Source organism: Eulemur rufifrons, chromosome 8, assembly GCF_041146395.1.
Source record: "Eulemur rufifrons isolate Redbay chromosome 8, OSU_ERuf_1, whole genome shotgun sequence".
Taxonomy (NCBI): domain Eukaryota; kingdom Metazoa; phylum Chordata; class Mammalia; order Primates; family Lemuridae; genus Eulemur; species Eulemur rufifrons.
The window spans coordinates 70,483,088-70,555,176 of NC_090990.1; the positions used below are offsets into that span (position 1 = coordinate 70,483,088).

Genomic DNA, 72,089 nt, shown 5'->3' on the forward strand with positions numbered 1-72,089 from the left:
CGGCTAATTTTTTCCTATGTATATTTTTAGCTGTCCAGATCATTTCTTTCTATTTTTAGTAGAGACGGGGTCTTGCTCTTGTTCAGGCTGGTCTCAAACTCCTGACCTCGAGTGATCCTCCCGCCGTGGCCTCCCAGAGTGCTAGGACTACAGGCGTGAGCCACCGCGCCTGGCCTATCTATGCTCTTAAGGTCATTTATGTCTAATGTCTAATGTATCTGCAGAGTGGAAATACTGTATAGTGGTTTGCTACACATCTCTTCTCAACTTTATTCAGTGACATCATGCTGGTAGTTTGAAATTAGCCATGGTGGGAATATTTATACCATGGAAAATGGCAAAGAATACAAATCAGGGCCCTTTTTTATTTTCCACAGAGAACTAGTTGTTAAATATCTAACAGCAAGCCACTGGGTATGATTATGATATTGTGTTTATATTTTTTAAAGACTTTCTGTTTTAGAGACTTATACTAAAATTAGGCAAAGTATGTTATCTAGAATTTGTTTCAAATAATCCAGTGAGGGTGGGTATCAGGATTGTTGTATCAGAGTGGTGGGAAAATGGGCTTCATTGTACCACTCTCTCAACTTTTGTGTGTTTGAAATTTTTCATAATAAAAAGTTGAAACAGTAATTAAGGACTGTTACAATGAAAATAATTAAGTTGCCTGTACCCAGTAGACATAGATAGAAATCGAGTCTGGTACCTGTCTGTTTTCAAACTTTGATGCCAGTGTTCCTTTGACAAAATCTTATTCTCAAATTTTAGAGCCCTTATTTTGTAAATGATTCACATCATTGAGTTTAAATATCTTTTTCTCATTAAATAAAATCAATACATCACTACATACAGTTTATTATACCCATCAAGGCAAAGGAATTGAATACCACCCTCTCCAGTACACTGAAATGCTTTCTCTTCACAGTAAATACATTTGTTGGATTGTTAATAAATACATTTGTTGGATTGCAATCCTGTTTGCAAAACCAGTAGAACAAATAGAGAAAAATGAATCAAGTTATCGCTCGGAAAGCTACTTGAGGCTACATGACAGCTGTGTACCCTTTAGATTTATTTTCAGTCTAGCTGATTTGAGTCATTGCCCAAAAAAAGGAGTGCTGTGAAGTGAATTGTCTTCTATGCAGATGACAAGAGCCTTTCTAAATATTGCCTTGCTGATACAATTGATGTGTTTGAAAGTATTGGCCTATGAATTAAATTAGTTCCAATACAAAGACTTAAAAAAAGTTATAGCCTAGCTTATATATTAACTACAGTTTACAAAGAGTACAAAAGCACAATACTTTTTTAACATGTATTTAGACATCAAATGGAAAAGTTGTAGCATAAATTACTTAGAATACTTCTTTTTTTTCAAAATTTGAAGTTTTAATTTCTGTCTCAGTATGAATTTGGAGTATTGTAATAGTTTCTCCTTGGATTTGATTATGCAATAATCCATGCAAACTACATCTAGTTGACCAGAAAAAAATTTATGTTGAGTAATGAATGCAAGTGGTTACTGTGATGATCCCATCAAACAGGATGGTAAGGAAATTATTAGGTTTTATAATGGGAACAGAGAAGGACAATAGGAACCTTGAGGGAAAAGTAGTCTATAATATCTGTTTTGTAATTTTAAATTATGCGAGTCTCTGGTCTGTGTAGAAATACAGGCTTAGACAATTCTCTAAATTTAGCTACATACAAAAAAAAAAATCAGTTTTAAGCTATGAAAACAACAGATGTCAAACTCAGGTAACCAGCATTCAAAATACCACAAGGAAGGCTGGGCTAAAACAGATGCTGCAAACAGGAATTGAGATCAGGGAAACCAGAAGTCAGAATAGTGTGGCTAGAAGAATCATCATAACTTCTCCTCCTAAGACAGAGGTGGACCCAGCAATCATCTAGACAACCTGGGAGCCTTGATTGACACTTGGCTGTGGTTTTTCTCATTTTAATTCTTTTGTAAAGTAACCCTCAATGTCCTGCTGGTACCACCACAATGTAGGTCCTGAAAGAGTTTCTTTGGGGTATATATGTATATTTAATAGAAGTCATAGTTCAAAACTAAGGTGGAGCATAGATATGATTGCCAAGGAAGTAATCACAGGATTAAGATTATTCACTCAAATATTTACTGAGCCCCTACTCTCTGGGCTAGGTGGTGGGATGCCTCAATGAACCCTCTAGATAGAAACCTAGTGGGTGGAGACAGAAAATAGACAAAAGAAGTAAGTATATAGTACATTAAATGGAGATAAATTCTGTAGGGAAAAACAAAACTGGAATAATTCTTCAAAATTAAATTCCCCAAGTATACATTTTCCAATTCTCTCAAAGCCGGCAAAGAAAGGAGATTGTTAGTTATAAAAATGTAAAACATACACATCTGAAATTCCTTCATGTTTCTGTTAATGCTATTGATAGCTAAATATATTCACTGTTTCTAAAACCCAGTAGTTTAGAGTACAAATTAAAGTTGAAGTACCTTAGGAAAGGCAGGATCTTTTTTACACTAAAATAAAAAGAAAAAATATGCCCTTCTATGTTTTATTAAAAAGTTGATAGTTCATGGTCAGGAAGGCAGTGAGCATCTCCAATAGGGAGGCTGGAAGTTATTTAAAAATAAAACCTATTGCCTCCAATTCTGTTCACCTCCAACTGGGCACTCAAGTAGAAGTCATTTAAAGAGGTGTTTTGTGGTTGTGTACATGTGTGTGCATGTATACACATTTTTCTAACATGCAGACTTTATATCTTAGTGAACTCAGTTGTCTTGCTAAAAAATTAAATTGTTCCAACTTTAAATGCAGATATTCTGAAAGGAGCATATTAGATAGATTTCTTTATATGGGAGATGGACTGAGGCTATATCTAGTTCTTTATTTTAAATAACTTATTTTTTTCCAAATCACCAAGTACTGGTCTTTAAATCTAACAATGGCCAGAGTCTTCAGCAAAAGTGAACAACCTGACAAACTCATTCCTATTTTCTTCTCTCCCCAGGGCTCAAGTTTATCTTTCCAGCTGCACTAGACCTCATCACCTGGATGGCCCACAGGTACTGCAAACTCAGCATTTTAATAACTATACTCATTACCCTTCTCCACCACTGGGCTTGTGGCCAAAGCTGGGACAGTCATTTGTCCTTGAGTCCTGGCTCTCCTTGACCTCCAGTCTGCCACCAAGTCCTTCTGATGAGTTCCTAAGGCCCACTGGAATCCATGTCCATAGGCTATTGTGCAGAGCACCTGGTTGAAAGCGCTTAGAAGTGATAGTCGTGCGTTTGCTTTTATCCCCTCTTCTCTTCACACTCAGTCACATCTGAGCTCAAGCCTCCTTTCTTATTTATCCTCTGGACCATTGATCTTTCTGGTTTCTTCCCTGTGTACATTTCCCGTTTCTAATGAGTTCTCCATGCTGCTACCAAAGTGGCAAATTCTAAATTTCTGAATTTAAAATTTGACACTGGATCATGCCGCTCCGTTTCACAAATACTTTTGGTGATTCCTGAGCATGGTACCGTTGTTTCTCTATGATCTGGACCGAGTGGCCTTTTCCTCTCACCTTCAGCTTCAGGTTCACTCTTGAAACAGTGCTTAGTGAAACTTAGCTATGCCAAACCTTTGATAAAGGTATAATATCTAAATTATGTTAATAATTAGCCTTAATTTGAAATGAAAGAGCAAATTTCATCAGATTGCTCATTGATATTCCATTAAATACCAATTGGACTATTAACTAGCACTTTATAATGGAGCTTTTCAAGCCAACTTTACTCTCCTTTTCTTTCCCCATCTCTCCCACCTGCCAATATTTGTTGCCTTCATTCCTGGTCATTCTCACTGACGCTCCCCTGTTCTGGACCCTCACTACTTTATTACTGAACCACTGCGGTGGGATCCTACCTGGGTCCTTGCCTGGCCTTCATTCTCTCTTCACTCTGATCCTGGCCCCAGCTTATCTCCCATGCCTCACCATGTTAATTTTCCTGAAATATTTCTTGCATTCTATTATAGAATCTATAATGATTCTCTTTTGTGAATCAAGTCAAGCCATCCTCCTCATTGTGGAATTTTCAGCCCTCTGTGCCCTCACCTCATTTGCAAAGTTGTCTCCCTCTGGCCATGAAGATTCTCTCCTCAGTGGTACGTGCTGCCTCATTGCTCTCCCTCACCCAAGGCCTCTCTGCTCTTGCCCTTCCCCAGCTGGAAGTCTTTTCTTTGCTCTAGCTCCTACATACCCTAAAGGCTCAGAGGCACCTCATCTGTGCTATTTGCTCCATTCCCTGAACTATAATTGTTACCCTTATGAGAGGAAGCTTCGGGTGGGTGGGACAACATAGTGTTTGGTGTCAGTTATAGGATCAAGCCCTTGCTCACTAGCCATATGTCTTCGGCGGCTTATTTTTTTCTGAGTTGTCATCCTTATCTTAAAACCAAGTGTATGATTTAAATGACTATTTATGAAAAAAATACTCCATAAACTTTAGAGCATTATACACATGTTCAGAGTTGTTTATCTATTTTCCTGTTCCCTGTTCAATTTGTATATAACATTTCTCATCTTCTTTTATGAGTGTTTTAAGGGTAAATGTAAGACGAAATACACTTTTTTGTCCTATTCGGCCCATACCATAGCAAATGCTCTATAAATTCTCCCTGTCAAGAGAATCCAGTGAATACAACTGTAAAGCATCAGGCTCTTTAGTGAAACTATGGTATTTGATAAAGTGAGTGAGCAAGTAACAGGAAGGAAAAAGGCTGGCCAGAGAAAAGGGTACTGACTAGGGGACTGGCCGACTTCAGTACTGACTTTTTTATGAGTCCACAGACATGCTCGGGGTAAAACCCCCAGGCAGGCTCTTCAACCACTTAACACAATGGCAATAGAGCTGGTTCAGTTTCTTAGGAGTGACACTGTTTTTGGCACAGCGTAGGCTCTCAAGTGTTTATTGAATTCCCTAACCACATTATTTGCATATTTTTATACATGTGTTTATAGACATACATATACATGCCAGTGGATTTGTCTGTCACTGCTTATGCATAGTTTTTCCCCCTTTTAAGTTCCGTTCTTATACATAGCAGCGGTGTGTCTGCCGTGTCCGCAGATTAGCACATTCACATTTGCATTTTGTTTGTACAGTGTCTAATAGGAGCTACCTGATCACTTGCCAAAGTCATGGATAATTAGGAGCTACCTTCTTATTTATTTAGATTGCTAAGAAATATTCATAAAAATATTGCACTGTATGGAATATTAAACTTAAATCCTGCTTAAAATAAAAATAAGAATAAAGTATAATAACCAGTAAATGAAAATTCATTTTATTTTTGCATGAATGTCTCCTAGTCCCCTCTCCCATACCCAGCCTCCTAGAAATAAGCAAGACGGTAGTGAAGTCCAGGAATTGATGATTCTACTTAGTATCTATCTTGGAAGGAAAACATACACTATCCTTGGACAATAAGAACAATCGTTAGGTCCTTATTATAACTCTTACTATGCCTGGATCACCGAGTCTTAGTTAAAAAGCAAACTATTCAAACAATAAAATACAGTTTCTGTTTTTAGGGAGTTTATACTTTACAGAAGAATAAAGGGAATGACAGTAACCACAGCAAAACAATTAAGAGAAATGGGATTTGCTTGTTACCTGAGAAGCAAAAGATACATTTTCTGCAAAGCAAGTCATTAAAGGTTACACTAAGAGTAGATGTACTAGCAGGAAAATGATACCTTAACCCTGCTCTCTCCATCCCCCAGGCAGGTTGGGTGAATGCTCCCATTTCAGATAAGCCAGCCTGGCTACAGGAAGAGACATTTGCGTGGAAGAATAGGGAAATTGCCAGACAACAAAATGAAGACTTACGCTTTTCAAATTCCTCTTATTACTGCTTTAATTAAATTGATGTCTCCAAGGGAATGGATTTTTAAATGAAATTTTAATAGTGCTTCATCTAATTCCAAATGTATTCTTTCAACTTACTCGGCTTTCACAATATGATCATATTTGGTTTCACTTCCTGGTTGGTCTACATAAGCCTGTTGCTGGGAAATACTTAAATAAAGTGTTTATGAGAGAAGAATATTGTTTCATAATGCATGCAAGTATTTTGGTTTGGTTTAGAATTAGTTCATGTAGTAATTTTTATAGAAATAAAATTTCTGACACCTAAATTTATATATCAATTGCTTAAAAAAAACTTCTTTGGCACTAAAATTAATTAAGTTACCTTGTGGTGAAATCATCTCTTCTACAGAACTGTTTGATTAGGTACCAGTTGTGTAACAAATGAAATGTTGGTCCATAATTAGAGTAATTGTAATTTGATTTTAAATAGAGGTTAGATTACATGGTGAATGTCATAATGCCTAATGATCTTTCCAATGATTAAGGGACCAGTATATTCTTAAGTTGATGGTTTGCTTTATGGTGTGTTTAACATGGCCAGTAACACATCTGGCACCCTTTTGTGTGTATGTTTTAAATCAGTGGTCCCCAAACTTTTTGGAACCAGGGACCAGTTTCATGGAAGACAATTTCTCCGTGGACAGTCAGGGGTTGGGGGGACTGGGATGGGGGAGGCAGAGCTCAGATAGTGATGTGAGTGATGAGGAGCAGCTGTAAATACAGATGAAGCTTTGTTCACTAACCCACCATTCACCTCCTGCTGTACAGCCCCCTGATTCCTAAGTTTCATGTCATGGAAGACAATTTTTCCCCAGATAGGGAAAATGGGGAGAACAGGGTAGGGGAAAGCTTAGGTGGTGATGCCCAGTCTAGTTCCTAACAGGCCATGGACCAGTACTGGGCCATGGCACAGGAGTTGGGGACCACAGTTTTAAATGACTATTCTTATGTGTTACTGCATTACAAAAAAATATTGGCTATTAATTCTAAAAGTGGTGTTTTTACTGTAAAGCATTTAACTCTACCAAACTATTCAAGTAACTTCTAGTCAAAAAAAATCATTAATCAAATTTATTTCTCCTTTGCAAAAGTCAGTTAAGACATTCAGGAAAAGTCTGCTTCCTCAAAATCTAATTGCTTTGTCCAGTTGCGTCATTTGGCTAATCTGAAAGTTTAATTTTTTGAAACGTAACTATTTTTCTACTTGGAATTTTAATTTTGAAGTCTGTTTATGTTTTATTTCTCAAGGTACTCAGACATATACCCTAATATAAAATTGCTCTCAATCTCAAACTCTCTCCAGTGAATTCTTCCTGATGCTTTTAATTTTCATAATATATTGTATGTCCTTAAATGTATTTTTCCATTATTCCCCTGTTCAGATACCATCAGTGACTTTCTACCACAAGTCTAAATTCCTTTCTGCTCATAAAAATATTTTACTATTCTAAAAGTGATATTTTTTTACCTCTAAAGCAATAATTTCTTAGATACCTGTTATGTTCTGGGCCTGAATTATTTCTTGAAAAATACTTAGCATGATATTTGAAACTTAAACACTTAATTCTAATCTATTTTCCACCCTTATCTCCCATTCCCATCATTTTTGTCTCAAAAATTCCACTTCATCCATATGTCTCTTTACTAACTCCTTAAATTCACCGTGTTCACCATGGTTTTCTCCTACCTTCTTTATTTATTCCATCCCTCCACATAAAATATTATGTGCCCTGTTATTAACCTCTTCCCCTTATCCCTTCACCCACTCCTATCCAAATCCTGTGCATCTTTCTTGGTCTAACTCATAACTTCTGTGCAGTGACTATTGTTCCTTTAGCATATATTGCCTCAAGATGCAACTGTATAATCCATTTATTTGATCTTTCTTATATTTGTGCCTTCTTTCACCAAAGCATAAACACCTTTTGAGGTTCAGATCTCAACCTTTCCATTGCCTTCATCATCTGGAACAGTGCTTTGCACCCAGCCGTAGTCTAATCATGGTTGTTGAGTACACCTGGTGTCAGAGCGCATGCGAGATGTAGTCCTCGTGAGGCCTTCTTTTGGTGGCCCAAGACTGGCCATGATGCAAGTTGGTGATACACTGGGCCCTCTTCATTTCTACCTCTGTTCAGTGACTAAGTTGTTGTCTTCCTCGAATGGATAAGACTCTGCAATAAAAACAGATGGTGTTGTCAAATATAAACAGGATAATATTATTTCTTGTGTGTGAGTAAAAGGAAAAAAAGTAGAAGAAAACCCCACACCATTAGCTTTTTTGGTGCAATCTTTTTGCCTTTCAAATTTAGTTGCTAAGAAGTAGCCATAGCTTCTTCTGCTGTGTACAAAGGAGAAACTTAGGTCACTGGCTGGAGTCTGTGTGTGTCATGCAGCTGAATTTGTCACTGAGCTATGACAAAGCCCCACCTTAATTTAGAAGTCATGTGTTAAACTTCCAGATGGGGAATTTGTCTTCTATCTCTTGGAAAACCACTAAAACTCTAAAATTCCCAGAGAATACATGGTTTCTCCCCTCTGCTAACACCAAGTAAAGCTGCAGAATCCTGCTGAGTTCTGAAGCCAAAAGCCAACCTAATGTGCAAAAACTACCTGTTTCCTTCTGTGGAATGTGGGCATTTTACCTGATGCCTATTACTTATTTATGGGTTCTTTTAGAAACCTCGCCTTATTTTATTCTATCACTTCATTTCTCAGAGCTGCCGCAAATTATTCCTAATGCCGTGGCTGAGCTAAATCCCTCCTTGCTGATCAGGCTCAAATGGAGTCTTCAGTCTCTGCTAAAGAATTCAGGGACCTTTGCATGTCACATAGAATTTGGTAAATTGAAGGCAAGATGGTGTGAAAATTATAAGGTTTTCAGTTTTTGCTCCAAGCAAGGAGGTCTAATTTTAACTTTTTTTCAATTAACATTCAATAGTAGCTGCTGCATGCTAAGCCCTGGGATGTAATAATGAGTATAGTCCATGTAGATCAGACCTCAGAAAGCTTATAGTTTAGTGGGAGAGAAATGAACCTTTATCGAACAGTCATTTGTGGGTGTGTAGTAAATGTTATGAAAGAAAGGGATGGAGAACTACGGAAGTATGTTGTGAAGTGACCTGGTCAGGGTGTCAGGACGGCATCCCTTAGGAAGTGGCTTTTATAAGTCATTGACTCAGTGCATCCATGACTCAAATGACTGCCTTGTTTTGGCCTTGAAGGTGAGCTTGACCTTCCTTCTAAGTGAACTACTTGGCATTGCTTCAAATTGCAACCATTTGGAATAAGAATCAGCCCTCCTATGAGACTGTTCTTATGCAGCAACATGCTATGTGTGGTATAATTAGAAATATATATTTAGTCTTTGTCCCCAGTTGATGGCACAGAGCTCCTTAAACCCTTGGAATTTCATGATGGGAATGTGCTTTGTTATTTACAGTGAGCCCCTCCACCTTCCCAGAGTTTGTGCTAATGAGGTGAATTATTGTGGGCCCCAGAGATAGCTTCAGGATGAGGGCTGGTCACCAGAAAAATCAGCCTTGTGATTTGAGGGGTGGAACTTTCAGTCTCACCCCTAGGGAGGAGGGAAGAGCTAGAGATTTCCAATCACTAATGGCCAGAGATTTAATCAGTGATGCCTACATCATGAAACTTCCATAAAAAGCTCTAAACAGTAAGGTTCCAGTAGCTTCTAGGTTGGTGAATACATCAAAGTGCTGGGAGGGTCCTCCTCCCCACCCCTAAATACCTTGCCTCATGTATCTCTTCCATTTGGCTGTTCCTGAGTTATAACCTTTATAATAAACCAGTAACAGTAAGTAAAGTATTTTCCTGAGTTCTGTGAGTTACTCTGATGAATTATCACACTTGAGGAAGGGGTTGTGGGAACCTCCAAATTTTTAGTCCAGTCAGACAGAAGTGCAGGTAGCTTGGATACCCGGGACTTGCAACTGGACTCTGAAATGAGGGCAGTCTTGTGGAACCGAGCCCTTAAACCTGTGAGTTTGATGCTTACTGCAGGTGGTTAGCGTCAGAATAGGCTTTCATTGCAGGACAGTCAGTTCATGTTGGAGAAAGTGATATCAGAAAAAAAAACATCGGCCGGGCATGGTGGCTCATGCCTGTAATCCTAGCACTCTGGGAGGCCAAAGTGGAAGGATCACTCAAGGTCAGGAGTTCAATACCAGCCTGAGCAAGAGCGAGACCCCGTCTCTACTAAAAATAGAAAGAAATTAGCTGGACAACTGAAAATAATGTATAGAAAAAATTAGCTGGGCAAGGTGGCGCATGCCTGTAGTCGCAGCTACTCAGGAGGTTGAGAGAGAAGAATTGCTTGAGCCCAGGAGTTTGAGGTTGCTGTGAGCTAGGCTGACGCCACAGCACTCTAGCCTGGGCAACAGTGAGACTCTGTCTCAAAAAAAAAGAAAAAAAAAGAAGACATCTCACTATGTGTTTACCTGAATGTAAACCCAGACGTTTTTCTATTCCCCCTTAGGAGCAAATGGCCACCAGTGATTTTAACCATCAGTGGCCAGTAACCAAGTTGCAAATATGAAGCATTGACTAAACACCAAGGTAAAAATGGACATTTCCCGAGAAATGTAAGTGACATAGAGCTTGCTTTTTTAAAACTGACCTATTTCTCTCTTAATGCTCTTGCCCAGTGCTTCATTTCCCACACCTTCCAGAGGAAATAGGAGCTGGAATAGATAAGCAGTGTTGGCCAACTGGAATGTTCTGAAAGGCCTTCTCTGGGTTGGGCAGACAGGTGCAGCTGCACTTCATTGGCACTGTGAGCCACAGACTGTGGGTGTTGTTTTTTTCTTTTTCTTTTTCCAAATCCCCAATTGACAGACCTTTAATTGGTCCATTACCAATCCATTATTGTGAGGTAGATGTGGAGAACTTTCTACTCAGGTTGTTTTTTCACATGGAAGAGATTACTGACAGTCTGTGCATGGGCCACGTATTTACCTGGAACCATGGGCCTCTGAGCCTTTTTAAAAAGTTCCTTTTGTCTTTGTAGTAGGACCTAAATGTTATGGAAGGTCAGTGTCCTTGCAACACTTGCTGTTTTGTTGCCTTGGAACCACAGTGATATAAATAAAGCTCACTTCCTGGGTTGCTTTGTTTCAATTTAAGATAATGTCCCAAGGCCATACTCTTTCCAAATCACTTTACCAGCAGAAGAATTAGCTTTCTTTATAGGAGTTCCCCCTTGGCATTTATCTGCCATTTCAATGATTTCAAAGTGCTTCCATGATATTTCTTTTACCACAAATACCAACTCTTAGGCCAGTTCGATTGTGTGTGTTTTCAAGCTGAGGAGATGGAGGCCTGGACTGGGTGAGTGATTTAAGCCCAAGCCGTGGTGGGCACAGGCCAGTGTTCATTTTCCACATGCTACCGTGGAAGCCAGCCCCTACCTATCACTCCCGCCAGTGGGAAAAGTGGAGAAGCAAAGCAAGACTGTACCTGATCAGCAAGAAGGCTCTTAGGGCTTGTGGGAACAAATGATATAAAAATAAGTAAATAAAAGTTGGGCAGTTTGCACTTACCTACAGCAGCTCCAGAACGTTTACAGGGCAACAGATCAGCAAATGCAGCAATCTCTCTGTATGCCCAGGATTGGCCACCATAGCAATGACTGCTGCTGACCAGGAAGTAGAGATAACTTCTGTGAAAATGCCCAGTATCTGCAAGCATAGACGCCAGTGACATGTGTAGATAAAAACAGAGCTAGAGGCTTTAAAAATTCCTTGCCCTCGCAGAAGTGGTCCCAACTGTATCGGAACCCCTGAGGCAGGCAGCATGATGAAGTGAGAAGAGGCCATACCTAACCTGTGGGGCAGAGTGGGTGCCCACAGGGAGCCACATGATAAAGCATCCTGTCTTCCTCTTCTAGCTGTTCTCAAGTGATCAGTGATCACAGAATACGGAATCCAGTCTGCCCTGCCTTATGGGGGTCAAACCTTAGCATTCCTGGGAAGGAAATAGCAAGAGCCAATAAAGCAGAAATCCAGAGGGGCTGGAGAGCAGTCCTTGCCATCACTCTCCATTGCCAGGCCTCCCCCAGCCTTCCCTGAGACGTTGTTTTGTCTTTTCAGTAACAACATAATAGATCAGGAGGTGATATGTTTTAGAATGAGCTCTCTGGCAGCAGTATGGAAATGGACTAAGGAGGCTGAGAGAGGAGGCTATTTCAGTCCTCCTCGTCAAAGATGAGGCAGTTCCACCAGAGGCAATGGCAGCAGGATTGCAGAGGGGGCTGGTTTAAGAAGAGGAGCACTTGATTTGAAAGAGTAGAGGAAAAGAAAGTTTCTGGGTTAGGTGCCTGTCTTAGTCTGTTTGTGCTGCTGGATAATTATAAACAATATGAATGTATTTTTCACAGTTCTGGAGGCTGGAAAGTCCAAGATCAAGGCACTACGGGTTTGGTTTCTGGGCCTTGAACACTGTGTCCTCACCTCACAAGGTGACGGAGCGGAAGAGCATAAAGAGATGGAAGGGGAGACCCGCCCCCTCACGCCCTTTTATAAGGCACATAATCCCTTCTATGAGGGCAGGGCCCTCATGGCCCAATCGCCGCCTAAAGGGTCAGCCTTTTAATATTGTTACATTAGGGATTAACTTTCAACATGAATTTTGAAGGGGACACAGACATTCAAACCGTAGTAGTGCCTTAGCCCTTGGTGTTGCTATCAACCTGAGATTCCGGGACTCAGGAAGAGCAGGTTTGGTGTCTGGGTGTGGGAGGAAACGGTGGATGCAGTTTGGGACCTGCTGAATGATGTGCTTTCGCACACCTCAGCATGTAGCCAGGGAGATGTTTGGGGAGATGATTTTAATGCTTAGGGTTAGGGAGCTGGGCTCATTATATACACAGAGGTGACAGATGAAGGCTTAAGGGTAAAGGATGTCACCTGAGCAGATCATGTGCATGAGCAGAGAAGCTACAGGCCCAGGACCAAACCCCAATGCTAAAGGGGTGGGTTAGTATAGGACCCTGCCATCGTCCCAGCTTCCTTTCTACCTTCGTTTAAAATTCGTGCTTTCATTATATGCTTGACTTGATGACCTTCTTCTCTTATCATAACCAACTTTTACTTCCTTTCCAGTGAGACAGATTTATCAGTTGCAAATTGTAGACCAGTGCCCTCTTGCTCTAAGAAAATATACACCATTCTCCTTTGAGTTAATTCTTCTCTTGGTGCTGTCATTTCTTAAAGCTCTGCCCAATTCTCACCACTCCAGAGGAGTCTTTCAGACTCCACACCCCCCAGTGCAAGCTACCGTCAATCAACTCATAGGATAGTGGGAGGCTGTGGAAGTCGAGAGTCTATTGATCATTTGTTCTCTCTAACAGTACAAGTGAGGAAAATCAGGTTAAGTGAGGTGAGATGACTTGCCCAACATTATGCTGTCAGTTAGAAGTAAAGTAAGGAGCAGACCCTGGGTCTCCTGACACCTAGTTGAGATTCTTTCCGTTGGGTCACATGGCCTCATGGTCTCCATCCTTCCATATGTCTCAGTGACGGTTACTTTCCTTCATTTGAACATCTAAGCACATTACTACATTCCCTCCCTCTTCTAATGTAGCAGCTATTTCTCTATTATTAAATTAACTCTCATCTGATATGCCTTTTGATATGTCATTTGCTATACTTTTATCCACTCATGCTTTGGGTGGACATTTCCACCCCACATATCCAGAGACTAAGGAAGTAACAAGGAAATCCTACAAAAATCAGTTTGTTATTATGAAAGTCTCAGGGTGGATGGATGGAGGGATGGATAATCTGTTTATTTCATGTAAGCACCCAGTAAGTAGGTCTGCTATCACTAAAGCCAAGGATTATGATTGCTCTCTTGTAAACATTTCCCAACACACACACAATCTCTCTGGACTAACACTCACTCATCCTTCCCTCTTCCCATCCTCCTCCTCCTCCGCTCCTCCTCCCCTTCACCTACGCTATTGGCTGTCCTTGATTCCTTCTGGTGGATTGACCTCTTAATGAAAGAAGATTAACAAGAGGATCAAATACTTAGCACATTCATTAAATTATTAGTGAATTTTGTAAACATGTGGGTGCTTCAGTGGTTATTTTAGGGGGGAAAAAGATCTCACATGTGCACTAACTGCAGTAGTCACTAGAAGATTTTTAAATGTCCTACTTCAAATATTGCTATTTATCTATAAAGAAGACTTAAGCCTTTTCTGGAAAAATTTGGGAAATCATATCTCACCTACCCTTCATCTAATTTAAGATAAGAAACAAAATTGATTACTGAATATTTAATATAGTAACCTATGAATTATGAACAGAGTGAATTTGACATATTAAAATATTTTTTTGTGTTGGTATGTTTCTTAGTACATTAAAACTCACTGTGTATTTAATTTGTGTAACCCATTTATGTTCATTTTAAAGCTGTAATAATGGTTTTACTGGTTTACATGAGTATAGGTTTTTTGGTGGTAAAATATACATAACATAAAATTTACTATTTTAACTATTTTTTTTTTTTTTTTTTTGAGACAGAGTCTCACTCTGTTGCCCCGACTAGAGTGCTGTAACGTCAGCCTAGCTCACAGCAACCTCAAACTCCTGGACTCAAGCGATCCTCCTGCCTCAGCCTCCTGAGTAGCTGGGACTACAGGCATGTGGCACCATGCCCGGCTAATTTTTTCTATATATATTTTTAGCTGTCCATATAATTTCTTTCTATTTTTAGTAGAGACAGGGTCTCGCTCTTGCTCAGGCTGGTCTCAAACTCCTGACCTCGAGCGATCCTCCCACCTCAGCCTCCCAGAATGCTAGGATTGCAGGCGTGATATTTTAACTATTTTTAAGCATACAGTTCTGTGGCATTAAGCACATTCACATTGTAGTACATCCCTGATTATAGATTTTAAGACATGACCTTTTGCTTGGGTGACATTGGTCATATCTGACTTAGCAGTATGAATCTTGACTGAGATGATAGGTATTGCATCAAAAAGTGGAGATTACTATCACAGGTTAACTTTTTTAAAATGTTGCATCACAGTGTGCTGTATTGGCTTCACAACACTTTGTCTTCCTTGTGGGCCGTATAGTAAACGATTGAGGAAAGTTGCATTTATATTTCATAATGCTCCGTAGTAACTAGAGTCATGTGATATATTGCAACATTTGGCATGGAAATCACTAACTTTAGGAGATAACCAAACCCCCAATATCAAGTCTGGTTTCTGTTTATAGGATCATACCTTAAAGCCAACCTTTAAAGGATTAATTTTAAATAAAGCTACTACTGTGTTAATAAATTACCATTTTTGAATCCTTACTTTGTACCTGCTGCTGTACTAAGCATTTGATTTATAGTTACCTTATTCAATTCTTAAAACAACTCCATTAGATAGAAACCATTATCTCTATTTTACAGGTGAGAAGATTGATACTTATCTAAGATCAAGCAGCATATGTTAAATGACAAAGTCAGAACTAAATCTTAGCCATTCTGCTACCCTCCCTTCAAGTCTCTGAAATTTCCATTAGAGTTTTCGGACTAGGTCTAACAAAGTAACTAACACATCGAACACATACGATACTCTTTTGTTAAGTCGTTCAAAAAGAAAGTCGCATATATGTGATACAGTATTAATTTATTTTTAGCTATGTATGTCAGGAAGAAAAGCCATGTAAAACATTTTCATTTAAATACAGATGAAACCTGGGTTAGTCATCTTGTTATTCAGTTGGCTGGTTAATGTTTCCCTATAGGAGCTGACGCAAGCAGGATGCATCGTTGCTCTGCCTGTGTCATGCCGATCTTAATTATTTAATAAGCAGACAGGGTGGAGGAAACACTTGTTGATTCTGTTTCACTAGATAGAATACCGAATAATGAGGCAGCAAAACAATGCAGATCTCATTTTTAAATTGTCATCTTAGTTTTTCTAAAAGATAGATTGTAGCTTTGAAAAGAGATGTCACATTCTATATAAAACTCCTTTTTATATAGCTCTTTGGAGAGGCCGTGAGCATATGGCTCTTAGTCAGAGCTGGTAGGAGTGCTGGGTTTGCATGTGAGGTTCATTGACTTTCTTAGCTTCTCTGATCCTCAACTTTCTCACCTTTAGAGTGGAGATAATAATACCTACCTCACCAAGTACACAGGAAGTGTTAGCCTTTCCCTTTCTGTCTCCCACCACCCCCTTCCGTTGAGCAAGTAATTTCTGAGACTCTGTTGAGTGTCAGGTCCTTTCCTGCACACTCAGGTCTGCTAAGAGTTCAAAAGCTGAGACAGAAAGGCATCAAACCAGATATTGGTGAAGCAGTTTAATGGAAGCAGAATAGAACTATGAATATTCCCTGAATGCTAAAGAAGCATGAAGTAAAGAGCAACTACTTGTTTGGGGGCAAGTAGAGTAGTAGTGTTTATTTTAAACATCTTTTGTGTTTAATAGTCATTTAATACCGAACTTTAAACCTTTTTATTTTGTGGTCAGAAATTAGCTGGGGGTAGAAGCACTAGGCTGATTCACAATGCATGACAATTTGATTTTGTCATTGGGTTACGAATGTGTTATAGCAGATATAATATTCTTTACAGTCATCACTATCAGAAGTGAACTAGCTTTATGATACTGAAACTATCCAAGGACATGCAATACTGTCAGCTCGATCATAGCTCACAGAATTGTGGAATTAGAATATTTATAAAGTACCTAATATGTGACAGCCCCTCGGGGGAAAAGAAGGGTCTTTGCCCTCCAGAGTTCATGGTCTTGGGGAAAAGCAGACAAGGCAAGTGGACACAGAACAGCATGATGCACAACATCTCTTGGGTGATGACTTGGTGATTCCATTGGTCCCAGCATTATTCCTGTTGTATTATACTGAGGTTAACTTGGGCAAAAGAATAATTGTGAAATCATAATTCGATAAGCTATTAAGGTCATTTTAGAATGCTGTGGCATTTATCCAGTGGGCTATCACTGATTTAAAATGACTCACAGTCATTATGATGCAGCCAGTCATGCTGAATTTGACAGCAGTTTTCCATTCAGATTTGTGAGATGTCATGTTTGGTGGGTAAGTTGGCAAGTATAAATTTTTCTCCTTTCTTCCTGAGGGGGTGAAGGCTTAGCCTCTGCTTTGGAACCTCTGTGCCTGCCATGGGGTGGTGGGAATGCCTTAGGCTCTGTTCCCAGCATTTGCTTTGCCACTCTTCCAGACCCACTGAGTGTGTGCACCAGTTGTGCTTACAGATCCTTTCAAGATCTAGGCCTCCTCCTCTGTGCCCCTGGTTCCTACCCTTGTGGTGAAACCTGATCTGGTATCATTTCTTCACTCAACAATGATTTCCTAAATATTCATGGTGCTGACAGGCAACAATGAGAAATGGAGGCACCCTAGAGGGGCTCAGCATTTGTTACTCTGGGCTCTGAGCACACGGTGGATTTGGTGCCACTTCAGACTGTTAGTCTTTAAGTATTTGTTCACATTTTTTAAGAGGAGAAGCCAATGTATAGGAAAAAGATAGCAAAAGAGTCCCTTTATGTCCCCCTTTTGCCAGTTCCCAGAATCTCAATGGCCCAGGAAGAAATAGCAGTCAAAGTCCTGATCGTCCCTTCCAACCACTTTCAATACTCTCCCTGAGAAAAGCTCTGATAGGTACTATTTTTGTTTAATCTAGTTAAGTTTCCAGAGATTTTTTTAAACACTCTATTGATGAATCAGTATGTGACAGCTGCCATAATCTCCAGGACCTTAATCTAGTCGTGGACAGAGACACTGTGGTAGATCCCTGGGATACAGATAAATAAGATACTGCCCTGGCTATCAAAGAACTTGGGGCAATAGCTGAGCACATATAGAAAACAGTGTAAGAGAAATATGAGTAAGTATGTTCTAGGAACACAGACGAAGGAGCAGTGAATTCAGCCAGTGGCCATTCAGGCAGCTCATGGAGGTGATTCCACTTGATCCCAGAGTGGGACAAATGATGAAGTATAATGTCCCTCTTTTAAATCCATCTCTTATTCACAGTTTTGAACTTTTCAGATTGATGAAATGGGGGACTTTGATTTTATGTAACCTAAAGCCTTAAACTTTTACAACTGCCTAAGGCAGGGTGAATGAGTATGATATTGCAGGGATTCCTGCTCTAGCTGCAAAGTGATGTCCCGTGACTATGCCTTTAACCTAATACAGGTCCTTTGACCAGAGATTCTTCACTTCTTGCTATACCTTTCCTCTGAAGGTTTTATTTACCTATCACTAAATACAGCAGTCCCGAACCTTTTTTGGCACCAGGGACGGGTTTCATGGAAGACAATTTTTCCACAGACCGGGAAGGGGCGGATAGGGTGTCGTGGGGGTGGGTAGTGGGGGCAGAGCCCATTTCCTAACAGGCCACAGACCAGTAATGGGCTGAGGCCCAGTGATTGGGGACCGTAGCACTAAAAGACAAATGCACCCAAATGGAAAGCCATTATCAGACTCCAAAATTGTGTCGTAGTTCTTTGCTGTCCTACAAAGGAGTTTGTTTTGTCAAATGCACTATCTCTACTGACCAGAAGGAAATAAAAGCATCCAGATCTCTCCATTTTCAAAGCAAAAGCACTGGGGCCTTTTACTGTTCTATCAGAAAGCTGATTGTTGCCTTATTGTTCTCTAATCCTTAGTCACTTGGGAGTACTCCCTTCTATGTCCCTCATAGGGAACCTTCTGAAAGGAGCTCTTATTTGAGGAAGAAAGGGCTTCTACCTCCAAATCTTCCAGAATATCTTTTTTTAGGTTACCTTGGAATTGATTATGCAAGTTAAAATACACATGTCTGTGTCCTGCCGCTGGGAGGGAAAATGTTTTTGAGGGCGTAGACGTAGCCAGTTTGGTGATGCTCATTAGCATGGCAGGCTGGAGAACCACTGACGCAGCCTGTCTCGGCAGCTGGGGCTGTCAGAATTGCTGTGACAGTCTTTGTCCTCTTTTTTACTCTGCCTAATATGGACTCGTTATTCTATTCTAAGCAGCGTTGCCATTTAGTGTTTTCACATTTCATTCTTTCAACTTGGTGCTTCTGTGTTCTGCTGAGGTGGAGGAAAAGCGGTAACTTTCGCTACAGTTTCTAAAATTAGTTTGAATGATTTGGTTTTAGCCTGGGTAAAGAAACTCAGCTACATTTTGTTATTTCTTTTTACTTGACAGCAGTGGCTTCACCCTGAGATGACAAATTGTCATTGTGAGAGAGCTGTCATTAAGTTCTACATTTATATCTTCTCAGCAAAATATTCCTCTAGGTAAACGTTAAATAGAAAAGAAGAATGAAACTTGTTAATAAGCATGCTGAAATAAGTCAGCCCAACTCAAAGAAATGCAAAATAAAGCAACAAGATCATTTTTTCACGTATGGAATTAGCAAAGTTTTTTTTTTTTTTTTTTTAATGAAGACTCCTAAATCTGATGAGCTGCTACTTATGAATTATTTACAGAAAAGAAAATTAGTATAATCTTTTTGGGAAATAATTTGATACTATATATCAGAGGCCCTAAAATGTTCATGCTCTATGACCCAGTACTCTCATTTTTGAAGCGTATGTAAAAGATACCATAGGAACAGAATACAGGGATGTTTACATCATTATTAATGATAAAGGAAAACCTAAGATTCTGTAGGGAAATGATTTTATAACATAGAACATATCCACGTATGAATTCTTGTGCTTTCATCAAATATGATGTTTAAAGAGACTTCATAACAACATCAAGAAAGCCCACGAAAGAGGCAAAAGTGGGTATCACTATTGTGCCGTTGAATTTCACAGTGGCATAATTGTATAAAACTAGCAGATCAGCAAAAAGAACAAAAACTGGATGGAGAAAGCTATCCCAAATACTAAGTCTTTTTTCATGTTTCTGCTTTTTAATTTAAGAAGCATAGATATTTTCAATGTTTTTGCATCTTTTATTTATAAAATCCATGGTCCTCAGATATAATGCTTGTCTCATTCTCCATTAAAAGTTGAATGTTCCTATTTTGTGCCTTGTAGATTACCTTTGTGATGAGATTAAATTGATAATTTGTGACAGTGATTTTTATATCTCCCTGATTAATAGAAAACACCCTTTTCTGAGAAGTTGGAAGATGATCTCTTAATACTCATTTTTTTAATTACCTTTTTTATATTTCATAAAATTATGATATATGTTGGAAATTTTAGAACTGCATAAGTGGATAAATTATCTTGCAGTCCTGTGATATGCAAAATATAACAATATGTTTATGATTTCTCTTCAGGAATTTTTCAAATCGAGACTAATTGCAGAGTTTCCAGTTGACCAGCATTCTTAGGGTAAGATTAACATCCTGAATTGTGAACATATGGTAAAGATGTGTTGGTAGCTTGGGGGCAAATGAATACTGAATATTTAGCATGTACAATCTGAGTAAAATCTTTTTCATTTTACAGATGTTTTGAGTAAAATTTTTTTTGAGGTTTTTAAACCAGTTAATAAACAGAAAATTAAATCTGTATACATTTTAGTAAAAATGTCATCCTCTTATCCTTTGTGGGATTTAGTATGTAGGAAAGTATGCATCATATTTGTCATTTTTTAACATTAAAGAACTAAGGAATATAATAAATGGCCATGAGAGACTAACATCTATGTCTAATTTTCCTAATTTTTATTTAAGGTAGCATTTTTAATGCTTAGAATTAGTTTTGACATGTTTCTATTAAGTAAAAGATGGCCACACTTTCCTTGAGTAGGTAAGTCAGAAATAAACACACCCTATGCTCTGCTGCTTGCTGCAAACACGTTCTTCTTGTATAATTGTGGAAGATTAATCTTTTTTTTTTTTTTTTTTTTTGAGACAGAGTCTCACTCTGTTGCCTGGCCTAGAGTGCCATGGCATCAGCCTACCTCACAGCAACCTCAAACTCCTGGGCTCAAGCAATCCACCTGCCTCAGCCTCCCGAATAGCTGGGACTACAGGCATGCGCCACCAGGCCTGGCTAATTTTTTCTATATATTTTTAGTTGTCCGGTTAATTTCTTTCTATTTTTCAGTAGAGACGGGGTCTCGCTCTTGCTCAGGCTGGTCTTGAACTCCTGACCTTGAGCGATATTCCCGCCTTGGCCTCCCAGAGTGCTAGGATTACAGGCGTGAGCCACTGTGCCCGGCCGTGGAAGATTAATCTTGAGTTAACCTCTATGGCAGTGCTTTCGATTTTGACATAATGAATGATGAATTTGTATACTGTCTTAACTAGCACAACTTTCTAGTGTTGTGAATACAACGAATGTCTTAAAAGCATCACCCAGCTCTGATCACATAGTCCAGGTGAATCAGTCATGAAGACAGGGGATCTGTCACCTGCATTCTGAACACCCTTCTTTATAAGGATGAAGGTAAAGATCCTTTGACTTTTGGGGTATACCCACATTTCTATGCTGATTCATTGAACTGACTATAAATTTTTTAAAGCTGATAACAGATTTTGCCAGTCCTCTACTTATGACCTTTCAGTGACTTTTCTACCACTCCTAAACTATTTATTATCCAAAATCTTTACCTTGGCTGCAGGCCCTTTGCCATTCTTCTACTCTCCTCAGGCTTCTGACATTCCAGCCATAGTGGCCTCCTTTCTGATCCTCACACATCTAACTAAGCTTGTTGCTCCTTCTGCCTGGAATGCTCTGCCCATTGCTGGCTCCTTTCTGCTCTCCACGGTAATGGTAGTCCCTCTAAAGAGACCTTCTCTGACTTTATATTCTTCACAGCATTTCTGATCTTTTTGTGTTTGTATACTTGATTATTGTCTCTCTTCTCTCACTACGTGGTAAAGTCCATGAGAGCAGAGATCCTATCTGTCTTGCACACCTGTATTTCCCAAACATTTAGGATTCCACCTGCTACAGAGTAGGCATTCTAAATATTTGCTATGTGAACAGACTAAAATCCTGACCTTTCTTTAACAAGTGCTGCTATTCAGTGATGTTTCACCCATTCTCTTTGGCCATTTAGTTTACATAGAACCACATATAGTATTTATTAAGTTTAGCCCATCATCCCACTCATGTGGACACGGACATGACATTATAAGATGATGGTGCCAACTTTCAACCATGCATGTATTCTTTCTACACTAGGATTGTAAATCCCGGGAAAGCAGAGACAAGGCCTTATATTTCCTTGGTATGCCTTTGTAGTACCTAGCCTCCATAATTGAATGTATACAAATGTTAACTTTAGAAAAAGGATTAAGATTAGCATCTTACTCATATTTTTTAACTATTGGTAGAGTACCCTGGTTTGTCTCAGAGCTAAAATATCTCTCTGATTTGGATTTATTGTTTAAAAAAAGAATTGTAACATAGAAATGTTCTAGACCATATTTGCAACTTCATGTTTATTTTGTTAAGAAGGCCCATTACTAATTAGGGAAGGTGGCCAGAGTCAAGGCCACCAACCTTCCAGTTCTCTTCAGAGTAGGACCCTTGGTTATAAGCCCATGTTTTACTACTTTTTGACCCTACAGAAGCCACTTAAACTCCTCCGAACTTTAGTTTCCTGATTTACAAAGGAAAGAGTAGACTTCAATTTCTATGTTGTCTTCGTGGATTAAATAGTCCACACGCTTCTGCTCTTGTGTAAGGTAAATCACCTGTGGAAGAAAAGAGAAGCAAATGGAGTGATGAAATCTGTTGTCCACCTGTCATTTGAAAGGAGAGTGTGTATAATTAGCAAGGGATTATGTAGGGACTGGGTTTGGCTCTACACTACTTTATTATGGCTTCCTTAATGTTGTGGGGAGGGGAAGTGGTTAGGAAAATATTTTTACAGACAATGAAAGGTGATGGAGAAGAATTTGAGGTTGCCTTCTGTTTACACCTTCTCTCTAAGAATTATCTAGCCACTGGTAGCTTATGCTCTAGTGTTAATATTACAATACTGTGTCTATAACTTCTTTTATTTTAAATGGATTTTAGATAATATGGTAGCTTACTAAAAACATAAAAGAATTGAGAGATCATTTCCTAAAGGGACAATTGCTATCTATATTAAATATGTGATAGATTCTATGACTGCCAGAAATAAGGAAAAGTAAAGCAGTGTTCCTGAAAATTCAGAACAACTCAGATTTCATTAGGATTTCTAGAATTATTCCCATGGTTTTAATTCACTTAATAACTTTAATTTATGTATTTTATTTAATATTTATAACTATATATTTGGTTTCATTTATTCAATAACTTTCTCCTGGAGCTTCAAATGATTAAAGTGACTTCCTATTATTTACAGTGTTATCATTATCATTATTATTATTAGGACAGGGTCTTGCTCTGTCTCCTGGGCTAGAGTGCAGTGCATAGCTCACAGCAACCTCAAACTCCTAGGCTCGAGCAATCCTCCTGCCGCAGCCTCCCAAGTAGGTGGGACTACAGGCCTTCGCCAACACATCTGGCTTTTTCTATTTTTTTAGTAGAGATGGGGTCTTGTTCTTGCTTGGGCTGGTCTCAAACTCCTGGCCTCAAGTGATCCTCCCTCCTCAGCCTCCCAAAGTGCTAGGATTACAGGCGTGAGCCACCATGCCTGGCCTAGAGTATTATTCCTGATTGTTTCACAGACCTATTATCATTTGACAGCTTTGTATAAACAGCTGTGGAATGGTAGTTATGTGTCTCTGTTCTTTGGTTTTTCTGTATTATTTGACTATGATGTCAGCTCCTTTCCTTATAACTCTGACTTTTGTGCTCTGGAAATACTCTGGCTTTTATTTCACTAACCTGGCTTCTCTATCGTCTTTTACTCTTCCTCATCTAATAGTCCTTCCTCATCTGATATTTTATTGAGGGGACAGAGATTCTGTTCTTCACTCCGTCACTTCTTTCTCTCAAAGAACTCATTTCTATGTGGCACCATCCACTGCTGACAAGCACGTGACTTCCCATGGTGGACTGAAGATGGCCACTAATACTCTGCAGCTCTTCCCATCAGGAGATGGAGTCCCTTCCCCTCCTTTTGAATACAGCTGGTTCTGTTACCTCTTTTGATCAACCAAATGTGGCAGAAATGGTGGAGAGTAATTTCCAAGGCAGTGCCTTAAGAGATCTGTAGCTTCTGCTTTTGTGTGCTGGAAACATTCCATCTTAGATCTTAGCCCCTTGCTGTGCAGAAGCCTAATCAGCCATGCAGATGACTGGCAAGGCCCCTGGTCAGCAGCCCAAGCTGGGCTCTCGGCCAGCAGCCAGCCCAAGTACCAGCCCTATGATTGAGGCACTTTGGACCTTCTAACCATTCCAGCATTCCAGCCGACACCACATGAACTGCTTCATCATTCCACAGAATCACAAGAAATCATGAATTGTTATTTTAGCCGCTAAGTTTTGCTGTGCTTTGTTACACAGACTAAAGAACCAAAAGAAAAACTGGTACCCAGAAGTGAGGTGCCATAACAAAAAAACACGCATTGGCTTTGGGACCAGGTGGCAGTGAAGTCCTGAGAGCAGTAAGAATACTGTTGCTACTGGAGAATGTAAAATGGCACCCTTGCTTTATATCGACAGGAAAATCAGCAAGACTATCACCTACAGTGACATGAGACATAGAAAATAACTCTAATGGCCCTATGGATCTAGCTTAGGAGATTTTCCAGCAGAGTATCAGAAGCACCAATTGACTCCCTTTTCTAACCACCTACGATCAAAGAACTGCAAAAAAGAGATGAATTAAAGAAGAAACTTCAGATTTTAAACAGACTCTAGAGGAAATATTTCCAATCCAGAATTTTCTAGGGTCATAAATAAAACTGTTTCTCATCCCCAGCTCCCCTATGCAGCAAAAAGTACTCCAAGAAAGAAATGGCCTCAGGTCCAAAGATCAGATCCAAGCACTACTGCCAGTAAAACTTGGTCTTGAGGTGAAAATAAAGCAAAGGCACAGCTGTAAGACCTGGTGTTAAAACTTCAAAAAGATTTAAGACAGTGAGTGCCTCCTGGATCCTGTCAGCTAGAGGGAAGGGCTTCTAAGAATTTCGAGGGTGTTGCCCCACAGCATCCTGGACCTGATTTAGATGACAAGTTCCTGGACTTCAGGCCCAAATTTGATGCCATAGTGGGATGAAACTTTTGGGTGACTTGGGAGAGGGTTAGTGTGCTTTGCATGTGGAGCAATGTAATCATTTGTGGCCAGAGAGTAGACTGTGGAGGATAAAGCCAGGCTACAAATTCGTTGCCACTCCTCCGCCGAGAGGTGAAGTTTGCATCGCCCCCCTCGAATCTGGGCTGGCCCTGTGACTCCTTTGACTGATAGATTTTGGTGGACCTGGTACCGTGTAGCTTCAACGATCTGCAGCTTTCACTTCTGTGCCTGGAATGCACCATCTTAGAACCCAGCCACCACGCTAAGTGGGAGCTCACAAAGAGCAACATGGGAGTCTCACACAAAGGAGTTAGCACCAACTACCAGCCTAAGGAGCGAGGACATTTTGGACCTTCCAGTCATCTTTGTGCCAGCCAATACCATGAAGTTAAGAACCTCCTACTGAATCTTGAGAAACAGAACCTTTTTTTTTTAAGTTATCAAGGTTGGGAATATGCAGAATAGTTAGTGAAAATCTTTCCATCTATATGCTGCTGAGTTCTTGCCTTTCGCAGGGAAAGGCTCTGATACCTTGAATACACCCTGCCTAAACATCTAAATGGCTGGATATTTTTCCTGCCTTTTGCATTTTTGTATATTTAGTTATTGTATAAATATTTGTTGTGCATCATGTGCTAAAAGCTGTAAGATACTATAATAGCATAGGATCAAAATCTGAGTCCATTTGACTCCTGCTCCTCCATGGATCTTTCTATCAGATGTTGCTGGGTGATACTGAGTTTTAACGTACAGCAACTATTTCATCTTCGCTTTTTTTCAAACGTATTGTAAAATTTTTCCTTATTTCTCACTCACATAATTGAAATAGCCTTTCAGCTGGGCCCCCTTTTTTCTAATCCATCCTGCAAATTCCTGTGTCTCAGTGACTCACTGTTCTCCTGCCTTGAGTACCTAAATCCCTGAAGGGTTCATATGGGAGAGAGTAGCTGTTCCTTTGTAGTCTATGGAGGGGAGGGAGCATCCTAGACATCTACTGCAACTTCCAAGAAGACCTAAAAGGTAGTAGGCACTTTTCCCAGATATTTTGTTGCCAGTCTATCTTGTGCGCTTTCTCCTCCTGGGGAGATTTAGGAAAAAAAAAAAAAATCTGGCCTCACCCTAGACCAATTGAATTGCTGTGTGGAGGGGGTGCCTGGGTTTAGGTTTCTTTTAAAAGTGCCCCAGGGGGTTTTATGTGAAGTCAAGACTGAGAATCACTGTCTTAGATTTGTGATTCTTCAAAAGTGATCCCTGGACCAGCAGCATCAACATGAACTAGAAATTTGTCAGAAATGCACGTTCTGGAGATGTGCTTCAGACCTAACGAATCAGAAACTGGGGGTGGGACCTATCCCTTTGTGTTTTAATAAGCTCTTGGTGATTTTTAGGGACATTAATGTTAGAGAAACACTATTAGATAAATCTTAGTTTCTTTCTAGGTCTCAAAACTACAACTAAGTTTGGAAAGTATGTTTATTATTTGAAAATCACTGTACTGACAAGATATGAAAGAACTGGTAAGGAGGATACAGACACTGGTATATTAAGTGTTACTACTGGTGATGATTTAAGTACTTCAGAAATGTTAAATGCATGTCATCAGATCTCTAAAGAGTGGTTAAAGGAGTTATTTAGTATAAAGAACGGGACAAATTAATCAGAGGTACTGAGGCATTGTTTGCTAGGGAACTCAAAGAGGTGAATTTAAATTTCAATTAGATATCTATTAGACTTAAGAAGCATCTTGATGGGAAGTAGCACTAAACATTTTGAAGGAATATAAGGTGATTTTAAAATCAATGACGGGGAGGAGGGGATGGGTATATTTACACCTAATGGGTGTGGTATGGACATGTGGGGATGGACATGCTTGAAGCTCTGGCTTGGGTAGGGCAAAGGCAATATATGTAACCTAAACATGTGTGCCCCCATCATATGCTGAAATTTAAAAAAAAGAAAAAATAAAATCAGTTTTCAGTGAGAGTAGTGTAGAGAACCGCTGTTGTGAATTGTTTGGCTATAATCCCTGCCTGGGGTCAGAGACAGATCTTTGAAGTAGCATCCAGTTCTCAGCATATAACGACTCTAAATACCATCTGATCATCATTTGTTTATTTTTTCACTGGTTATTTTGGAAATGCTTTGAAAGTGCAATAAGAAGGACTGGGAAGTAAAGATGCCTAACTTGAGTGTTGATGTTACAGTCTCAGAGACTTTGGAGTGAGATTGTCAAGTGAATTCATGTGTTTTGAAAAGGTTTTATGACTTTTTAATGAGGTTTAAAAGCTAAAGGAATGGATTAGGACCATAAAATCATTGCTCTTAACATTATTTCCTTGAACTGATTTGGTACATTTGTATATTAGAAATAGAAAATACATTTGGATTGAATCCTCATTGTTTGCTAAAATATGGTCTGGAAAAAATTTCCTGGACACACAAACAGTATTAAATGGCTTATGGACAAAGGACAGCTATGGTCAAACTCTCCAGTGAAATACTTCAATTAGAAAAATTAGCATAATTTAATATATAGGAATGCTTGAGACTTTTCATGTATCCTTAAATCCAGATGCTATACATTTAAATATTAAGGCTTAGATAGTTCAGTAAAAAATATTTGTAAAAAAATGTTTAGCTGAGAAAGTAAATTATATAGTATGCAAGCAAAGACCTGAAAGAAAACATTTGCATCCTATTCAAAAAATTATAATAGAACCCAGTAATAATTCAGATACTGGGGTGAATGGGGGAAGAAAGCTAAATAACTTTTTCTTCAGCTTTTGAGAGAACTGAGACTGTAACACAGTTAATTGGGTTGACTGAAGCCATGTGGTCTGGAGTGGATGAAGTTAGGATTTGAGTCTGAGGACCCAGGTTCCTGCTATAACTTTATTTCTTGCCAGTTTTGTCACCTTGGACAAGATAAATTCTTTGGGCCTGCCTGAGTTTCCATGTTTATAAAATGTGAAGAATAATTCTGTTTATTGCAATGGCTTGTTATAAGTATAAAACAAATTAATATAAATGAAATATGCTTTGAAAGTAGAAAAAAGCATTAGATTATTAATAATAAAGTAAAAAATGTATCTGTAATATTTAAGGGAAACTACTGTATAAGAAGGATCATGATGGCTGAGTAGCATTCTGGAATTATGTAATAAATTATTTTCTGGCATGTTACAGAGGCAGTGCTATGGAAGAATATGTAAAATGTTTCACACATCAGATGTCTTTAACATACTCAATCCACATAAATGCAGTCATGTATTATATGCTGTAAGCCTTTTATAAAGGCTTGTGAATTATGAATGAGAAAAGTGTCATATAATTATGAATTAGTGCACAGCTAGGGTGTTATACGTACCAACTGTGCTTTCTAACCTGCAAAACTACTTGATACTGGATGGTGATTAATTATAAAATAGGCTTTTCACATGACTTAGTGAACCCAAAGTAAATTTCAGGACATGTCCAACTTTTCGATATTTGAAATGACAAGGGGACAAGGTTATTGCTAAAAATATTTTAAATACAGTTTGAGGTCAGTTCTTAGCTGGACTTCAAGTATTTAATAAATTAATAAATGGATTTTATCTTTAGGGAAAATGTAAAAACCTTCTCAGCAACTTTTTTGAAGTTCCTGAGGCATTAAAAAATATAGTTTTTCACACTCAATTAAAAAAAATTCTAGTGTTTCAGAATTTTCTCACAGTTCAAACTTAACTATGTATATGTAATTAAACTATCACAAATGATTGCAGCATATATGCTAAGAATGGCTTTTATTAACCTACAAAGTAAAAAAAACTAATACAAAGGCTAGCTATATTTAATGATACCATAATTTCAGAGGATTTCAGCCATATTTCTGAGCTGTGACTGAAAAAATATATTAACTTGTGACTTTTTCTAGTGAAATTGGTAGGCTCAATTTTAGAAGTACTGAGAGTTCTTATTTGGATAGATGTGTGGTTTTAAATAAAGGTGCAGAAATCATATGGTTTGACAAGCCATCTGATATATGCAAATAAGAACAACTGTGTATGAGGACTGAGTGAGAGAAATTAGCATATGTAGATTACTTGGAAAAAGCTAAGTGTTCATCAAAGTGTTGTAGATACAGAATTTTAAAATATGTTGCATCTAAATTTCTGTAGAAACATCTCTGTAATCGAAAGAGAGTTCAGGGAGTAAGTGTGGTTTGATGAATCTGGGTGAGGTCCTGTAGAAACAGCTTTGCCACAGTGCGCCCCAGTGTGAAAAGGAAACTGAGCTGTGAAAATCTTATCATGTCTTACAATGCAGAGGGTCTCTGAAGACAGTGTCTCCAATTTTTCCTGTTTGTTGGAAGGACTATAGCACCCAGTACTAGGGTATAGCTATTTCAAGATATTTATGCTTTCTCACAGAATGAAGACAAACACGGAGATGGTGTGTCTAAGAAATTTCAAAAGGTGTAGACCTCCTGACTGAAGCATAACTGATTTATTTGATTCATTTTTTTCATTATAGTAAGTATAAATATTTAAAGTACATTATTTTGGTCAATGTTGACTTGTACTTTTTGTTGAATAAATATTAATATTCACTCTCTGTTAAATAAGCTTACCATTATTAAAGCTATTGATGTTTTCATTCTTCTGCAATTTCAGTTGCTTGTCATAAGTGAATTTGACTCTCAGGGCCTTTGAGGGGGCAGGTAAAATCACAAATTTAGAACTGAAAGAGCCTATGTAGATTGTCTGGTTCATTCTCTTTGTATAAGAAATTCCTCTGCAACATCCCTGATGTATGATCATTTTATTTATCCAGACCCTGCTCAAGACAGGGAGAGGAACTGTTTCACACAGCAGCCAGTTCAATGATGTTTCACCAGAGACTGAATCAAAATATGACTTTCTAAAACTTCCACTCACCTACTCTACCTCTGGAACAAATCCATTTATTCTTTCATCCATGAGATAGTTGCACAAAAATGTAAAGATAAATTCTCAGCTTCACCTAGTCATCTTTTATCTCAGCTGCATATCATCAATTACCTATGTTCCTCTGGTAGCAAATGGCTTGTAGACAGTAGCTCCTAATTATTTTGTTGCCCATTTCATCTTTAACCTGAAACTGAGCATTGGGTTCCAGTTGTGATCTCACCAGGCAGGCACAGAAGGACTGTTGCCCCATTATCTGGGCCCCACTTGTTAATAAGGCCAAGGGGTATAATCAATATTTTAGCATAGTAGCTATCATATGATCAGCTGAAAGTATGCATACACATCAACTAAAATCTCCAGGTGTTTTTCACATGTTCTTTCATCCAGCAATGTTTTCTGCCAGCCCCGCTCCCATCATGTTTGTGGTATTTTGAAGTCTAAGTCCAGGACTATTTGTCTTATGTAATCCTCTCATTTTGGTTTTTGTCTTGCCTTGACGAACAATTACGTGAGGCTGTAGTCCCAGCCACTCAGGAGGCTGAGGCAGGAGGTGAGGCACGATGAGAGGAATTGAGAGTTAGATCCACTAAACCAGAGTAAAGGAGAGATGCCCTGGAGAGTTATATAATCAAGCCTCAGGTCCTTGGAGAAAATTGAATCTATATAATAGGATTTGATGTCTAGAAAGGCTATAGGCAGTAAGTCATACTCCAGTCCAGCAATTAAAATTAGGGGTTGTGGGATGCCCTAACAGGTGAGAGAGCATGAAGCTTTAGGGTTCAGGGTCAGATGGTCAGGAATATTCTGAAGATGACCAGCAAAAGAGAATATACTTATTAGCAGAGAGCAGAGCCACTTTAGTGGGATTCTAGGGTTCAAGGCAGGATACCAGTCTCCACAAGGAGAATTAATGAGAGCAAAGCAGGCTCCCCCAGGCGTACTGCTAGTGCTAGGGTATCCAGAGAGAAACTCAGGCCCAGGATAGAAGATAAGACTGCAAACTCAAGAAAGTCCAGGAGAAGCCTTTGGGCACGGGGTAGAGGTGGATGACCAATGAAGGGGGAACATGATACCATGATTTTTTTTTTCTTTTTCTTTCCAGGTATTATTATAATCTGTATATTTTCTTTTCTTTTACTCTATGCCATTGTATAGATGGTCTGGATTTTACTAGTTAGCAATTCTTTTTTTTTTTTTTTTTGAGACAGAGTCTCACTCTGTCATTTAGGTTAGTGTGCCTTGTGGCATCAACCTAGCTCACAGCAACCTCAAACTCCTGGGCTCAAGCAACCCTTCTGCCTCAGCCTCCCAAGTAGCTGGGACTACAGGCATGCGCCACCATGCCCAGCTGATTTTTCTATTTTTAGTAGAGACGGGGTCTCGCTCTTGCTCAGGCTGGTCTCAAACTCCTGACCTCAAGCGATCTTCCCGCCTTGGTCTCCCAGAATGCTAGGATTACAGGCATGAGCCCCCACGCCCAGCCCAATTTTTTAAATAATTGATGTATATAAGACTAAAGAGAGAAATTCTCAGGAATGCTTTCTGAATACATTTCAATATGAAAATATAAAATCATCTGGCTTTTCTGAAGGCAAAAATAATTTAATAATAGAACATGCCTTAATCATTTATCCTTTTAATGCTTTGCATCACAGCATTAAACATGAGAGGGAGTCCCCACGATAGAGTAGTCTAACAGGGTTTTTCTTCCCTATCCTTTTTTAGGCCATTACTGTTGTTTCCCGACTTTTAAATACCCTAAGTTTTTAAATAGTCACTGACTTGAATTACAGAGCGAGAGCTTGGAGGAAAGGAGATAATGCATTCACTGACAGTTTATTTTGGGCATAGAATCAGTAGATCCCTCTAAGCCTAAGGGATAATTTTATAAAGCAGAGCTTGCCCCAAAGAGGCTCCTTGTGATTGAAACAACTCTCAGGCTGCAACTGATGCTCCAGACATGGGGCAGGACAGGAAAAGGAGCTTATTCAGATATTTTGGAGGGTATAAATGTGACTGTTAAAAATTAGTAGCATAAGAACAAGATTTTCCAATGTCAGTTGAAGAAAAATTGGTTCCTGGTTTTTAATAGCTCAGCCTGGAGTTGAGATCCAGGAGGTGACTAGATAATTGCCTCGAGGGTAACCTGCACATTTCTTTACAGATCCAGCCTGGCTGTGACCAAATGGCCCCCAACCTAAGACACTTTACAGTTCCAGGTTGAGATGGCTGGTGAAGACTTATGTGCCCTTGATCAGCCCTGCCTCTTAGGTTTTACCCCTGAGCTAAATCCTACCTAGGGAGGGTGTATATGTACAAGCATTAGAGTTAAATGTGAGAACTTGCTTCAGTAGTGTTTCTTTTATTTTCGTCTTCCAGGTTCGATACTCCTACAAGGAAAAGTCATGATTACACTAACAGAGCTAAAATGCTTAGCAGATGCCCAGTCATCTTATCACATCTTAAAACCATGGTGGGACGTCTTCTGGTATTATATCACCCTGATCATGCTGCTGGTGGCCGTGCTGGCTGGAGCTCTCCAGCTGACACAGAGCAGGGTTCTGTGCTGTCTTCCGTGCAAAGTGGAATTTGACAATCACTGTGCTGTGCCTTGGGACATCCTGAAAGCCAGCGTGAATGCATCCTCTCATCCTGATATGCCGCTTCCGCTCCCCCTCCGAATCCAGAACGACCTTCACCGCCAGCAGTACTCCTACATCGATGCTGTATGTTACGAGAAACAGCTACATTGGTTTGCAAAGTTTTTCCCCTACCTGGTGCTCTTGCACACTCTCATCTTTGCAGCCTGCAGCAACTTTTGGCTTCACTACCCCAGTACCAGTTCCAGGCTCGAGCATTTTGTGGCCATCCTTCACAAGTGCTTCGATTCTCCATGGACCACTCGCGCCCTGTCAGAAACAGTGGCCGAGCAGTCGGTGAGGCCCCTGAAACTCTCCAAGTCCAAGATTTTGCTTTCAACCTCAGGGTGTTCAGCTGAGGTTGATTCCAGCAAGCAGTCATTGCCCTACCCGCAGCCGGGCTTGGAGTCAGCCAGCATAGAAAGCCCAACTTCCAGTGTTCTGGACAAGAAGGAGGGCGAACAGGCCAAAGCCATCTTTGAAAAGGTGAAACGATTCCGCTTACACGTGGAGCAGAAGGACATCATTTATCGGGTGTATCTGAAGCAGATAATCGTCAAAGTCATTTTGTTCGTCCTCATCATAACTTATGTTCCCTATTTTTTAACCTACATCACTCTTGAAATCGACTGTTCCATTGACGTACAGGCTTTTACAGGCTATAAGCGCTACCAGTGTGTCTATTCTTTGGCAGAAATATTTAAGGTCCTGGCGTCATTTTATGTCATTTTGGTTATACTCTACGGTCTCACCTCCTCCTACAGCTTGTGGTGGATGCTGAGGAGTTCCCTGAAGCAATATTCCTTTGAGGCGTTAAGAGAAAAAAGCAATTACAGTGACATCCCTGACGTCAAGAATGACTTTGCCTTCATCCTTCACCTGGCTGACCAGTACGACCCCCTGTATTCCAAACGCTTCTCCATATTCCTGTCGGAGGTGAGTGAGAACAAACTGAAACAGATCAACCTCAATAACGAGTGGACAGTTGAGAAGCTGAAAAGTAAGCTCGTGAAAAATTCCCAGGACAAGATAGAACTGCACCTTTTTATGCTCAACGGGCTTCCAGACAATGTCTTTGAGTTAACGGAGATGGAAGTGCTGAGCCTGGAGCTCATCCCCGAGGTGAAGCTGCCCTCTGCAGTCTCGCAGCTGGTCAACCTCAGGGAGCTGCGCGTGTACCATTCGTCCCTGGTGGTGGACCATCCCGCGCTGGCCTTCCTGGAGGAGAATTTAAAAATCCTCCGCCTGAAATTTACTGAAATGGGAAAAATCCCACGCTGGGTATTTCACCTGAAGAACCTCAAGGAACTTTATCTATCAGGCTGTGTCCTGCCTGAGCAGTTGAGTACCATGCACTTGGAGGGCTTTCAGGACTTGAAAAATCTGAGGACCCTCTACTTGAAGAGCAGCCTGTCCCGGATCCCGCAAGTCGTTACAGACCTCTTGCCTTCACTGCAGAAGTTGTCACTTGATAACGAAGGGAGCAAGCTAGTTGTGTTGAACAACTTGAAAAAGATGGTCAATCTGAAAAGCCTAGAACTGATCAGCTGCGACCTGGAGCGCATCCCACACTCTATTTTCAGCCTGAACAATTTGCATGAGTTAGATCTAAAAGAAAATAACCTTAAAACTGTGGAAGAGATCATTAGCTTTCAGCATCTTCAGAATCTGTCCTGCTTAAAATTATGGCACAATAACATTGCTTATATTCCTGCACAGATTGGGGCATTATCCAACCTAGAGCAGCTCTTTTTGGACCATAATAATATAGAGAATCTGCCCTTGCAGCTTTTCCTATGCACCAAACTCCATTATTTGGATCTAAGCTATAACCACCTGACCTTCATTCCAGAAGAAATCCAATATCTGAGTAATTTGCAGTACTTTGCTGTGACCAACAACAACGTGAGTAAATCCATTCTTCCCTGTATTCGGCTAGCCTTCTGAGCATCTGCCATGTTTCTAGCATGTAATGTAGGGGAAAAAATGGACTTTCAGTCATATTATGTGTTCTCTGAGCCAAGCCCAATCCCGTGTAATCCTGGAAAAAGTACCAAGGCACTGAGCATCAGGTTTTAATGTCACTTACAAGTTGCCATGGAGATTTTATGAAAAAATGTATAAGCATTTGGCACAGTTCATGGCACATAAGAGTTGCTTAACAAATGTTAGTTCTCTTTATTCTCTTTCCCCATTTTCTACGTAAACATCACACTCAAAGTATTTTAAACTAGTTATGGTGGAGATTACATTTTGTTTTAGAAAGGTATTAGGTACTTAAAAAAGTTTGGTAAAACTTTTCAGTTTTCCAAGTCTGTCATAATATAATAACTCTTTATTTTAAAATACTGGGATTATGAATTATTCATAAAGCCTATTTGTGATGCATTAAAAAGGATTTGAAATCTGCATATATGTCTAGAAGAATTCAAAATGAAAGGCCTGCCTCTATAATGCAACACTAGGGCTTCTTAGAAGCTTTTGCCAGCATCCATGCTTAAAAATGAACCATAATTTGCAACAGTAAAGCCAAGTTAAGGAAAACTTAACTTCACAGAAACATGAAAAAACAAAATAAATGAGTAGTTTCCTAGGTTAAAATGTGAAGGAGGAGGAAAAAGAAAAAAACAACACAAAACATGCTCATTTAAAGCACAAGAGAGTGAGGGTAATGTCCCTATGGAAAGAAGGGATCCGGGGAGTCTGCCAAGGCATGAAACTGATCTTTCTCTACTTGAAACAAGCACTGCTTTTACCTCATCCAAAAATGTATTATCTCCTAGACTTTTGTTATTCATATTTCGTGCTAAATATAGCTATGAACATGATGTTGGCTAATAAACATGTTAATCATCAGACATTATTTTTGAAAACCATGAATGTTAGAGAAATACCAGAAAATTAGGGGATGAGAGCAAAACCCATCCTGGTTTTTAAAATTCTGAGAAACGTATGTAAAAGGAGATAGCCCGTTCTAAGAAAAATGAGAAATCTTCAGGTCTTAAAGGATTGCAATATTTTAAAGCTACTTTACAATTTGTCTAGTCTTCTCCAGGTAAAGCTGATGATTCTGGCCTAGTGACTCCACTTGGAAAACCACAGGTCTAGAGGTTTATCATTAGTGCCACTTAATTGTGCAGTTGATTAATATTAATATTTTAGCCATATTTTCTTCCATTGTTAAATGTATAATAAAAAGTATAAATAATTATTTTGAAAGGCATAGTTTCCACTAAGCTGTTATACAGTTTAATCACTACATGGATTTTTGAAAGTTGCAGCTGATTAAAGTTTTAATTGGCCATACATTATTTAAATGTATGAGCAGGTTAATGTTTTTTGCTAGGTTAATGTAGTGAAACCTTAAGACCACTGGTGCTTCTGACAGCAAGTTTATTGACTTCTTGACCATATCTGAAAGAGAGACTAGATGTGACTATCAGACACATCCTTTCTTGAATAAGGGAGGATACTTTGTAGCACATGAAAGTCTTTTGCTGAACGTACTTTATGGCCAAAGTAGAATGGTATCTTTGCGTGGATTGTCTCATAAACTTGAAGAAAAGCAGTTGCTGAGCATCCTCAAAGCCAGAAGGTGTTGGGCAGTCCCCCCAGGTGACAGACATTCACTGACAGGGCACTTCAGAGTTTCTTCCAAAGGACAATAATATGTTTGTCATCATGAAAAACATTAAATAAATGTCTCTTTTGATCATATTTCTGATTCAGAGCCTTTAACATATGAATATGCATTGTGCTTCTCCAAAAGGTAAGTTATGGTATGCAATGTTTGCCGAATGTCTTTGAGCAAGACACCCTGTGGTCCGTGAAGCACACCCTAAGCACACTGGATTAGGGGAATGTAAAAAGATAGAGGTCATGCACAGAGGATTGCAATAGGTATGTCCAGATGTGATAAGAGATGATTTCAGCATCTAGCAACGTGGGCCAGAAGGAGGAGTGCTTGGGAGTCTGCCAGTCAAGTGCATGTTTGATTCACTGGGCAGGGGCTGGGGTGAGACTTCAGCTTGACAGTGCCAGTTAGCCTGAACTGCACCTCCAAAGGAGGCTCTGATGGTAGCACATAGAAGGGTTGGGAGAGGACAGCATAGGAACAAAACCCCATGGAAAGGTTTAATCAGTTATGATTTAGAAGCAGGAATATAGATGAAAAACAGAGACAAAAGCTCTTATATCTAAAAGGAATACTATGAATCATCTAGTCCAGAGGTCGGCAGACTCTGTCCACACACAGCCTGTTTTTACACGCCCAAACTAAGAGTGTTTTTTATATTATTAAATGGTTGGGGGGAAAGATAAAAAGAATATTTTGTGACACATGAAAATTATATGAAATTCAAATTTCCGTGTCCCATGAATAAATTCCATTCTTTTCATTAATGGACCAAGAGAAACAAAAAGTTATACTCAATCATTGTTCTATTTTGAATTCTATCACTTAAAAATGTATGGATTTTTTTCTCTCTTGTTATGTACATAATATGTTCAGTTTTTCCTCTTGGCCTATAAATCCTAAAATATTTATTCTTCCAGTCCTTTAGAGAAAAATTTGCCAAACCTACTCTAGTCCACTGCCCTCATTTTACCAATACTGAAACTGAGGCTCAGAGTAACTCATCTGAAGTCTGAATTCCTGATGATGGAGCTAGGATGGAGCCCAAATATTCCGACTCTTCCTCTGCTGCTTTCCTATCACATCTCCAATGCTTCAACCCAGTGGTGTTACATGGGAAACACTGGTGTGTGGGGTGGGTATGGAAGGTGGGAAAAGAAGAGGCAGGATTCATCCTTATCCCAGTGCCAAAAGGTAATTGGGTTACAGTGCCATTGATTGTGATGGAGAAGCAAAAGGTGTGGGCAAGGATTTAACTAAATTTGCTCAAATCTTACAGACCACTCCAGTTTACACCCAGGTCTTCCGACTTCCACACGTGTGTATTTATTTCTTTTATTAATTCAAAGACTTCTAGCCAGAAAGTGAATAATGTAGAAATTTCTTCTGAATGTCATTTATGTGACAGTGCTTGTTGTTTTTGGCATCACTACCTAGAAATGGAAATATTTATCTTTGTTTCTTGAAATGATCAGGCTTCATGGGTTTGGTTAGCGTGTCCTGAGATAGCATGTGTCATTGGCCAGAAACAAAAAGGAAATCTGACATTGAGATGGATTCTGAAGTAAGGGCCCAGACCCTGGGAAATGGTGGGGCATTTAATTATCAATGATAATTGATAATTGATTTAAAAGAGAACCATCCTGTTCTGGGGGCTCCAATCCATTTTGCTGAAAACATTTGGTTGCCAGAGAATTCTAGGATGTAGTGATTATGTAGCCCATAGTTTTTCTTCTTTTTTCAGTTTATTTTATAGTTTATTATGTAGTTTTATATATGTGTATATCACACATTGTAGTTTATTCTGTAAAACCATTCTATTTATGAAGTGTATCATGTCCCTCATAATCTGTAAACTTTTCCATTGTTTTTTTGAGAAGAAGTCAGTGGTGTACTAAGGTAGTTTTTTGCTCTCTGGTTTATGTTTCTTGCAGTCTAAGAAAGGGTGTGCTAAATGAATTAGTTATAAATAAATGTTAGCTAACATTTTTATAAAATTTGTTGACCGGGGCAAAATGTGTTTAGTGTTCTTGTAAGCTTCAAGGTAAACTATTTTTAAAGTTGTAAGTAGATTGTTCAGGAAAAAATTGCTGAATTGAAGGAAAGTCTTGCATCTCTAACAAAGCTGCCCAGGCTCCTTTAGGAAAATTGAATTAGAGTAGGTGAATTAAGGTCCTGTGCCTTAGCTGGGCACTCACATGGGGAGAAAGCCCCTGAGATGGACGCTTGGCACACAGGAAGGGTTACTGCCAACCACAGCCTTTGCCTGGCTTTCACAGCAGCGATACTGAGGGGCTGCCCCAGGGGGCTCACTCCCACTGCCTTGGGAAATCTCTCTCCTCTATTGGGGGCTGAGAAATTCACTAAAATCACAAATTTAGAGATTTGAGAGGACTGGTGGGAACCCAGTAGTGCTGACAGCCAGACAGGAGAGTGAGGGCAATGTCTTCAGGGTAATTGCCCAGCAGAAAGTCAGTCCAATTAAGCACGGTGTATAAGTGAGCTGGAAATGTAAATCCGTGGAAGAAGGGGATATGGGATTCCCCGGTGCAGCTCAGGCTAGGGCACTCTTCTTCTTAGCACCCATTACAGACTATGTAATTGTCTAATGTCTCTCACTTCCATTAGACCAGTGTTTCTCAACTGGAGATGATTTTTTCCTGGGGGACATTTGTCTGGAGCTGATTTTGGTTGTCACAACTGGGAAGAGGAGTGGCATTGGCAGCTGGTGGATAGAGACCAGGGATGCTACTGAACATCCTACAATACACAGGACAGCCCCACAGCAAGAATTTTCCCACCCAAAGTGTCAACGGTACCGAGGCTGAGATATTCATGGTAGCCTACATTAGACTAAAGTTCTGGAATGCCATTTGTTTTGCTCAGCACTTTACCCTCAGCACCTAGCAGGGAGCCTGGCACATCAGCAGGCACTCAGCACATGTTTTCTGAACACAAATGAGGCAAGCCTGCTTCCTTTCCAGCCAGTTTGCCTAAGTCATTGCTAAGTCACCAACAGGCACTCTCAACACTGAGCACACTACCCAGGGCTGATTTTTCCCTCCACTTGGACGTCACTGACCCTGGTTCTGAGCTACAGATGTCTCTGAGCAGGAGGGGTTGCTTCAGAAAAGGGTTGTATTTCTTCTCTTTTGCATCTTCTGCCTCATCTCTCAGTATTGAAGTCTACATATGTATGGGTTGGCATCCGCTCTAAGAAGGGAATGAAATTAAAGGGTAGATATTTTTCCTTTGCCTTACACTTAGTATTTTGGTGTACAGCGATGATCTGTATTGAATGTTGGTCTTAGCAATGGTGATCGTTAGATTTTTTTCAAGGATGTCCAGCACTGAATGTGGGGTAGTGGGGTTGACATAGGAGAAGGAAGTTTTCAACCTCAGGAGCATGTGTGAATGCAATTTGGTCATTTCTTAGTTTATTTAAAGAATATTTATCCTTTTGAGGAGAGATAGTTCTGGATGGCCCGAGAAGCTCATTTCCTATCAGGTCTGCGTTGGCCCATCAGAGGATGTAGGCCGAGCCTTTGGGTGCCCCTTTCATCCCTGTTTCTAACAAAGCCGTGTCCTGAACCGAGGATCCTGTGTTATTTTATAGGTTCATAGATGTTCCCTGTCCCCAGTATGTAGAGGCTTACAGGGTGGGGTGTGTGCCATCCAACTGTGCTTGGCCCAGACTTATCCCTCGGTGGGGTGATGATTTGAAGGGATTGTGTGTGTTCAACTTCTCTGGAGGATTTGCCCAATACACCCTATTTCGTATACGCATTGTGGGTCACATGAAACCTCTGCACCATATAGGGATGCAGCTGAGCGAGCAGCTTTAGGAGTTGTCCACATTTGCAGACTATTTATCATATTTAAAATTATCTCTCTGTGTTATATGAATGATTTAACTGACACCATCCCAGAGAGCAGGAAGAGGGTAAGTACTCAGGTGTACATGTGTGTATGTAGAGGGAAATGAAATGTACCTGTATGTATTATCATATCTTTCTGTCTCTGCTTCAGTAGACTTTTTTAAAAAACAAATTTTCAGTCCCAAAAAGCAGCATAAGAAATAGCCTTGTGACTGCTGTCAGGATGTTGCTCATTACATGACACAGTAAGCTCTTTATGAGGACTCTTGAGAGTAATTCATTTCTGATCCAGGACTCAAGAATAATTATGGTTCTCCTGAATTACTGCTTTGTTTTTTATCTTAGGGACAATGAGTATGTCAGGTACGTTTTCTTTAAGAATTGCATGTTAGAGTGTTCAGAGCCAAACGTGTTGCCCACCCATATGCAGCAAGGGTCTACGTGTTCGTGGTAGCCTCAGGCTGACTCCCTTGTGATATTCCTATCATTATTTTTCCTCTTTTTCATCTACTTGAAATTTATCATCATTGTTGTATGAATCCCTATAAATCTCCAGAAATGTTTTTTGGGAAAAGGTAGCTAGCAATATAAATAAGTAAATGTATTATCAAGGCCCCGTTTTACTGGCTTCTCTTTCTCCCCCTTTCCAGATTGAGGTGTTACCAGATGGGCTGTTTCAGTGCAAAAAGCTGCAGTGTTTACTCTTGGGGAAAAATAGCCTGATGAATTTGTCCCCTCACGTGGGTGAGCTGTCGAACCTTACTCATCTGGAGCTCATTGGTAATTACCTGGAAACGCTTCCTCCTGAACTAGAAGGATGTCAGTCCCTAAAACGAAGCTGCCTGATTGTTGAGGAGAATTTGCTCAGCACTCTTCCTCCCCCTGTGACAGAGCGTTTGCAGACGTGCTTAGACAAATGTTGACTGGAAGCAAAGAGACCCAGGTCTCAAAATCATTTTTAAAGTATGTTCCAGGGCTTTAAATGAGAAGTAAAATTTTCTGAGTTAGAGAGATGAGAAATGAGTGATGATTATGATGAACTGTAATTAAATGTCTTATTAAAGCAACTCAGTGTCTAGCCCTAAATCCAACAGGTAAAAAATGTTAACACTAACCCAAAGTTTTGTGAATAATTGGTCTTTAACTTATTGAGATGCTATAAGAAGTACACATCGAAAGTGGAAAGGAGGTTATGAAATTACTGAATTCCTACGTTGCAGTTTTTACCTTGAAGACTGTATAGGTATTTCCTCCTCTTCCTCCTCCAGTCTCCATTACTTATTTGCACACTTGTTTTAACTGACTTCCTGTTTTGATATTTATCACCAAGGCCATAAGCTCATCAATATAAATTTTCTTGTGATCACCACTGTCTTTGATTTATGTTCTTAAATTTTTTTAAACAGGGTGTATTGTGCTTGGCAGAATTCCTATTTTGGCTTAATTTTTACTTCCTTTCCCAGCTTGCTTGAGTTTTCCTTAATCTGATTACCTCTTAACGATGATGAACCCTGAGAAAACATCTGCCTTTGGGGTTTGCCTAGAACACGAGCAGGGCACTTAAGACATGTGAGGGGCATCGTGAAAATTAATGTTTTCTGTAAGATTTCTTGTCTGTCATCAGAGCCTTTTTTATTAATAATTTTTACAGTAAATGTAAAACATAAATATTTTCTATTGTAGAATCTTGGATTCAATATCTATGAGAATAATTTTTTGTGAGGTACATAGAACATATGCATTTCTTTAAGAACTTCCTGTTAGTGTACTTGGTTTTGGCTATTTATGATCCTCATGTTTGTGTACATTCTGCTCCAGAATGTTTTTGTACTCTGCAGCTAATTCCTGTTGGATAACAAAAGCCTTGTGCTTAATGCCCTCAAGTATTTGGGGGTTTCCTTGTGAGAGGGTGGCCAAGTCATCTACCTCTCTCTTCCCTAGTTGCTGTGCAGTCGTACGGGTACAATTCTTCATTACTTACAAAAACTGTGATGGAGGGGAGAGGTACAAACGTGTTTTTTAAATTGATTTTAAAATACTCTGTAGAAATTTAGTATGAGTTAAAGCAAAACACTTTTTTTCTCCATCTGCATAATCTCTAGCTATGATTATAATGCAAAACCCTCAGCCTCTATTCAGCATCTAAGATGAGTTCTCAAAGCTCACAAAGAAATAGATCTATTTAACTGAAATTCATCTCATGCCTTTATCTAACTCTTCTGGAATATATATTTGTTCCTTTTTATAAAGAGCTTTGTGTTTGGCCTTTTATTATCATGCATATTGTTAAATGAATAAAATTGGCTCAATTTTGGGAAATGTACATTTTTAATGTGTTTTTCTGCAGTGGATCTAGGCATTATGATGCTACTTCCTCATTTTGGATATAACTATGAAGGAATCTATTAACTGCACCTATACAAAACTGGAAAACACCATGGGTAAAGAGTGCTGTGTATATGGAATTGTTGTATGTGTTATATGTTTTTTCTTGCTTTGTTCCAGAAAGATGAAAGTGAGTCTTTAAAGTACAGCAAATGTAGCTTTCCTCACCTACCACATACCCCTGGACTGAAGTTCAGAAAAAAGAATTATTCACATTAAATGAAATTTGAGTAATATTAGCTATAAAGAATATAGAACACCAAGAGCTGCCTAAAATATTATTGTTTATTCTGAATGGGAAGGAACAGTGTCAAAATATACTTCTTACCAAAACTTGCCTTTTAGTCAGAACATTCAAGTTCTCAGGGAACCAGGCATAACTGATGAAACTTTCTTCCAGAACTTCAGAAAACAGATTCAGATTATATCCATAGTTTTTTGTTATTTTCATTTTTTTAAATGTAAGTTGATGGTTATTTTAGTTTTTCACCATAGAATTGTCATGTGTACTAATTCCAGTGTTTTATAGGATTACATTTTGGACATGAATGTGATACATGGAGAGGTATTTAAATGTTTTTGCCCAAATAATTAGCCAGAATTTATATAAAAAAATCCTATCCTCTTTTATAGGAAGAATTTTCAAATCAAAATTCATATTTGCTGCCATCCACCTGACAGGCTAGAACTTCTCCACGCCTAGTCACTGATTCGGTTCGACTGCAAAATCATTGGCTAAATTTTCCTTATCACCTATATAAATTTCTAGAGGTAATTTACTAGCAGAATTAATAATGAATATCGCAAGCTGCTTTCCACACACCAGGGTATAAGTACTGATGCAAATCATGTGGTTCTTGATGCCGTAGTTTTTAAATTTTTTATTGAAATCTTTTACACCGGTGTTTAGATAGCTTTCAAAACAACATAGCATTGATGTGAGGAACAAGACCACCACTTGACATACAAAATGTGGTGTTAATACCATCTTTACTGCACTGTTGGAGCAGATCTTTATTTTACAAGTATTCATATTCTTTAAATGAGGAAAATGAAGTTTGCAAAATTATAATTATGAGATGTTAGTTGGCATTTGATTTCCAAGAATGTATATATACATTTTCCAAAAAACAAATGTGAAGGTTATTCAGAGCAAACTTTATGACTTATGCTAGCAATGACATGGATTCATTTTATTGGTATGCACATGTAGACACAGATCACACAGACACACATAGACACATTCTTCATGTGTGCAAATGATAACTTATTAGTTTTTTATATGTTTAGTATTTTTTCCAAAATTGCAAGAGGTTATAGATTAATACTAGGATAGTGATTTCTTTTATTCATTGAAATCATGGAGTATTTTATTCCCTTAGTTATGACATTTAAAAGAAAACCAAATGCTTAACATTGATTTGAAAACCTAAGTGTTTTTGAGCATTCCTGTAAAAGTGTAGCATTCTTTCCCTAACCTATATCAGGGTACATCTGCGTGACACATAGATACTATGTTTTCATTCTTTACCCTCCGTCTTAATTTTTTCCCTTGTATGTCATATTTCACTGTCACTTAACAAACATTTATGTTAAACAGGGTAAATAGAGATCTTTAGTATCTCGGTGCAATAGGTGTGCTGGGGTGCTCTGCGGTGATTTATTTGCATAACATTATTGTTTGATAGTGAAATTTTTTTCTGTTTTTCACATGTTTCATGATTCAAATGTTATGTTTAATTAAAATTTTGCATAATATTGATGGGTTCAGAAACCATTAAAATAAACAATTATTCTGTGGACTTAACATTATTTTCTTGTGTTTTCAGTAAAATATTCTTTCCATCTTTCCATCTTTCCATTCACATAGCATTGTACTATCCACATAAGGTATTTTGTTTTCCTTCTCCACTCACCTACCCCATTAAATTTCATCAGCACTTATATAGTAACGATATATTTGTGCTAGAGGCTTCGCAGTGATACCTGAGCATGTATTTATTTCGGGGAAGCCAGTTCCTATAATTATAACTGAGCAGTTCAGATTCTCCCATCCCTGCATTATTTAGAGCTGATCCTATGACCCTTTGCCACCACAAAAGCATGAGTATATAACTGCAGGGCCACTTTGTTTTCAGTACCTATACATTGCATTAGAATCTGTATTTCTTCCTTTCTGGAGAAAGGAAGACTGGTGGGAGAGGGGAGGAGTTATTTTGCATCCTGGCTTGTATAATGAAGACATTATATACATATATATATAACGGTATAAAGTAATAGCTGTTGCAAAATGCCCTGGATATAATTATTATCTTCAGCTGGATGTGAAAAGTTGAAGCAGTAAAAAACTGCAGCCCTATTTAATTGGTTTCTTCCTGTTTCTTATCCATCACTTCTACATCCACGGGGGGCTATCTACTAAGTACCTTTGGTAACGGACTACATTCTCTTCAATGTTTTGTATATGAACAATTTCATCAGCACTGAAGCATTATCACAGAATACATGAGCCAAAGTACTGAGTTAAGATGGCTTTCAATTGAACATAATTTTGTATTTAACTTTTGCATTTGACTTGTATAATACACTACTGCTGAGAAAAATAACTATGAATGCCTTCTGCATGTTGTACATTATCTCTAAGAGAGATGGTGCAATTTAAAAATACAAAGGGGTATAGAGTTAGAATGGATGTGTTTGTGCGTATATATGTTGTGTATAAGCCTAAATATTAACATTTACAAGATTTTTAAAATTCTTCAAATGTTTCACTCTCAGTGAAATAATGGGCCAATCTTGAATAGAGACATTTTCTTTTGTTAGCTCACAGTGAAGGCTGGCATTTGTTATTTTATCTTTGTCACCTATTTGGAAACGTGTATGATTGGTTTTTGCTTCTGGTAATGAATTATTTAAAAATGTAAGATTTTGTTCAATGTTTTTGGCCCTCAGGTTTACCATGTAAATCTGCATTTTGGTGGTAAATCCCTTTGCCTCAGATTCAGTGGCTTTTGGTAAACTTTACTGTTTTTAAAGTACCTTTGTGTAAAATAAAGATTAATTTTTTTATAATAAATGGCAAATAAAACATTAAATGCTGGAAAGAGTTGACTGTATTAATTTTTACCTGTGTTCATTTATCAATGCCCAGGGTCCAGAGGTGATTCCCTTTGTCTTCCCATGTTTCCTTGTACAGTTGTATTGTTGTATTATTCCCCAAATGATAGATTTCGGATTTACATGTGAATCTCATGATGGTAGTATGAGTTTTCACAATATGCTTCCATGGTCACAAAATAGCAAGCACCTGTAAAGAGCTGGATTGATTCTAGAATAAACTGGATGGGCCGGGGGACCAAATCTCTCACGACGGGCCCATCTATCCAAAAGTGTTCCTCCTTGGAATTATTCAGAACAGATGTTCACACACCAACTCATCTCTCCCTCCCTTCTTCCTGGTGCCCGTTCCTCCATTTACTGTTAGTTTAACACTAACACTGAATAGTGGACCAGATAAACAAAAACTAAAGAAGTGTAAGACAGGCAATTCTGAGACGGTTTAGTAAAGGGGAAAAAAATGAATTATTGGGTAAAATGCATGTGATAGTTTGACCTTTTGGAAAGAAAACTTAATCTTTCTCTCTCTCACGCATGCACACACACACACACACACACACACACACACACAGAACCAGCTTATGAAGGAAAGTAACTCTAATTGTCCTCTGGCCATATTCTCTGAAAATGCAGTAGTTCAACAAAGGCTTTCCCCCATCTTTAAGTGCCTTAGGAATGGGGAGTATATTGAGGAAATGGAGTGAGTACCTGCCTGAAGGCATTAGTAGCCTTTCAGGAACTGCTGGGTGCCTTGAGACGCCAGAGTTTTATGTTAACAGTCCGCAGGGCAATGTCAGGCCCCCATGAAAGAAGCAGTAATTGTGGCTCCATGTACTTCAGCATTCACATCCACATTTTCAAATGGCTTTTCAAACCTATGACAAAGGGCTTGACTATGGGAGCGAGAGGCTGCGTCAGTGCTGTTGAAAAAAGGGTTCCATTCTCTGAAGCTGCAGCTTTTGTTCTGGTTTCTGCTTCCTTCTGTTCCTACCTCGTGTTCTCTGTCCCCTCATCTTTGAGGTCTAGAGAAAAGCAATTTATCCAAAGGCCACAAAGCCAGACCTCAAACTCAAGTCCCATATTTACATAATGTCATATATCTAGATGCCAAAGAAGGATTGGATAAGTGTCATTTTTTAACATGTAGTCTCTTTTAAAAAAATAAAAAATTTCTCTTCACCCCACGTTTCCTCATCTTCCCTGGACTCGAATAAGTCTTCCTGCCTCCTAAATACCAAGGATTCTGTAGAGCTGCCTGTCTGCTACTGAGATTTTCAGTATATTTCCTATGATAAATACCCTGAATTTTGTATGCTTTTTTACACGTGCCTATTGTTCATGTAGGGCTCGACCCAAGTCATTTTTTACTCTCTACCTCCCTCTGCTGCTGAGAGGAGAAAAAATCAAATAGAAGCGTTCCCGGCAGCACCCACTGTTAAGTGTTAACTCCAGTTTCTTTCTTTTGGAACAATGACGTTCACGCTTATCTTACCTACCCGTGAAGCCAACACAGACCCCCTCTGCTTTCCTTTAACACCAAAACTCCCGGCCTGACCCGTTTCCTGACTATTTACTTCTCCTACTTCTGTCCAGCTCCCTGCATGGCCCAGGTTCTGCCCCTCCTGGTAATTTCTCTTACACAGATTGCCCATTACTTATTTGCCAAGTACAGTCTCAGTCCTGGCCTCTATAGGCAGAGGAGAAATGCTTTGGTATGGTTTATCAACATGTGTGATTATCTTGGCCAACCTTTTACCCACGGAGTGAAAGCCTTACAACTACAAGTAAAAGGTTAACAAAGTCATGAAGAAGCAACCCTGACACTAGAATAGTTGTTTTGGAGCCCAGCCTCCCCTTCTGAATACAGTCCTTAAACCACGACATCCAGTTCCCTACTTGCTTTGCCTTTTTCAAACGCAGCCCTCAAGGCAAGATCTTGAGGATTAATCGGCCCTCACTTAGCCTCAGTGACTGTATCTCAAATGAGACGCACACAGAAAGCCCCATGCAGTGCCTGGCACCCATACCTGATCACACTGCGTGGATGTCCTGGGTAGGTCAGAATTTTGTACCCCTTTAGAAAAACATGCTTTGAATATTTATTTAACAAGTTTTTGGTAAAGATGGAAAAACTGGTTTTCTGTTAGGAAAAATCATGAACCCATCAACTGTCTTCTTATTCCCTTCTCCAAAAACTAGACTCTAGTAAGAGTGAGTTAGAGTTTAAAGATGATTTAGCAGAAAGACAGTTGGGGCTGGGTACTGTAGGGAGTATAAGAGTTCTCAAAGTTCATGGCGTTTCTGTCAAGTATCCAATTGACAATCTCTTCTCCCAGGCCTCACGATCAGGCCCGTCAGCTACCGGGTCTCTCTCCTCCGTCCCCCTCTTTTTCCCTGCTCTCTTAGCCCTCACCCTCTCCCTCCCAGATTGCATTTCCTCCTTCTCCTCTCTCTCTCTCTCTCTCTCTCTCATTGTGCTATTCAGCATTGCCCCAACCACAAACTCCAAGCTTACATATCCTCACCCATTACTAAATCCCATCTTCAAGAATACTAAATACCTATTAAAGACCTGTTACTCCAGGATGATGCATGCGTTTGTGCTCACCAAAATAAATGTTTTTCAGTTGTCAAGATTCTCTCTTCCTAGCAGGTAATTTCTTGCCACAGTTTCAAATTCAAAATAAGAGACTTATTCCATATGCTGAATGGGAGCAGGGCCAATTTTCATTCCTTAGGCTGGTAACATAAGGAATTGCATGTGGAAACCTGAGTTTACTGGCCCTGTATTTCCAATTACTCCAATGACATTTGGTGCTCCTTGTGAATTAATGCCCCAGGCACCTGCTTCAATGCACTTACTCTTAGTTCAGCTCAGCCTGGCTTGCAGGTGCCTTGTATTTGGCCATGACAATTTTCTTCTCAACAAAGTGTGTTGGTGGTATAATGGTGAGCATAGCTGCCTTCCAATTTTCTTCTCAACAGGAATCAATCAGTTACCAGTGTGGTGTGAAAAACTTTCTCTCTTGAAATGCTTCTCAGCCATTAAGGAGTAGGTGGGAAGGTTTCCCTCCAGTTTCTGGAACTGCACCACTAGGGAGAACCAACTGCCACCTGTATAAAGGGAGTTTCCTTCTAATCTTTCCCTGAACTGGGGTTGGATTCACACCCTTGTCTAGAGTAATGCATAGTAATGCATAGAGAAACTTCTCACAACCTCAAGGGGAGAAAATAACTGTTCTCTGTCACTTTTCCAAGCCCATGAAGCCACCGTTTTTGTAATAAATTAAGCTTTTCTCAGGTGAAAAGGAAAAGCCTAACAAAGTAGCTAAGTGAAGAATTGATTCAGTCTGCATTAAGAGGCCTGAGGGAAATTTGCTGGGCTTGTGATATCAGGGCAGAATGATGCACATCATGAACTTCATTGATGGCTTCAAATTGAGAAAAGATAAAAATCTAACCATTTAGTTCCTGCTCCTTTAGCTTGGAGACCATGACTATAGGAAGAAGTAACATAGTGAGGATACAACAATAATTTTACTTAGCACCTACTATATGCCAGGGACTCTACCAGGTTTTTTATGTGTACTATCTCAAGCCCACCCACAACCCTGTTTGGTGTGTTGTTCCAATTTTACAGGTGAGAAACCAAACTTGAAAGTTATAACCATCCCAAAATCTCACAATTGTTCAGAGGAGGAACCATATTAAACCTAGAGGTCTGCATAGCCTGCTTCTACAAAGATTTAGCTGAACATTCAACATCAGAACTTTATCTTCTCATACTCACCTTGGTGTTTTGAAAACTCTGTTTTCAGAGTTCGGTGCTGTCTTCTAGTCTGCCTTAAGCCTTGTGCTTCCTCCTTCTCCATATGTATCCTAGCTCTGTCTTCCCCTGAGCCAGTGAGTCACTTCCTATATTTTATTTTCTTCCTCATCCTCTAATGTAATTCTGGAATCATAGAACTTTCCAATGAGAAGGAACCATGAGATTGTCTGAGATGGGTGGGTTAGGTGGCTTGTTGGAGATCATAAATCCACTGAGTGAGGAGATGGTACCTAGGTCTGTGCATCTCCGTGTTGAGTGCTCCTTTTGCTCTGCGGGGCTGGCTCTGTGGAGCACAGATAATCTACATTGAACCAAAGCCTGGTGGAAGAGCCAGACTAATGGTCGTGTTTCCTACCTAACTCCAGGCCCTGTACACTCTCTAACAAGCTGCATTCGTTTTAGCTTTGTCCTATTCCTGTGCACAGTGCAACACTGTGCCCAGAGCACTTTAGGCCATTGTCCTTGTTGCACATGTAAGCAAACTAGGCTCTGAAAGAGACACCTTCAATAGTTACCATTGTTGAGAACTACTAAAGCACCTGCCATGGGCTTTATAAGCATCATCAATGCTTAAAGCATTTTAAGTAGGCATTAACTCCATTTTATAAATGAAAAATAGGTTTAGGCAGGTTAGCATACTAGGTTATATATTAGATTATATGGCTAGTGCATGGCAGAGCCAGGTTTTTAACTGGAGACTCTGTAGTACCAAATCTGCTTTTTCTATACAGTACACTGCCAAGGTCAAACGGCTAGTAAGTGATAGGGTTGTGAGCACAGCCTAGAATTTTGTCATCTAATTAAGCATTTTGTTCTTCATAATGTGCAGGTACGAAATAGTCTCAATATTGAAAAGGACTGATACACATGTAAACACATCACACCTGCACACACACACAGTTTTAAACATTGTAGTATAAATATAATTTCATCCAAATGATCCATTTTGTTTAAACTTTGTGATTATTTTTGAAAATGTTTCGTTTTTTAGTGTTTTAACCTAAATCTATGAGCACACTTGCTCTCATTAGAAGAATGGAATGTCATGGTATATTTCTGACCCTGTGGGTGATGTTGGATAAGGACCACCAGCCTATTAAGAAGAGTTGTTAACATTTGGGGGGTGGTTTTTGTTTGTTTCAAGTTTGCAGATGAGGTTCACAGTCACTTTGAGCTTTCTGAGAGAATTGAAGTTCCAGTTTAACTCCCTGAGAGTCCTGATTTATTATAGGAAAATGCTGGCAGATATTTTAGACTTGCAAAATGACTTCCAATCACAGTCCATGCTAAATTCATTCTTCTGCTGCTGATTTAGACTGTTGGAAAGTGAGGAGAGTGAGGGGGAGGGATGAGTTATGCTGTCCTTACTGAATTCATGCCGTGTTCCAGATAAGAAGCTGTGTTCCTCACCCAAGGTGATGCCTTGACCCTGCCTTTGCCTTTTGGCTGAACACGTTACCAAGCACGAAGAAAGCATCAACCCACAGCTCTAACAACCCACTGCCTTGTAGCTCTGGTTAAGTTGGCATTTCCCCTGGGGTTCTCTGAAATGCCAGCCCTTCAAGACATGGCATATCAGGCCCATGTGAGTTGCCCGGCTCAGATGGCTGAGCCCCACTCACACAGTAGGACTGCAGCTCTCAGGGGTCCCCAGTCCCCTCCGCTGAGCTCTGCTAATGAAAGGAAGATGACTTACCAAGCGACTTTGCTGGGACTTTGCACAATCACATCAGCTATTTTCTTTTTATGTTTTAATTTTCTTCTAGAAGATGAAAGAAATTGGCTCTTGTCCCTTCTTCTGGTGGTGAGTATAATTTCTCCAGCTTAGCAGAAAGTGTCCACAGAGAATTTTTTTTGCAAGGCTGGAAATGAACCAAATGGTTTGGGTGTTGTCTCAGATAATCAGTGAAGGCCCCAGCTGAGACAATAACTGGAAGGGCCTGCAAGAAATTAACAAGCTTGTCAGGGTAAGCTGCGGCTCAGGGAATTTGGCCATGTTGAGGATGCTGGAGGCTGTCTCATAGAGCAAGAGCAAAGGTTTCTTGAAACTTCTGGGATTCAGCGCCAGCCCTCGTGATCCTGCCATTTCCAGTGTGATATGCCTTATGCTGGCGTGCACAAGGTCCAAGCCTAACGGAGCCTGGTGAGTGAGTGGGCCTAGGTGTCCCCATGGTGCCTTCCAACTCCAACATTCTGCTCTTCGTAAAATGGTGAGTGGGAAGTGTTGATCAGGTTTAATACTGAGTAATTTTTTTAGGAGCTTGAACATGTCACATGTTTCTTTTTTCAGCTTTTGAAATGATTCACGTTTATGACACATGAACAAGACTTTTATTCACTAAATAACCTAAAGCATAATAGCAAGTGAAGAGGATGGAATTATCTTTCAGAGCTGTTCTGCAGTGCAGCCCCGTCAGCAGAGCCAGGTACACAGTGAGAAGAAGCTATTTAGGGCAGGACAGATAGGAACATTCCCAGCAGGGCCTTCACAATGCTCAGGTTACAGTTCCTAGTTAGGAGAAATGTCCTGAGGTTGCACAGGTGAAAAGGTGACCTGGAGGTACTCGGCCCTCTTGGGCTTTAACGCCAAAGCTTGAAAGCTGAGGCTGACCCTTTACCACTGGCATCAGCCCAGAGTCTGACCTGGGGCAAACAGATGCCTGCCAGTTTTAAGTTCTCCAGTTTCTGTTCCATGGGCCTCTGGGCCTGAATGCCAGGTCACTAACAGGCTCCCAGTTGTAGAAACATGTCTCTAGGCTTGGGTGCTCCAAGAGGTATCAGCTTCTGCATGGACTTGGGGTGCAGCCCCACCTGGGTGCCAGCGCAAAGGCAGACTGTGCACCCCTCAGGCTCATCTGATATGCGATGGGCTGTCCTGCAGCTGTGTGCTGTGCACCTCTGTGCTCTGTGCCCAGCCCAGGACTGCCTGAGGCCGAGGCTCAGATGCTGCTCTATCCATCGTCCCAGACAGAGCCAGCTGTCATCCGCCTGTCCAGAAGGCGCTCATCTCCAACCTGGGTCAGAGTCCTATTTTCTCCAGTAACTCAAGTAACCTTCTCTCTGAGCCCCAGTTTCTGCTTCTACAAAATATAAACTTATTCTATAAATATTGAGTGCCTGCTACTACCTAGATGCTGCCGAAGACATTGTGGATGGGGGGGGGGGAGGACAATGGGGATAAACAAGACCCTCCCCCATAAGGTCCTGGGAGGAATCCCTGAGATAACGTATGCAAAATGCTCAGCATCTTGTCTGACCCTAGTAGGTACTCACTTCATGTTAGCTCTAATGAGTTTTCCTCCAAAGATGCTAGAAATCTCTAAAAGCATGCCCTTTCCTACCATGGTCTGTGTGCGGCGCATGCGTTTCTCTCTGCCTAGTGGGCTCTTCCTCACCCTTTGCCTAGCTAACTCCATGCATCCAATTCTTGGTATAAATGGTCACTTCCTCAGGGTGGGCTCTTTCTGACCTGGTCAGGCTTAGGGCCTCCTGTCGTGTGTTCCCATGACAACTGGCACAATACTTTGAGGTATTCATCACTTTGGTAACTACTAGTTGTTTTTTGTCTGTTTTCCTGACTGGACTATAAACCTGGTGTAAACAGCATCCATGTCTACCTGAAGTCTCAGTGCTCAGCTTTGAGATTCTCCATAAATATCTCACTAACTGGATCTTCCCCTTCAAATGAGAAAATTGCACTGGACCAGAAAAGGAGAATCTGGCCCATTGAGAGCATGTGGGCCCTTTCTTCCCTCCTCCTTTTCTCTCTCCCACCATGGAGACAAGAGATGTCCAAGAAATGGCTAAAAAAGGCCATGCCCTGAGTGGCACCCACACCTTCCTGGAAGCAGCAGGGAGTCAGGGAACAAAGGGTGGTGAGCTGGGTTTCCAGTTAACAAGCACTTAGCACCTACTCAGAAGCCTGCTGGGAACAGGGCACCAAGCTCCATGGTCAACCCCTTGGCTGTTCTCACCGCAGCCAAGCAGCGTGACTTAAGGAGGACATCTTGTCTCTTGTAACTGTAGATAGTAGAAGCTGGAACAGATGAAATTAAGGCCTCAAGAGTAGAATGGTGTCAGCAGTAGAAATGTAACCATGTTGACGTTTCACTCTATCGCTGAGTGTGAAAGATGCCTCCAGCCTCAGTACTTTGTGGAGAACTTGGCAAACATACAGCCACTTATGTGTGACTCACTGGAAACGTGAATGCTCCTGCCCTTTTGTGCCCTGTGGGTTTTAACAAAGCAGCAATGTGACCTGACCCTAGTGGTTTTCTTTTGGCCAGAATCCAAACCCTCCGGGCAGTGCTGGACTTTGCACACGCATTCCTGTCAGCCCACCATATAGGACGACACGGCAGTCCTCTGTGCCAAGCCGCTCCAGCTCCCACGACTCTGGCTGGGCTGTTTCCTCAACCAGAAGTCCCTTCCTTCCATGTGTACACACACACACACACACACACACACACCCCATACCACACCACACACACACACGGTATATTTAATGCCAAACCTCACTCAATTCATTCTTCAAGACTGATAGGAAATATCACTTTATCTGTAACTCCTCTTACCACCTGCCTTCCCCCACGTTGGAATTAGGTGCTTTTATGCCTAACCCTTATAACAATGTAGTGAGGTTATTTATGGATTTCCCCCCTCACTAAACTGATGACAGAAACCAAATCTTGTTCATATTTTCATCCCCTTCAACTAACAGAATGCTTAGCACACTGTAGGTGCTGGATGAATGAAGGCAGGAAGCTCAGTGTTGGCAAGGTGTGTCCCGGCCAGTGGGTCAGCCAGAATCCTAAGGGCAATGGATGTGCCAGAAACCACCAGCGCATACTTTCGTGGACAGACTGGTGAAACAATGAGGAGTCATTAAAGGCTTGTGGGCAAGGAAATGGCATGAGGAAGTAGTAATTTGGGTACATCTCTGAGGGCATAGTGGGTATGATGAGGTTAAAGGAAAAATCTTATACCCCTTCTACAGATGAGGAAACTGAGGCTTGGGGGAGTTGAATGACTTGCCAAAGTACACACAGCTAGTAAGCAAAGGAATCTGGTTTAGAATTTAGATCTGACTTCAAAGTTTGTGTTCTTAAATATTATGTAAAAATTCGACCAAATCTGCAAACACCACCTTAAACTTGGGTCCTTTAGATCTTCAAGGAATGTTATCCCAGCTGTGTTAAGTTTGACTCCAGAATGTCACTAGCTCTAGCTGGACCTCAGTTTCCTCTTCAGTAAAATGAGGAGAATTGAGCTAGTTGACTCTAAGTCCATTTTTAAGCTCTGAAATGCTATGATTCTCTGTGGAATACAAAAGGGACTTCCTAATCTGGAAATCAGCTCAGTTAAAACATAAGTGCACTTATACATTGGCCCTGAAAATCCTTTTCAGGGGTTGCAATCATGATTCCAACACACACACAAAAAGCTGTGAAATATTATCTTAGAGAACTAATTGTTCTTCTCAAATGAGTATTTAAAATATGCTCAGACATTAAAGTGTTACTTTTCTGAACTCAAAGAAAGTTTCTGTTTATCTGAATTGTCTCCTTAAGTTACAGCAAAGTTGCCACTCGCTCATCATGCTCTCCATGTAATTCCGAAGGTCACTGAAGTAAAGTTCAGCATTGCATTCCCCAAATCTGTGGCACCAAACCCCATGTCCCCAACTCAGCCCATCACATAAGTCTCAATCAGACATACATGTAATTCTCTGACTTCAGGCCGACTCTTAGGGTGGAACACATCTGAAAATGTCTGTGTGGTTCAGAATGAACTCTGAAATGAAAAGTTTCCACCCATACCACTGAATAACATCCTGTTGTTTTGGTTTGTTGGGTTTTTCCCCCCATTAAATCTGTGCAATAACTCCTTTGATTTGGCTTTCATTTGGAATGATCTGCCTGATGCCATTTTTCTGAAACATTCGGAACAAGATACAATCTCATTATAGTCAGCTACATAGAGTGGACCTTTCAGAGCATAAAGAAACATCTGTCCTCCATCTGTGGTGCCTAAAAAATAGGACTTTCAATAGAATACTTTGTAGGACACTAATGCTTTTAAAGGGCAAGAAATCCATTTCTGACTAAAATCTCAGTAAATATGTCTAACAGAATATTTTTATCTTACATATTGTTTTTCAAGAGCATTTCAAAGGCCACTGTAGCAGAGTGGTTTAATAAAAACATAATCTCTATATTCAGCCTGGCTTGGATCAGATCCCTGCTCTGTGATGTATTATACTAGCTGTGCGATCTTGGACAGTTATTTAACTCTAATACTTTTAGGTTTTCTCAGGGATGTAAAATGAGGAGAATACTAGTTCTACCCCAGGAGATAATATTTTTAAAGGGACTGGCACATAGTATAGCACACAAAAAAAAAAAACCGTCAATTGTTGTTCCTCTTTTGTTATTGCTGCTGTTAACGTTAGGAGCAGAATGGCCTGGTTCCTGCTGCCGCTGAATGGACACAGGATCTGGAATGAGAAGAACTGAGTTTGCACTTCACCGCTGCCGTTTGCTAGTCAGGTGACCCTGGGGAAATCACTGAACGCTTCTCAACTTAGCTTCCTCGTCTGTGAAACAGGGAAAGTAAAAATAGCCAACTCACAGATAAAACCATGAGGTTCAAATAAGGTGATTTATGTGAACTTACTTTGCCAACTGCTAAACTCTTCGTATATGTGCATTATTTTGTTATTGTTAATGTTATAGAATAAATGTTTGTGACCTCTGAGATTTATACATTGAAACCCTAACCCCAATGTGATGGTATTAGGAGGTGGGGCCTTGGGGGGGAATTAGGTTTAGATAAGGTCACAAGATAGGGGCCCCGTGTTAAAATTTGCGTTCTTGTAAGAAGTGATCAATAGCTCTTTCTCTGTCATGTGAGGATACAGCAAGTAATCAACCATCTACAAACCAGAAATAGGGCCCTCACCAAACACTGAATCTGCCAGCACCTTGATCTTGGACTTCCCAACCTCTGCAACTGTGAGAAACAAATGTCTGTTGTTTCAGCCACCCTGTCTATGATATTATCACAGTTCAAACTGTATAAGACCATTACTGACAACACCAGAACTAAAGAACATATTTAATTTTTTTACACAGAAATTTTCATTTACAAAAATCTGAGCAATATGCTCAAGTGATTATAACTGATTTCCACGTAGCCACAGAAGTGAGGATTATGTGGATGGCTAAGGTAGCACCGGGTGTAGAATAGCTGCCAACAAACACCACCTTGACTATGTGCTCATCTTAGACAAGTGGCCTCTGTGAACATTTAAAACATGTCCTGGTCAAGAGCCAACACATCTGAAGAGGTGCTGAGACAGAAAAGGGCTGTCAACTTGCCCCTTGGGTGCTGTTTTCCATGTTGTAAACGTTAGTTTTTCAGATTGTATCTCCCCTCTCTTCCCAGAGCATTCAAAACAACTGGCAATTCAGCTGCTCTCTGCCCTTCTGTGTACCTGCTCCCCTTTGTCCTCCCATAGGGTGGAAGTCACTGGGCTTGGGATTTTGACATCAGTCAGACTTAAATTAGAATCTTGCCTCCTCAGCTTTCCAGCTGTCTTATCTTGAGCAAGTTAGGTAACTTTTCCACACCTCAGTTTTCTCATCTGCAAAATGGAGAAGAATAAAAACAATCTTCCAGAGTGGCTGAGAAAATTAAGACATTACATTTAAAATTATTAGTCATATCTGACACCCAATAGGTACTCATCACCTTACCTTTCTTTCCTTGAATCTTCTTCTTACCCACTTCTTGATCCCTGTACCTGATTATTGATCCTTCTCTGAGGCCTTTGGTGAGATAATCACTAACAGAGTCAATGGTTAATGTGAGCCTGTAAGAAAGCATCCCTGGGGAAACATTAATCAATATTCCTGAACTAAAACTCTTGAACCAGGCCTTTACAAACACCTGGGGCTTTGGCTAATGTGAGCCTGTAAGAAAGTGTCCCTGGGGAAACATTAATCAATATTCCTAAACTAAAACTCTTGCACCAGGTCTTTACAAACCTCAGTAAAAGCAATAGACTCTTACTGAGAATATCTGCTAATTGAATATTTGAAGGTGTGTGTGTGTGTGTTTGTGTGTGTGCCTGTGCATGCACATGTATGAGCTTGGATATTCACAGAATATCTCCAGTGGATACCCAAAAAGCTGGTAATGCTATTACATTTTATCTGCATATCTTTTTGCATATTTTTGAATTTTGCATCATATGCATGTATTTCTACTCAAAAAACAATTATTAATACTTTAAAAATGTTAGCAATTTTGGACTAAGTTCTTGCTCTAGGCATTCTAATAAGAGTTCCCTAATACCTTGAAATATAGGCTCCAAAATTTTCTAATATATACACAAGGGACACTGTGGTTCTTAAAGCTGAAAACCACTGTCTGAGCCAGAAAAGGAGATTCTGTGGCCTCCTTGCCATAGAATGTTTGTAACCTCTTCCCTCAAAATTTGCAAAATAACTATTTTTCATCAATAACAGTAATGATGTATGTCAAGTATTTACTATATGTCAAGCACTGTTCTGTGTAGCTTCACAATTAACTCAAATTAATTTTCACAACAGTCTTATGAGGTAAGTCATATTATCATCTATATTTTACATATTAAGAAATTGAGTCTCAGAGTGTTTCCTAATCAGCAGTGGCAGAGCTAAGATTCCAACCTGTTACGTTATCTGTTTATTACAAGAGGCATATGACTGTTGAAAGGATTAAATAAAATAAGACACATAAAGTGCTTGGAGCAATATTGGTTGTAACAGCACTTCCCTTTAAGTGCCAGCATTAACATTCTGTAGTCAGGGAGTCATGTTGTAAGTTAGAAACGTGATTGAGTCAACAAAGGTACATGAAGTTATCTTAATAAACTGAAATTCAAGTTAAGGTCCATTTATTCTTTGACTAAAAGCTACATATTTTTCAAGATAATTTTTCCTTTGTTTTTATTTTCTATGTTTGTCATTTGCTTGAAAACCCCCTACAACCAATTCCAAGTTATTTGTGTCTTACTCCCAATCTTTTTTATGCTCTTTCATCAAAGGGAAGTTTTTAACATAAAAATCAGAGAAAGATAACATTTTTAAATGTAGCCATTAGAATGACTACCCACATAAGCAAAAGTTTATGGATATAAAATTCTTGGTATTACTAGATCCTTCCTTTGTGTTTTTTACTGAGTGATGTTTCTACCTGTGGGAGGTGAGAGCAGGTAGAGCACAAAGAAAGTCTGAGATCATCTGTCTCCAACATGTACAGGAATAGCAGCCACATAACTGCTTGCTATATAAAGCAAAGGAACAAGAAATATCTGAGCCTGACTGACAGAAAACACACCCATGTTTTTGCAGTCGAATGTCAGGCTCACGAAAATATAAAGCAAGAGAGGAAAATACCTCCTTATTGCCTCTAGAACTGCCCTGTCCAATGTGATCACCACTAGCCACATGTGGCTATTAAGGTCTTGAAGTGTGGCTTGTTTGAATGAAGTTGTTCTGTAGGTATAAACTATACACTAGATTTCAAAGAACTAGTTAAGAATGGAACAAAATATATCAATTTTTATATCACTTACATGTTGAAAGGATATTTTGGTTATATTGGATTAAATGGTATGTATTATTAAAATTAGGTACTTCTATTGCTGATAGCAGAAGATGGCCAAGAAGGCAGACTAGAAGCAGCCTACACAACGCTGCTGTCATGGAGAAGTTCAAAAATGGTGAATAGGTACTGACCTTTGGATCCATCCTCTGAGTGAGAGCACTGGGGATCCACAGAGAGAGGGAGGGAGTGAAGAATACAGAAGTGGGACAAGCTGTTCAGCAGGACTGGAGGTGACTAGGGAAAGTGTCCACACATGGGAAAGGGATAAAGGAGAAAACCCTGGGCTCCACACTTCCCCTAAGGACACTGCAACCAGAGCAGCAAGAGGGCCCCTCCACCACAGCAGGCCACTGGACTGATACAGAGACCTGACTGGAGGCTGGGCAGCTGCACTGCTCCAGAGAGAAGGGAGGGCTGGCTTGTAAGCTATAGGTGCTATGGCTGGTGCCATTGTAGCATCCCAACCCTGGAACACTTCTTTTGCCCAGGCATCAGATCTGTAACTGCTGCCTCCCCTTTGTCCCTGCCAGGCAGGGAGGGAGCAGGGAATCCCAGTGCTCACATAAGCCCCCTGGGCAAGTGATGTGCACCCCCAAAACTGCCACCTCCAGGGGCTCTGGGCAGAGCAGGAGACCACAGGCCCTGTGCCTGCAGCTGAGGCCTGGGCAGTTCCACTCAACCACACTTCCTGTGGGCCCCTAGTGGGACAAAAGCCAGCAGAGCCACAGCCTTTGGATCTAGGCAGACTGTATTCCGCTGACCTGTGCCATCCAGCTCAGGTGCCCTGAGTGCTGCACCCTGTGCGCACCCTGCCCCACAGCCACCCTGACCCATATGCATGAGCACCACACCTTACAGACCAGCTCCATCCCATGTAGGCACCCTGCCCTGTAGGTCTGCTCTGTCCTGGGTCCCCCCTCCACTCCACACATGAGCTATGACCTGCTAGACTACTCTGCCCTAGGGGTCCACTTCACCCCACATCCCATGTGCCTACACGGGCAGTATGCCCTGCACATCTGCTACACCCTGCACCACACCCTGCACTGACCTCACAGTGCTCATATGCCTAACACCTTGGCTACCAGGGCTGCATGTGTGTGTGTCATGACCAGCAGACTTCCTTTATGCCATGCATGTGCCCCTTCCTGCTGGCCAGTCCCACCATGCATACACACATGGCACCAGAGACTGGCCCTGCCACAGTGGCCTGGTGACAACCACAGGGGAACAGGGAAGATGCAAAAGAACAGCAACATTAAAGGCTCATAGTGCATCCATCCCTCTCCTGCCTGGTCAACCTTCCAGAGTAAGACCCAAGCACACAATCCAAGGACCCATCCCTATCTTTACTGAGCAACAGAGGTCGTAGCAAAGAACAGGTGTACCATATCTGCTATCTGTTTCAAGCTGAGAGAAAAGGCCCCAGATGAGAAGGAACCACCATGAAAACTCTGGCAACATGAGAAAACAGACTGTCTCAGCACCCTCAAAGGATCACAACAGCTCTCCAACAATAAACTATAACCAAAAGGAAACTGTTGAAATGACAGATATGGAATTCAGATTATGGATGACAAGTAAGATGAATGGAATTGAGGAAAGTGGTAGAAAACCATCTCAAAGAAACCAAAAAAATAATACAGGACGTGAACGAAAAATTCACTAAAGAGATAGACGACATTAGAAAAGAGACAACAGAACTTAAAGGAATGAAAGAGTCATTTAGGGAATTTAAAAATATGGCAGAAAGCATTAATAACAGGCTAGACCAAGCAGAAGAAAGAATTTTAGAACTTGAAAAGAAGGATTTCAAAGTTCCCCAGTTAATAAAAAATGTACAACAAAGAAAAATGAACAATCACTGAGAAATATGGGACTATGCAAAATGAACAAATACAAGGATTATAGGTATCCCTGAGGGAGGAGAAGAAAACTAAAGCATCAGAAACCTGCTTGAGAGAATAATAAAGGAAAACTTTCCTGGTATCATAGAGACAAGATGATCATTGAACACCTGGAAGATTCATAGCAAATAGGACATCAGCAAGACACACAGTCATCAACCTGACCAAAGTCAAAGTGAAGGAGAAAATCCTACAAGCCACAAGATGAAAGCAACAAGTTATTTTAAAAAGAAAACCCATCAGACTAACAGCAGACCTCTCAGCAGAGACTTTTCAAGCCAGAAGGGATAGGGGTCCCATTTTCGGTCTTCTTAAACAGAATAACTACCAGCCAAAAATTTTGTTTCCTGTAAAATTAAACTACATAAATGAAGGAGAAGTAAGACCGTTCCCAAAAAAGCAAACACTAAGGGAGTCTGTCACCACCAGATCTGCCTTACAGGAAATGCTTAAAAGTATGTATGACAAAGAACAATCAATACCCACCAATACAAAAAACATCTAAAAGTTAAAGCTCACAACTCTTATAAAACAGTAACATACGGAAGAAAACAAAGCAAGTAGGTATTATTCAACATGATGAACAGAGCCGTACCTCACATAGCAATGCCAGCATTGAATGTAAATGGACTTATTGCTCCTTTTAAAAGATACAGACTGGTTGAATGGATGAAAAACACACCCCAAGTATCTGCTGTCTCCAGGAAACCCATATAACACACAATGATACTGATAGACTCAAGGAAAAGATATGGAAAAAAATTATTCCACGCAAATGGAAACCCAAAGCAAGCAGGAGTAGCTATTCTCATAGCAGATAAAACAGACTTTAAATCAACAATGGTTTTAAAAAAAAAAAAGATCATTATATAATGATAAAGGGAGCAATTCAGCAAGAAGATGTAACAATCCTAAATATATATGCACCTAACACAGGAGCTCCTAGATTCATAAATTAAATACTACTATATCTAAGCAAAAAAATAAAAAGCAACATCATAATTACTGGGGACTTCAACACTCCACTGACAGAACTGGACAGATTGTTGAGGCAGAAGATCAATAAAGAAACATTGACCTTAATCAGGACTCTAGAACAAATGGACCTAACAGACAACTGCAGAGCATTCTACTTAAAAACTGCAGAATATACATTCTTCTAAGCACATAGGACATTTGCCAAGATAGATCATATGTTAGCCCACAAAACAGTCTCAGCAAATTCATAAAAAATCAAAACCATTCCATGGATCTTCTCAGATCACAGTGGAATAAAGCTAGAATTCAACACCAAGAGGAACTCTCAAATCTACACAAAGTCATAGAAATTAAACTACCTGCTGAGGAATCATTGTTGGGTCAATGACAAAATTAAGGTGGAAATAAAAAGATTTTTTTAACTGAAAAACAATCATGACATGAGCATCCAAAATCTGTGAGATACACAAAAAACAGTGTTAAAGGCAAACTCATAGCCTTAAATGCTTATATCAAAAACACAGAAAGATCACAAATTAACAAACTAATGTCACACTTCAAAGAACTAGAAAAAGAAGAACAAGCCAAACCCAAAAATAGCAGAAGAAAAGAAATAACAAAGCTTAGAGCAGAAGTAAATGAAATGGAAACCAAAAAAAAAAAAAAAAAAATCACAAAGGATCAAAAAACCAAAAAGTTGGTTCTTTGAAAAGATAAACAAAATCAATAGACCTCTACTTAGATTAACCAGAAGTAGAAGAGAAAGGATCCAAAATAAGCTCAGTCAGAAACGAACAAGGAGACATTACAACTGATACTACAGAAACACAAAATATCATCCAAGAATACTACAAAAATCTCCATGCAAACTAGAAAATGTAGAGGAAATGGATAAATTCCTGGAAATATACAACTTTCCAAGCCTGAATCAGGAAGATATAGAAATCTTGAACAGACCAATAACAAGCAGCAAGATTGAAACAGTAATAAAAAATCTACCAACAAAAAAAATCTCCAGACCAGCTTGATTCACAGCTAAATTCTACCAGACCTACAAAGAAGAATACGTACCTATTTTTCAGAAATTATTCCATAACATTGAGAAGGAAGGAATCCTCCCCAACTCATTCTAGGAAACCAGTATCACCTTGATACCAAAGCCAGGAAAGGACACAACAAGAAAAAAAACTACAGACCAATATCCCTTATGAACATAGAGACAAAAATCCTCAAAAAAATACTAGCAAACTGAATTCAATAGCACATCAAAAGGATAATTCACCATGATCAAGTGTGTTTCATCCCCGGGATGAAAAGATGGTTTAACATACACAAATCAATAAACATGATTCATCATATAAACAGAAGCAAAAACAGAGATCACATGATCATCTCAATAGATGCATAAAAAGTGTTCAATAAAAGCCAGCACCCTTTCATGATAAAAACCCTCAATAGACTAGGCATAGAAGGAACATACCTCAAAATTATAAAAAACAAAATTATAAAAGCCAACATCATACTGAATGGGGAAAAGCTGAAAGCATTTCCCCTAAGAACTAGAATAAGACAAGGGTGCCCAATGTCATTATTTCTATTCAACATAGTACTTGGAAGTCCTACCCGGAGAAATCAAGCAAGAGAAAGAAATAAAGGCTATCGAAATCAAAAAAGAGGATATCAAAATATCCCTGTTTGCTGACAATATGATCTTGTATCTAGAAAACCCTAAAGACTCCTCCAAAAGACTTCTAGAATTGATAAATAAATTCAGCAAAGTCTCAGGTTACAAAATCAACATACATAAATCAGTAGCCTTTCTGTGTACTAATAACAGGCAAGTTGAGAGTCAAATCAAGGATGCAACACCATTTACAACAGCTACAAAGAAAAAATACCTAGGAATATACTTAATCAAGGAGGTGAAAGACCTCTACAAAGAGAACTACAAAACACTGATAAAAGGAATCATAGATGACACAAACAAATGAAACAACATCCCATGATCATGGATGGTAGAATCAACATAGTTAAAATGTCCATACTGCCCAAAGTGATTTACAGATTCAACATAATTCCCATCAAATACCCATGTCATATTTCACAAATCTAGAAAAAATAATTCTATGCTTCATTTGGAACCAAAAAAGAGCCCAGATATCCAAAGCAATCCTAAATAAAAGAACAAATCTGGAGGCAACACATTACCTGACTTCAAATTATACTACAAGGCTATAGTAACCAAAAAAAATATGGTACCAGTATAAAAGCAGAGACATAGAACAATGGAATAGAATAGAGAACCCAGAAATAAAACTACCTATCTATAACCAACTGATCTTTGACAAAGCAGACAACAACATACTCTGGGGGAAGGAAGCCCTATTCAATAAATGGTGCTGGGAAAACTGGATAGCCAGATACAGAAGAATGAAACAAGACCCCTGTCGCTTGCCATATACAAAAATTAATTCAAGATGGATAAAAGACTTAAATGTAAGGCATGAATCCACAAAAGAAAATGTAGGAAAAACTCTTCTAGACATCGGCATGGGCAAAGAATTTATGACTAAGACCCCATAGGCAAATACAGCAACAACAAAAATAAACAAACAAACAAACAAACAGGAATTGATTAAAGTATAAAGTTTCTGCAAAGCAAATAATCAGCAAAGTAAATAGACATCCTACACAATGGGAGAAAATATTTGCAAACTATACATCTAATAAAGGGCTAATATCCAAAATCTACAAAGAACTCAAAAAATAAACAAGGGAAAAAAAACATTAAAAAGTGGGCAAAAGACTTGAACAAAAGTTTTTCAAAAGAAGACAGACAAATGGCGAAAAAAAAATGTGGAAAAAATGCCCAACATCACTAGCCATCAGGGAAATGCAAATTAAAACCACAATGAAATACCACCTTATCCCTGTCAGAATGGCCATTATTAAAAAGTTTTGACTTTTTAAAATGTTAAAATGTTTTTTGAAACAATAGATGCTTGTGTGGATGCAGAGAAAAAGGAATGCTTTTATACTGTTGGTAAGACGACAAATTAGTACAACGTCTATGGAAAACAGCATGGAGATTCTTCAAAGAATAAATGTAGACTTATCATTCAATCCAGCAATCCCACTACTGGATATCTACCCAAAGCAAAAGAAGTAATTTTATCAAAAAGACACTTGCACTCAAATGTTTATCACAGCACAATTCACAATTGCAAAGATGTGGAATCAACCTAAGTGCCCATCAATTCATGAGTGGATAAAGAAAATGTGGTATATAGCATGGAGTACTACTCAGCCATAAAAAGGAATGAAATAATGTCTTTTGCAGCAACTTGAATGGAACTGGAAATCATTATCCTAAGTTAAGTATTCTCAGGAATGTAAAAATAAACACCACGTGTACTCTCTAATAATTGGAAACTAAATCATGGGCACATATGTGCATAAAGAGATGTAAAAGACATTGGAAACCAAGAAGGGGGAAGGGCAGGAGGGTGTGTGTGGGGTGAAAACTTACCTGTTGGGTACAATGAACACTATTCTGGTGATAGACACACTAAAAGTCGTGACTTAAGCATTAAATGAGGTAACCCATGTAACAAAAACATTTGTACCCCCTTAATATTTTGAAATTAAAAAGAATAATAAACTGTAGCAGAAGGAAAAAAATAAAATTAATTTCATTGATTTCTTTTTACTTTTTAAAATGTGGATACTAGAAAATTTAAAAGTATCTGTGTGGCTCACATTATATTTCTACCAGGCATTGCTGTTCTAAAATAAACTCTAAACTTTACCTTGACCAGAACTTTAAGTCTCCAGTACCTTAGAAACCTTAGTACATAAAATAACAAAATTCAAGTCTAGAAATAGGTACATTTATTATGTACCTACTAAAAGAATGATGATTAATAATGCAGAGTTCTTGTCCCTAAGAAAAAGAAAACGAACTAAAATTCAGTGTGCCCTACCACGCGGCAGGCCCTGGCAATCCCTGCAAGCCGGAACTGTAATTTCTACCACACAACTCACCTCCAGCCTTAAGAGACTCCTCTGTTTGGGGCCCAGAATCTTCATCAAACTGATATGAGCATAAGCATCCTCTTCCCCATGGTCTCCCCTGCACCCTTAGTCATAAGCACCCTCTTTCCAACTCTAGCCTAGAACTATCCTAAAAAAACCAAGTGAGTGGGCAAATGGATGTGTGCTTCCTATATTGTATAGTCCAGAGCAGGGACTTTTTTTTACCTGTACATTTGTGAGCCCTTGAAATCCCATTAGGTAAGCAACTGCAAGGAGATAACAGTGCCCACGCTAGGAAGGCACAGAAACTGAGTTATTTACCTCGCCATCAGTTCAGTTCCTCACCATATAGCATCAGAAGAGATTACTTTTATTTTTCTTGAAGACAAAAGCAGTCATCATCTTAGATTTATTGCATTTGGTAAGTTTTGTTGCTTGATGGGTGACAGGTTTTCATTTTATCCATTTGGATTTCTAATTGGCACCTCAAACTTAGTATGTCCAAAAGGAAATTCCAGATTTCCCGCTCTCCCACTTGTTCCTCTTACACTATTTGCCATCTCAGAAAATGGACACTCCATTCTTCTCAGGACCAAGCTAAAAACCTTGGTGTCGTCCTTGACTCTGCTCTCTTTCACACCCCCACATCCGATCTGTCAGCATATGCTTTCAGCTCTACCATCAACATGATGTATTAGCCAGAATCAGCCCCTTCTCACCATCTGACACTGATTATCCTGGTGCAAACCATGGGGTCTCCCTCAGATTACTGTGATGCATTTTAACTTTGTCCCCTTCAGTCTACTCTCAGCACAGCAGCCAGAGTTACCCCGACACAACTGAGATCACACCACCCCTCTGTGCAAAACCCTCCAGTATGAGAGTGACAACAGCCAAATTCTCTTTGGTGGTTCCCAAAGTCCCACACTCACTGACTCCAGCCGTATTGGACTCCCTGCGGCTGTTCCTCAAAAACACCAGGTAGTTTCCAACCCCAGGGCCTCCAGCCAAAATGCTCATCCTCCACATGGCTCACTCTCGCCTCCTTCAGGCCTTTCCTCAACTGTCTCTTGTCCTTGCCCTGCCCAAATAACTCCCTTCCTGTGCTGTAGGATTCTTCATAACACCTATCACCAGCTGGCATATTATGTCTTCTACTCATTTTTTATTATTTATATCCTCTGAACTGAATATAAACTCCACAAAGGTGGGGATTCTGTTTTGTTCATTGCTATCTCCCCAATTCCTAAAATAATGCTTGGCACAAAATATATATTCAATAAATATTTGTTACATGAAATTTTCAGATGAGGGATGTTCGGTTTTAGCCCAAGTCAAAGGCCTAGTAAGGTCCAGAGTCAGGAATAGAGCTCAGGTCTGTCTGACCCCTGAGCTCGTGCTCATTCCACTCTCTCCGTCTGGCTTGGGAGATTAAGGGCAGGACTCTGAGATCCAACCACAAGAGCTGGCGAGTTGGGATGTACTGTGGGGCAAGCACACACCAAGGTTCAAATGTGAATCCTGCCAGAACTACTGAGCTAAAACAGAAATAAGACTTTTGGCAGCATTGTTGACAGTCTCTGAGATAAAGGAAAGTAATTTGAAGACATCTGCTGAAGCTTTCCAGTTTTAAGACTAGCTTTAACTATTTTTCTTTCAGCTATAGCTTTCTGGGATAATGAATGTACCATATGTCTCTATCTCCAGGTTCCCATACAAATTAGGAAACTAAAAATGCCAGATGATTAAAACAGACTTCTGCTTGTTTCCATGGGAAATCAACTGCTGTGAACTCTCAGGAAATGAGACGGAGAGTGTGTTCAGCTGGAGGTGTTCTCTGGTAAGTGGCTACATGCTGCCTGCAACCCAGGTCCCAGTTCACGGGCTATTCAAAATTTTGTCCCAGGTGGGATGCTGTCCTGGTCTGCCTGCTCTGACGGTGGCCAAGTGAGACTATGGAGATCAGTGTGCCTTGTCCTACTCCTTTGAGCCACCACCACCAGAGGGCTGGGCTATACTTCAGGCCCTCCATGTTAGGTTCCTGGCTAACCATACTGGGAAGATTTACTAATAACAAATAGCCACTTAGTAATTAATGCCAGACGCCCAGCCTCATCCTCCATGTGGTTTCAGAATATTTTGAGCTCTCTTAGCAGGTCTTCTGGAGGATAGAGGGGATGCACCATCCAGGACTCTGGTGGCTACTCACCACTGGGCAGAGTTAATTCAGGGGAGTGGGGAGAGCCACGTGTGCCCTGGGCAACTAGGCCAAGGATATCTCTGGGAGACTGTGATGATTACTTGTTCCTGACTGCCCTAGAAACAGCACCAATTTGCCTAAAAGAGATAATGTTGAGGAAGGAGGCTGCAAAAGGATTTCATTCTTGTCTTGACAGTGAAAATCTCAAACTTGTCTGAAGAAAATTGGTTCAGGAGTTGATTCTAGTGTATCCCAATGTGAAGGTTGTTAAATTTCACCCATCCCCCACCCCCTGCAAGTTGTGGGGGAAAAGATAACCTTTCTTTGCTTTCTTAAACCAGATTGTGACTCGGGCATGCCATGGTTAGGTTCAAAACTGGAAACTAGGCAGTAAGGACAGGGTAGAGTTTAAATTTGGATTCAGACAACCCTGAATGCTAATGCTTGCTCTCTAACTTACTGGCTATGAGACCTCAGGGAATTCTGAGCCACAGTTTGAGTGTCTACAAGGTGGGCATAGTAATACTTACTCCTCAGGGAGGTTATGAAGATTAAATAAGCTAACATAAGTAAAAGCACTCACCCCAAGCCTGGAAGGCAGCAGATACTCAATGCCTTGTGACTTCTCTTTTCTTTCCCTCTGTTGCTATGTTTTACTGCCAAAATTGGAAACGGCTTAGTGAGCAATGAATAGACAGTGCCCTCCCTCCTCCATACACCACTATCACCAGTCCCAGCAACTTGATTCTTCTCAGAATTGCTATCTAGGATGTAGATAGAGCAGAGGAATCTAAATCTTCCCACACAGCATACCCATTTACTTGTAACTTAATAGCTAGGCTTGGTTGTCTTGCCTAGGTAGAATATTTTCCATAGAAACTAAGTGGCAAATGACCCTCATGTTGTCTTCTGCCAAAATAAACCATTAGTAGGACCCCAGGGAATTAAGATTGCAATCATTCCAAATGTTTGCCCTAGGCTAGTCAAAATATTTTGACTTCTCTTGTCTTCAAATGACTCACGGACATGATTTCTTAGCATGAGGCCATCCTAACAGGCTCTATGTAAACCAGATTAGAGGAAGCAGTATCATCATTTTGTGGTCCTGGGAAAGCCTTTAACAAGCCAGTTTTTCCATTACAGCTATGCTATACGAAATAATGCTCTAGTGACTTCATCTAGTTCTATAGATTCCAGTAATAGCTACTTAATACTGCCTCTGTTCTGTTTTCACCCTAACACAGTTCTGACACTAACTGCTAGAGTAGGCACAGACTCCACAGGTTAAGGGCAAAGTCCTCCATGAGACAGCCCTCACTTCCGATGCCAGCCACAAGTCTCAGCAGGTCCCCAGGCCACCTACACTTCTGCCCAACTAGCTACAAATTCAGGGATTCCTATGACCCGCCCAGGTTCAACAATTCATTAGAACACCTCACAGAACTCAAGAAAGCACTATACTCATGATTACAGAGTTATTATAAAGGCTACATCTCAAGAACAGCCAAATAAAGAGACACATAGGGCAAGGTTGGGGAGAGAACAAAGAGCTTCCACACCCTCACCCTGTGGACTCAGGGCATGACACTCTCCAAGCAGGTCTATGTGTTCATCAACCAGGAAGCTCCACTGAGGTCTGATATTCAGAGTATTTATCAGGGCCTTCTTACCTACACATGACTGATTAAATCATTGATCAAATGATTAAACTCAGTCCCCAGTCCCCTTTTCCTTCTGATTAGTTAAGTTTTAAACCCAGATTAGGATGAACCAAAGTTTGAACACTCTAATCACATGGTTGGTCTTTCTGGTGACCAGCCCCCATCCTGAAATTATCTAGGAGCCCAGGAGGAGTCATTCATTAGCATAACAAAGACACTCCTATCACTCAGGGAATTATGAGGATTTTAAGAGCTCAGTACTTTAGGAACCAAGGGGGAAGACTAAATATAGTCTTTATTATACCATAGTCTCCCATTAAGATTTACAAACCATGCAGGATTTGGGTTTAAACCTTTTCCTTTGGGTAGTGGGAAGTTACCTAAAGCAAGTGGAAATTATGCATTGAGAAGCTACTATGGACCAGCCATTCATAATCTATGTGCTGAAAGCAGTACTTTTGGAAGATAAATCAGGCGATTGTATGGAGAGTGGTCTAGATAAAGCTAAGATGGGAAGACTGGGAAGGAGGCAGTGGCCACTGTGTAGGCATAGAAAGATGAGAGCTAAACAAGGCAAGAGAAGCAGAAAAGGAAAGGGAGGAAAGGAAGGCTTTGAGAGAGATTTTGAAGGAAGATTTCAACTTATTTAAAGTTTTGTCTCCATTACAAAATACTGCATAATGGTTAGAGGAACTAAAACTGCTTGGAGTTCAAACTACTTTTTAAAGATATCTAAGTGATAATGATAAACAAAGTAGCTCTTCTGTGATTTATAAGATCTCAGTATTTTACCTCTTGAACAAACTTAGGACCCCTGTCTTGATCTTTAGTACCATACTCCCATTGGCTCTTCTGAACAAAACTATTAACACCTTTTGTCTTCAAATGGCTGCACTGTTTCTGTTTTAAAATTAATATTGTCCATTTTTACATTTCAAACAGCCTTTTCAAGTTTGTTTGCTTCAGAGTTCAGGGTCCTCTCTCCCCTGTAGATCACAAATTTATGAAGGGGCCCAGAGGTTCTAGGGATGTACTCTTGTATAAACCATGTGTAAAAAAGACCATGTAACATTGATGGGTTAAAACTAGCTATTTCTTCCTGCATACAGATTTCACTAAACAATAAAAGTCATGTTTCAAAATTCTTGATGTTGTCTTTTTTCTATAACAGTAACTAAGATACTGAATCACTCCTATGCACAAAATTTCTACAATATGACAGATAGTTCTGCAATATGACAGATATTTTAAGTACGAATTTCTCAAAAAAATAATTTCATGGGTTTAAATTGTGGGTGGGGAGAAAAAGAAACAATTATTTTAATGTATCATGGGGATATCCTAAATTGAAATAAAAACAAAATATTTTAAAATTACACACATAGTTAATTCAGATAATAAGTACTCATTCTATTTACTTTAAAATTTATGCATCGAGCTACAAGATTTTAACTTTAACAACACTGGCAACTGGCAACTCTTTTTTATTTCAAAATATTAAAGAAGCACAAACATTTTTGCTTACATGTATCAATTTTGTTATACTTGAGTCAGGGTTATAAGTGTGCCCATCAACCAGATAGTGTTCACTGTACCCATTAGGTAGGTTTTTACCCACCCCCTCCTCACCCCTCCTTGATTTCTGCTAAGTTTTACTTCCTTCTGGCACATGTGTGCTCATCGGTTAATTCCAATTTAATAGTGAGTACGTGTGATGTTCGTTTTTCCATTCTTTAGGTACTTCACATAGGATAATGGTCTGCAGTTCCATCCATATTGTTGCAAAAGGCCATAATTCATCCTTATTCATGGCTGTGTAGTATTCTGTGCTATACATATACCACATTTTGTTAATCCACTCATTAATTGATGGGCACTTGTGTTGATTCCACATCTTTACAATTGTGAATTTTGCTGTAATTAACATTCATGCGCAGGTGTCTTTTTGAGAAAATGACTTTTTTTCCTTTGGGGTAGATAGCCAGTAGTGGCATTGCTAGATCAAATGGTAGTTCTACTTTTCATTATTTGAGGAATCTCCATAGTGTTTTCCATAGAGGTTGTACTAATTTGCAGTCCCACCAAGAATGTATAAGCGCTCCCTCCTCTCTGCATCCACACCAGCATCTATTGTTTTTGGAATTTTAATAAAAGCCATTCTAACTGCTGTAAG

At 39.8% G+C, this 72,089-nt stretch overlaps 2 protein-coding genes across 2 annotated transcripts; both read left to right on the plus strand.

Moving 5' to 3' along the window:
* Window positions 1-20,215: 20,215 nt before the first annotated feature.
* On the plus strand, window positions 20,216-29,564 carry LOC138389673 (uncharacterized). The gene is made up of 2 exons (XM_069478188.1): window positions 20,216-20,273; window positions 29,481-29,564. The coding sequence occupies exon 2, from the start codon at window positions 29,482-29,484 to the stop codon at window positions 29,542-29,544; it is 63 nt and encodes a 20-aa protein (XP_069334289.1). The 5' UTR covers window positions 20,216-20,273; window position 29,481; the 3' UTR covers window positions 29,545-29,564.
* Window positions 29,541-41,429, plus strand: LRRC8B (leucine rich repeat containing 8 VRAC subunit B). The gene is made up of 3 exons (XM_069478187.1): window positions 29,541-29,582; window positions 32,379-34,543; window positions 40,801-41,429. The coding sequence occupies exons 2-3, from the start codon at window positions 32,405-32,407 to the stop codon at window positions 41,071-41,073; spliced, it is 2,412 nt and encodes an 803-aa protein (XP_069334288.1). The 5' UTR covers window positions 29,541-29,582; window positions 32,379-32,404; the 3' UTR covers window positions 41,074-41,429.
* The last annotated feature ends 30,660 nt before the right edge of the window (window positions 41,430-72,089 follow it).

What these genes read in the sequence shown, in the direction of transcription:
- LRRC8B (XM_069478187.1), top strand. Translation starts at nt 32,405, where the DNA reads ATGATTACACTAACAGAGCTAAAATGCTTAGCAGATGCCCAGTCATCT. An exon ending in TTGCTGTGACCAACAACAAC is followed by an intron (nt 34,544 to 40,800) that starts GTGAGTAAATCC and finishes CCCCCTTTCCAG; the next exon opens with ATTGAGGTGTTACCAGATGG.